Here is a 58,539-nt window from a genome sequence, read left to right on the forward strand (position 1 = left end):
TACAGCGATGCAGCCGGATTCAATTTAAGGCAACCGTTGGACTTTGGCGACCGTATGTGCTCTAATTCGTGTGCTTTATTTAAGAAAATTTGAACAATTGGACAAAAATTTTCAACCTTAGATACTAAATATTTTGTTTTTCAAGATTTAATGCTAATATTACAAATATTCTACAGCCTTGTGTTGCAGAAGTACATCTGAAAGTCATGCAGCTAAAATCTCACGTTACAATTGTCTGTGGAGACACCACCTACTGATGCTCAGTTGGACTCAGCTTCTCTAAACCTGCGCAACGTGTCCATGCATGTATGGATGCTGCTTGATGACGGCTGGTTGTGTGGTCTATGACTCGACTTTCAGCTGCTCTGACTCCAGCAGGTCCCCAGTTCACTGCGAGGAGTTCCTGCAAGACGCCGCAAGATGGCAGTATTGCCCCTCAGGTGAGAGGCGGTGGGTGTGTCTGGAGAGGACCGGGTCTCATCAGTCAGGAACATGGATGCTGGGATTTAGAGTTTAGGTCCCTGTGTTTTTTTACCATTGTTCATGCGTGTAATGATACAAATGTGAGCAGAATGATTTGCTGAGGCCATAACTCATCTCAACTTATTCCATTTCTATGCTTTACCAAAAAGGAATTTCCAAAATGTAAACCCTATTTTCCCTTAAATTAGTTTAACAGTAAGAAGCACATTCAGACTTCAACTCACTACATAACTTGTGAGTATAGCTCCCACTTCAAATAACATTTAAATCCTGGATATCACCACTTTAACAGTTGTAATATTTTTGAAAATGTCCCCCTACACTCATTTCAAGTGTAATGTATATTTTCCTAAAAAAATAAAATTCTAAAAGTCGCATATATAACGTATGAAACTAGTAAAAGTCAAACTGCTATTAGCTCAGTTATTGTTATAACTTGATGGTATTAAAGGCTCAGTGCTCCCACTTCATAGAAATGTTTAATAAAATGTGTTTTTCGCGGAAGGATACCATCAGTGGGCTCTGTTTGCAGCATCCTGGCGCGGAGCAATAAATACTAAGTTCCCGTGTAGATCTCAATGAAAGTGCACGTGTAAGTAACGTGTGTGTGCGTGCGTGTGTGTGTGTAAAACTCAAGAGGAGGAGCAATGCGATCCCTTCTGTCCGCTCCATCACCTTTACGCACGCGTAAAAGGCGCGCAAGAAGTTGACACGACCACTTGGTAGAAGATGACATGGGTTTAATGAGTGGCGGCACAAACAGTCCTTAAAGGTGACTGAACACAGCTGGGGGGGTATGTTATGGGGAAATATACAGCGTGGAGCTTGAATGCCATCTATGGAGCCTTTAGGAAAAATCTCGCTGACGTCCACCGCCTATAGTCTGTACATTGTCATGGCTCAACAATGCGCACTATTCAAACATGTGTATTCTCAGTGGGACCCCGTGCACTAACCACCAGTCATCAGTTCGACTGTATTTACAATTTCATCTTTTTTTTACCATATCAGCCAAAAAAAAAAGAAAAAAAAGAACACAACCAGATCCTCAGTCTATAGCATCCGAGGATCAGACAGAAAGTAACATCATCATTAATAATAATAATAATAACAATATTAACGCCAAATAAGAAGCTATAGTGCAATGGAGAGAAAACTACTGGTAAAAAGAGCATAAGTTTGCATGGGGACCTTACAAAAATAATACATATAAGAAAACATTTCCTTCAGTATTTACAGTGACTGTGTATCTCTCCCTCTCTGTCAGTGTCCTTTCACTTCTTCTTCGCCGTCTTTGCTGCCCTTTTCGCCGGCTTCGTCTTGGGCTTGGCCACTTTCTTCGCCGGCTTCGCCTTGGGCTTGGTCGCCTTGGCTTTCTTTACCGGCGCCTTCTTGGCTTTCACCGGCGTCGCCTTCTTCGCCACCTTCTTCACTTTCTTAGGGGTCGGCTTCTTGGGCTTCTCCGGCGTCTTGACCACCTTCTTGGACTTGACCACCTTCTTGGCCTTGACCGGCTTGGCCACCTTCTTGGCCCGGACCGGCTTCGCGACCACGACCGCCTTGGGGGTGGGGGGCTTCTTCTTAGTGCCCTCGGATTTGGCGAGCCGGAAGGAGCCGGACGCACCGGTGCCTTTGGTGTGGATCAGGGTCCCGTTGGCCAGCAGCCTCCTCAGGGCCATCTTGATATGCACGTCGGCGTTGTCGCTCACCTTGTAGGTCTTCCTCACGTACTTCTGGATGGACTGACGGGACGAACCGTTCCGGCTCTGGTCCTGCAGGATGGCCGCTCCGATCATCTCGGAGTACTTGGGGTGAGACGCGTTCTTCTTGGGCTTCGCCGTCTTTTTGGCTTTGGCCGGAGTCGCGGACGTCTCTGCCATGGTGACTTTTCTTTTTCACTAAGTTGACCCAAAAAGAAAAAGTCCTGGAGATGTAGTGTCAGTCGGGTCCTGTCAGCTGGCAGGGAAACAAGAAAGGGGAAGAAAAAACAACCCGCACAGCCACAAATAAAGCTTCTCCTCGCTGTAACAGAATATGTCACACCTTTCCTTTATGATTCGAAAAAAGTATTGTTCGGATCGTCCACGCGAAGTGACGCGTCCGTTCCTTGGATCACTTAAGCGTCTTATTCCACAGGCGCTCCAGCGAGCCTATGAAGCCTATCTGCGGACGTGATTGAGAACAGCAACTGCCAGCAGCTGATCTAGCGGACTCCATGGAACTGGCGCCGTCCTGTTTGTGTTTCTTCGCCGGCAAACTCGCGTCAAATGTGGAGCCCACGGCACCGCACCGGTCCGCGGGACATCGTGGGCCGGTAGCAGGGACATTGGGCTTCACGTGAACACGTCGCTTCCCGTCGGTCGTCGCCGGCGAACAACTTTTATTCCGGGAAAACCGGCCGGAAGGAGCGCGTGTCGCCAACAATTTTACACAATTCGCGTTAAATTGACCCGAACGGACGGGATGTGCAGGCCCGCTACCCCACGCACGTGCACGTCCCATCTATGCTCTTGCGGGTGCGCGGGGTTCGGATGTCGCAGGCGTCCGTTTTCGCTTTTAATACATCGATACGTTTTCCCAACTAACACACTCCGGCCATTGACTTTGAGTGACGTGGTCGAGATTATTTGCTGTTAAACCCGCTATAAATGAAATGTCACCGCATCCGACTCGAGGGTGACACTCGGGATCCCCACGGGGGCTCATGTGCGTGGGTGTGCGGGGGCTGGGTGTGCGGGGTTTGCCTCTTTTTGGACAGATTTGCTTATAAGTGTCACTATGGCGCTCGCAGCTCGCAGCTCCATTGTCAGGAAAGTTGCCAACACCTCCAAACATCAGGGATCGTGATCAGGGATGGGGACACTGATCAAAGTGTGTGTGGGACAGGGGTGTGTGGGGGGGCAGATGTGTGTCCAGGTGTGGGTCCAGATGTGAGGTGGAGGGTGGGGGGGGAGCTGCAGCCCAAAGCGCTCCTTGAATGTAGGGCGCAGTGATGGTGCTTTCTTTTGTTCACCAAGTGGCGCATCACCCCGCACGCAGTGACACATCGGACACGCGGGTCTCCTCCGCCACGCGAGGGTCCGAAGCTGCACGAACACACGCACACAACAAACTTCACCATCACTCCCCTGCGTGCGGGGTCTCTGTCTTATTTCAATATCGGCTCTGCGTGTCCCTCCCCGCAACGCCATTTTGATTCCTATATAGCTGAAAGTCACAGCCACTGGAGTGTGTTGTTTTCGTGACCACTTTTTGTGTTTTGTGAGATGTTTAGTTTGAACTTGTTAATACAAATATGTGTGTCCTGGTCCACGTGAGCAGAGGCCGAGGTGCAGAGACAATCTGCGCGGCAGGGGACAGGCTGCTGTGGACCCACACTGACCATGTCCACTGTTGTTCAAATAACAACATGCACACTAAATCAAAAAATATTACACATCACGTGTTTATTTTTCTGTACAAGCCATTTATTGCTTAATCATGTAAATAACAAAAAAGAATATTATTATGATAAGTGATGGAAATGTCTGTCCCTCTGTCTCCACCTGTCCTCACAGGGAGTTGATGACTTGAGTGTTTTGTTTGGCGTGTGCATGTGTGTGCGTGTGCGTGCGCGCAAGGACAGTGAAGGGAAACGCGGAGGGAGGGGTGGTGAATGAGTGAATGAGAGAGTGAGGTTTTTTTTTTTTCCCTGCTTGCTCCACAGTTGAGCAGAAAAGGGAGGGAGGAGTGAATGAAGGGGTGAGTTCTAGTGAAAGGGTGAGGAGGAGGAGAAGGAGGAGGGGGGATTGTTTTATATCAGAACTGTATTTAGGTTATATATTCAGGTTATATTGTACAGCACAAATGCATACATGGGGGGGGGGGGGGGGGGGATGAGTGAGGGGTGGAGGTAATGAGAGATCTACACTGGCCAAGTGACTATAAATATTCATTCCGTGCAACAGAGTCAGATGGAGGTGATTCAGATGTGCAGCGCTGCGTGGATTTGATAGAACTGCCGAGTAGGAAGGTCTCTGTAATAACATCATGTGATCACTGGTCAGTGAGGAGCATCTGTGTGGAGTTTCAGTCTGCTCCTCTTCGTCAGTGGAGGCAGCTGAGGATACAGGCTCCGTTGTTATTGTCACCGATGAGCTCGCACTGATGTGTTTTTGTCTTGTGCCCCGTTTAGGAAGCGCTGGAGTTTAGACCACTCCCTTCATCCGCCGACAGAGGGACGCCCTCCACACTCACTGGACCTGCCGAGCCTGCCTCCGTACTCACTACACTACACACTATACACTCACTACACACTATACACTCACTATGTTCTCACTACACAATACATACACACTATATGCACGCTATATCCTCACTATGTACTCACTACACACTATATACTCACTATGTACTCAATACTCACTGTATACTCACTATGTACTCACTACACACTGTATACAAACTATGTACTAACTACACACTTATACACGCTATGTACCCAATACACACTATGTACTCACTACACAGTATATAGTCACTACACACTGTATACTTACTATATACTCACTACCCAATACAACCACACTATAAGCACACTACATACACACTTTCTTCTCAAAATATACTCACCACACACTACATGCTCACTATATACTCATTATACACACTATATACTCACTTTATACAGACACACTGTATACTCACTATACACTATATACACATTATACACATCACAATACTCATATATACACACATTAAATAATCACTATATGCACCATACTCACTGCATACTCATTATAATCACTATATACTCACTCTATACACATACACTATATATTCACTTTACACCATATCAACAATATATTCTCAAAATATACTCACCACACACTACATGCTCACTATACACTCACTATACGCTATATGCACACGTTATATACTCATTATATATGCACTATACTCACTGCATACTCATTATATATATGACTATATACTAACTATATGTACACACACAATATACTGACAAATGTATAGTAATTTTTTTAAGACCAAGCAATCAGTTAAGAAAATGATCAGCATTAATGAAAAATAATCATCATTTAGTCAATATCCTGATCAATGAATTACATGTTATTAGTTGATTCATATATAAGTATTGTTCTAAATGAGGAATATCCCTTGTCATTCATTTCTAAAGCTCTCCCTTGCCCAGTTTTATCTTTAGTCATTCCAGTGTCAGAGGTACAAATACATTCAGCTTACATCAGGCGAGCAGACCCAGCGGCCAGTGCGTTTGTCAGAAGTTAAAGTTACCTTCCACGTGTATTTACAGGAGACAGCTACACCCCCACGTCAGGAGGGTTTTACAGTTGCTCCTCTAAATTTATCAGATGCCACTTTGTAATTTTAGCTTCCTAAAACGCTCTCAGGCCTCGACCCAAAGCATTCTGGGTAACGTCACCCACCATTTTTCGCCTGCAAAGGCCTCACTGTGCTCGGTATCAGGACTGAGGATCAGCGGGTCCAGAACTGTCCAGCACATTATCACATCGTGTTACAAATCGAAAGCATTCTTTCTTTCTGCTCTGCTCTGATTTGATGACTGTGCTGTGGTTTGCTGCTTTGAAAGTCAAACCTTGCTTATTTACTCATGTTGTTGGTGAAGACCACCTGAGCACAGGTTCTAGATTAGATTGTTTCATCTTCAGCAAAGAATCCTCTGGGTTTCTTGTACCACTTCTTTAATAAATAATAACTTTTGCCCTAAAAGTCCGGTGACAAAATCTCTTTTTTCAATTCTAATGTTTTCTTATATCTTGTGAGTTATTCCCACTGTCAGGCCAAAAACACAAAAATGTATGGACGGAAAACAAAATCCAACTGATCTATAATAAAGCAACATAACATCCCATTGCTTTGTAATACTTTTAACTTGAAAATAAAGAAGAAGTGGAAACAATCTGGAATTCCGAGCAGTGACACTGTTCAGCGGAAGCCAAACTGATCTGTGTGGCTCTTAGTCACAGTCTCCGAGGATTTCACTGTAGTTACGGTTATAAAAAGAGCATCTCCTGAATTTTACTAAACAAAACAGAAAATAAACCCTCCCTGTTCAAACCACATCTTTGTTTTACATTTGAAAAAAGATTATATACTTTTGGCCTCCAGCTTTATGTCTATGTAATGCACCAAATGATGTTTGTCCATTCACCGTAACTCGTTTTTTTGCCAGTGACAGGAAGTTACATTGGTTTCACTTGAGTGAGTCGTTGGGTGAAGCTTGGGTAAGATATAGAGAATCATGTGAACTGGTTTAGATTATAGGAACAGTTGTTCTATCTTTCATTGGTAGTTTTATTCTCAGCCCCTGTGCATGTTCCCAGTGCAAGCATTTGAAAAGGAGAAAACGCCTCAAAATCTGCGTTGAGCCACAGCTGAAAGTGAGAACAAGGCCTTGACACAGTGTAAAAACACTTAGCTGGAGTGTGAGTGCAGCTCTGTGGACGCACAGTGCACGTTGGTGTTTGCACGTGTTCGGTTCTCGACAGTTGTTACAACACTTGGACGCCTGAACAGGTGTCAACAGCCAAGTGCTGCACAGCCGAACAGGCACAGGCCCAGCGGCTCTGTCCCACACCATGCAGCTCTTTGTGAACGTCCCTCCGTTGATGAAGAGCAGGTATTTACCCAATGCCAGCTGTCCGACCACCTTGGCCACAGTGTCGGAGCACCTGTGAGCCGTCATTCAAACCAGCGGAGATGACTCAAACTGAGGCTTTTGTGAGCTGTTGTCTCTCAGGCCCAAACATGACACAGCATTTTATCAACAATTAAAAGGTGCTTGTTTGTTTTAACAGACGTGCTCTATTGAAAGAGAATCAATCTGTCAATGGACATTCTGTATTGTAAATAAGCCAGAGTTATTACACGCTTATTGAAGGTCAGAGTCGGGAAATCGCACGTCCGATTCTTTCCTTTCTGTCCAAGCCGAACCTGCACATGTGGTTTATTGACCTGACCGCTGATGCATTGCTCTTGAAGAACGCCACATTTAGCCCTAATCCTGACTTTAACCCTTGCCCCTTTAATACTTGGAGACTAGGGTTGAGTACATGAGGGACACAAGCTGCTGCAACAGGCTGCAGCTACACTACAACCATCTACTTCATGTAGTCTTGTGTTATCTCTTTTTCTTTTTCAAACAGAAGGTATCATTACATATTGTCATTGCATCCTTAGTCTTTCGAACCCACGTGGAAACAAACATCTCATGCACAGGCTTGTCCATCTTTTTACTTTGTCTGCTCTTGTTACGTTAAAACTTACCACATAAGCTGCCAAACAGGGATTTAAAGGTTTTACGGTTCCTGTGTTTTCTTACTCGCAAGTTCAAAAAGCAAGGGCACAAGTGTTTGACCTTATTCCCCTCACACAGAGGTGACCTCGGGTGTGAGCGGATTTCACCAACAGAGGGCAGTAGTAGCTTAGTATATAAGTAAATAACGGTTTTATCTGTGATCCGTATGATCTCAGGTCTCTTGGTTTAAATGTATCAAGCGCTGCTGCACAAACTGAGGATATATACAGTAATTATGATAGGTATTAATATCAGTGGAATTAGTACATTAAATACTGGCACTAAATATGTTTTTGATATATATAATATAACGAGCCTGATCATATTTAAGTGCAGGACTGACCTTTTGAGGTTAAGTCTGAGTGTGCCTTGAGTGGTTTGTTTATGTGGATATCCACCGGCCAGCAGTGTTGCTCTCAGCTCAGGATGCAACTGCAGTTTCAGACAGCAGAGGTCCCCCCCCCCCCCCCACACACACACCAGCCCCCACTCCCACCTGACTGACATTACCCACATACCCCATCACAGGAAGCTGCTCAGAAATCCTCAACCCAACCCGAAGTGACACTGTGACACGAAAATGTCACCCAAAGCACAACTGTGACTGATGTTTGAGAGAAAGATCAAGATACGTATTTCGCCGAGTCTGGGCTTTAAAAGCAGCTCTCCTATGAATTCACATCTTGGCAGAGTTTAGAGAATGTGTAATCTATACTTTTATTCATTTCCCCTCCTGCCTTCCTCTTTTTTTTTTTAAACCTCCTTCCTCCAACTGGCTCCTTCCCCTCCTTTGCCCCTTCCGCCTCACATCCCCGGGAGATCTTCTAAATGGAGCAGTTTGGACTGAAACTGTGTCAGTCAGTGACCTGATTCATTTTCCTGCTGTCTTTCATCAGGCGGGTGATTCCCTCTATTGCACAATCGCTGCTGCTTGCCATGCAGAGGCCGGGGTGTGAAGTACCATTTATTTTGATTCACACGATTAGTGGAGGCCGACGGCTTCCAGAGATCCACAGGAGCAACTCGTCTTCCTTTATTTATGACAGAGCAGATCAGCTACTGTCACTCTGAGATCCTGCACATTGACAGCATGCTGGTTATTATTAATTCTATCCCTCAAACTAGTTGAGATATTAGTTGAAATATAGTTCCCTCTGGTCCTGAGTGCTCGGACTGTAGCTTTTCTTTCTTCTCTCTCAGCTTGATTCACTTTACAAACTTTCTCTCTCTCTTTTTTGGGGTCGGTAGAAAGCTGGGGTGGTTTTCCCAGCATGCACTGGGACATCTCACTTGGATGTGAAACATTCTCAGACACTGATGTCCCTCCGGTCCATGATTTCATGTGGTAATCTCTGTTTATTTCCTTTTGCATATACTTCTTTGAGAGCTTTATCCTGCTCTTGCTTTATGGTCATGTATATTTTTCTAAATATACAGTTCAGCAAGATTCACAAAAGCTCAATTTATAACAATATTCCATTCCAGTGCATCTATTTGTGAGATATTGATTTATCGATTGGATCCTTTAAACTTCTTGCAGCAAATGGTTGTCACTGTTTTCCCTCTACTTTGTCTTAGCTGCCATTTCATTCAGAGTTTGCGTTAACAAAAATCTCCCTAGTGAAACTTAACATGCAACATCAATACAAACAAAACAGCTGTTCACAGTAGACAGTGCAGTCTACTTACACAGAAATACCTTTGTAGTTAATATAAGAACAAATCCCTATTGAATGATTTCTTACTTTTATTTTTCTTTAAATTACAATAAATTACATATTTTACTGTGAAGCAGACGTGTCACAACTATCATCTTTATTTATCCCAGATACTGTGAAATGAAGCCAAAATGGAGGTGATAATTAGATACGATACAACTAGATGATACGATACCATATGATATGATAATCCTTTCTTACTGCCTTATTGCACATGTATGATATTGAAATTGTACATGTTGCTGCCCTCTGCGATACTTTGTCAGAGCAGAAATTCAAATCAGAATAACAAACAAAAACTAAAAACACACAAGCTTTGCCTTCGTTTGTAGTCGGTGCCCAAAAGACGCCTGAATTTAGTCAAATTTCCGATGGACTGAAGTTTTAGTGCATTAGAAATGCAAAATAAATAAATAAATAATTAATAATTCTGGTTTGAAGTTAATCTCGGTCGGTGCAGCCCATCCTAACGGCTCAGAGCTGGAGCACAAATCCCTGCACTGTGCAATCACAGACAGTATGTGGCGTTCATAAGAAGTCTGTTCTATAAATAGCCCCGCGCTCTCTCCATGCCTAAACCCCTGGTATAGCCTGTGTGTAAGTCAAACACACCAGATCCAGACCTCGGAGGGGTTGTGTTTACAGCCCACAACCCTTCTCACCCTGACACAGAGAGATAAACACCTGCCTTATGGACCTGGAGGTCATTAAGCTGGTGTGGAAGAGAGCAGCCCGGTGGTCTAATTAATGTGCCTCCCTGAAAAGGCCTTGTTATTCCAGAGACAGGCGTTTTGTCTGGCGCTCTCAGGCCTCGTTAAAGAGGGAGCAGGCCGCCCCGAGCTCGCCCGGCCGCCTACGTGCATCCAACGGGACGTGAAGGGTTCACTTAGGCTCAGGAAAGACCCTCCGGCAGAGGACTGCAGGCTTATCGCGCTCCGTCAGTCATCTGTATAATGTCACTGGGTGGCAGTGTAATGGAAACAATAACACTGGCATGATCCTTGGTGGGGCTGGGAGCCTAAATGCCCTCTTGTTCTTATATTTAGGAATGTGGTTTACCTCTGTCTATAGTGCTATATCCTTCGTGCTTTTTTAATTTATAACATATTTAAGATTAGTGCTACGTACATGGAGGAGCCAAATTAACATTTATGTTGACTCTTATACTATCTTTCTTTATTAGTACGTGCGTGTGTGTATGTAAGAATGAATGAGTGACACCTTACCGTAGGTGTTTTTACCCCCACCTAGAGGACACCTGAACTGGACCTGAGAGGCTGAAGGTGGAGCCCAAGGGGGAAAGGCCTTAGGAGCCAGCAGCCAGAGCATCTGGGCGTGGCTGAAGAAGGCAAAACCGTGTTTTTTGACCGTGTGCTGTGACGTTTGCCATGAGAACTGTGCTCTGCGAAAGACTCATTAGTTTAATTTATTTTAGTTTATTTCCATCAACTTGTAATCCACCTTTCTGCAATAAACGGTCAAAGGGACCAACTGGACTCACCTCTACTCTTCATCTCTTTTACACGCCTCAGAACCAAAATCGAGCTCAACCACCAGTGGTAGTAAAATAGCAATTGCTGCTACAGTACATATAACTAACGTTATCTTTATGACAGAGCTGAGGATGTGTAGTGCTGATGTTAATCATTCACTTTCAGATTTTAATATAATACGACATGACCCTGAGTGGTTTGTCTTCTGCTTTGTTCTCACTTGATTTCTTTCTTTCTTTTTAACTCATGGTCCTTGTCTGTCATTGTTTGATGGGAGACTTGAGGTAACCAAGGAAACAGTTGAATCCAGCTGCTCCTTCAATCCGACTCATTCATTGCCGAGTGCAAATCCTCCAGCTCTGACCTTATAATTCCATTCGTCCTATTCATGTTCCCAAGTGCAGCATATTGGAGGCTGACTAACTCCTCACGTTGATTAGAGGACGGACAAAGGACGCCACGGAGTGACTGGAGTCCTCCCTCGCAGGAAAGTCGAGTTGTTTCATAGAGTTGGTCGTCACAATGGTTTTTGTTTAAACGAGAGTGTGTCACATGGAAGGTGACAAAGGAAGCCTGGGAGCTCTGCCATGTTCAAGGTGGCCGAGGCCCAATCCATTAGGATAGATACAGCAGTTACCCACGGCGTCATATGGAAAGAAGCCGCGGACTGAGCCAATAAAACACCGGGCACGTGGTTGTAATGAGTAGGTTCACGCATTTAAAATAATACTTCTCACACTGAAGGGATTTACAGCCTTTCTTGCCATGAGAGATAACCGACTGTAACCACACAGGTCTGAAGAAATAACGGCCATTCTTCATACTGATGTTTCTCTCTTTACTTGAACTGACACTGACAGCGAAGGGAAAAAAGACACACGAGTTTTAAGATGCACATTTCCCTATATTTTGTATAGGAACTGCAACAAATGAATGCACACAACAGAAAACAACTGAAATAAAAGATAATCCTGAAAATAAACATAATAAACAACACAAAACAAATCAAATTGCAATTACTGTGTGTGCCTGTAGGACCACATGCAGAACTGCTACTTTGGGACTGTATGTATGTCCGTTATTCTTTTTCCAATCTGGTCATGTGATCGAGTTACGTTTGTGCCGAATCGAAATCCCACCGGAATCCCACTATCCAACCAGTGCAGTTTGCAATGATCTGTTTGCTTGGCCTGGTGTTGATGCTGTCTGCAGCTTTGTGTCTGAAACCTGTTAGAAGGAAACCTGCAGGAATCGAGCAGTGGCGAGTAAAGACCTGCTGCTGGACTCGGCCCACAGAACCCTGAGGCCACGACCTCTCTGCTGCACCAAGAGCTGTTCACCTGTTTACTCAAAGTTCAGTGAAGTTCAACTCGGTACACACACGGCAAGTGGGCGACAGAGTTAATACATATATTTACCTCTTTTTAAAACTTTAATTAATCACACCTTCAATTACTCTGATTAAAATGTACTTTCTTCTAAAGCTGATTGTACTCACAATTTCTCCGGGACCCTAATCAAGGGAGATGACTGGTGCAGTCTGCTTTAAACCAGACTTACACCTGCAGACGAGGCAGTGTGTGTGCGGCTAAATGTGAGGGTGACTACATATTGGCTGTAATGAGGTTGGTTATAGAACATAGAAACTTGAATGTGATGGACTGAAGTGATGTTAATATATTACATCTTAGATGCATATGTTAGTTTTCATGTGACACCACATGGAAATACGTGTTGAAAGTCTACACATCAGGTGCAGTCATGGTCCTTAGTCAGACAGAGGCAGTGTTTGACACAGAGCCGGAGTCGTCACCACGTCTCGACTCTGACGACGTCTCCAGCTCCATTCACCTGCAGGGCATTTAAGGCTGATTCACTTTTTATTCTATATATATATATATGAGTGAAGCATTAAGTGCCCTGGCTGCTTCCCCCCCGCCTTATCGCCATCGTCCTGAGGAGGAGGGGTCACTGCGGATTTGTGCAGAAAGGAATCACCTTTAAAAAGGGGATTTGAGTGAAATAATGCACATCCAGCCCCTGCCTGCAATGTGCTTTCCTCACTTGACCCTCATGGTCTGCTCCCTGAATGCTAGTGCACCGGATTACCAGATATATAAAGAGTCATTGTCCGGGTGATGCACGATTACAGTGAGGATTCTGGTGCCGTGTGGTTGTGTTTTGGTCATGTTGCTCACTGGCGGATCAGCGAGCCATCCAAAACAGGCTAATTCAATTGAATGTTTTAGCGTGTGTGTGTGGTGGGGGGGTTGGTTGTGCAGCAGTGCAGACAACGTGCTAATGTGCCAGTGGATATAATTAGCACGGCGGAGATGTTAAAGGATGCAAAACAAGTTTCCTCTCGGTGATGGAGGTGGTGATCATCATTAGTCGTGTTACTTTGTCTCTCATGCCACTCATCCTCTTTGGACAAAATGAATACGGTGAGAGCATGCTTGGGTTTTTACTTGGCCTGTGTTAGTAGCTTTTGTTTACAGCGTGTGTGTGTGTGTGTGTGTGTGTGTGTGTGTGTGTGTGTCAGTAACAGACCACACTAGGCTGTGCAAGAGGGAGGGTCTGCTCCAGTAGTAATAGCAGAGCCGCAGTGGTGCCCATCCCCTGCTCCATCCCTGAGATGTAGTGAGGAGAGGAGCCGCAGCCCCTGGCCACTCCTCCCTGTTCTGTAATTGGAAGAGTGAGGCCACCTCCCTCCCCTTCCTCATTGGTATGCAGTGTGCAATGCAGTGTGCGTGCGTGCGTGCATGTGTGTGTGTGTACGAGGAGAGAGAGCGAGAGAGAGAGAGAGAGAGAGGTAGCAGTCAGTGCAATGGGATAGAGGAGAGCGAGGAGGAGGAGGAATGAGTGAATGAGAAGTGGCTGGATCTGCCTCGCCTGCACGCCTGTCGTCTGCTGCTGAAGCTGGCCACCACCACCGTCACCATCCGCTCTCTCTCAGCACCAGTTCTTCCTCCAGCATCATCACCACCACCTGCAAGGGAACAAAAAAAAAGGAAACAGGGGGACCGAGCTCGCCACGCGTTCTCCATCCATCCATCACCAGGAGGGACGCAGCAGCAGCAGCAGCAGCATCAGCAGCAGGAGGAGGAGGAGGAGGAGGGGGCCTGACTCTTACAATTTAGGCACCAGCTGCTACCTCAGCCGAATCCCCCTGCACCTTACCCCACATCCTCACCCACCTCCACTCGCTCCCCTCCCGCTCCTCCCTATGCCCTTGTCCTCGGCGGCTCCTCTCACCTCCCTGGCCAGTATATGGATAGAAGCTCCCTGTTTCAGCTCATACAAGAGCAGGTAAGCATCCCCAGCGTTTCTATGGTTACGGGGCGCTTCCTGCATGGCCCACCTCGACCGTCCACCCGTTGGGGATGGAGCTGTGTGGAGGCTGCACGGGAGCTGGTGTCAGGGTGGATTGAGCAGGGGCTGGAAACGAGAGACGGATGCGAGCCTCATGGAACCATGTGGGGGGGGCCCCCCCCTGAGCCACAAGCAAGAGGCTGGGAATCGTATCACAGTTAATGGAAGGGGTTATTAGAGGGAGGGCTGTGTGCGCCAAAAGGAGGATGAATGTATGGTTGGACGTGATATTTATAGTTTCTATATGAAATACAAGTTAAGATTGATAGTAGGGGCTGAAACGAGAGAAGGATGCAAGCGTCTTGGAGCCATGTGGTCCCCCAGAGAGTGTGAGGTCGGATCCTCAGCAAGAGGTTCAGCGTCACATCATGGCTTATGGGAAGTGGTGATTGGTGGGAGGACTGTGTGAGCAACGATAAGGATGGATAAATGAATGGATGTACGAGGACTAAATATTTGTATTATCTATTTTAAGAATACAGTGAATATATTGAATACAGTGAAAATCATTAGGACTGATGGATAGAAAGATCATGGAGCCATGTGGGGCCAACGTGCTACAGCAGCTACAGAACAGTACATTGTGCAAAAAAAACTACACAAGTACATGTCGTGCAAGACTCAGAATAATAATGCAGAATAGAATGAAGTTGAATATTGCACCTGCCCTAAAAACACTTAAAAATACATAACACTAAAGGGATATAATGCATGAAAGATGAAAAACTAAACTGGCATTAAAGCCTGAAAACCAGAGGCTATTGAGATACATAGCTGAATCCACATGTTTCCTTATCGAGTGGTGTGATGGACAGTGGGATGAATGAGAGCTGGAGGCGGTTGGTCTCACACTCACAGGCTCTGTAACGTCTGCCTGAAGGGAGCCGGTGAGATTCAGAGAATGGAATGTGTGACGGGTGATTAAGGATCCTGAAGGGAAGGAAAGTCCCTGTTGCTCATCACCTTCATAGCCGTTTTGACCATGTTCTCGATTTAAAGGAAGGATTGATTGTGAGCAAAAAGAAGGATTGATCTATGAATGGGTGGACAACAAATTTGTAAAAAATCATGATATAGTTAGAATTGATGGCAGGGGCTGAATCAAGCTTCATGGAGCTATGTGGGTCCGTCAAGAGCATGAAGTCGGATCCTCAGGAGGTGTTGAAGACGCTTGTCAAACATGCATGTCATGGTTTGTGGAAGGACTGATTGCTGGAGGGAGGGCTGCATGAGCAAAGAGAAGTATAGATGTATGAATGTGTGTATGTGTGGGTTAAAAATAAAGTACAAATCATGAAATAGGGTTGAAAGCAGGGGCTGAAACGAAAGATGGATGCAAGCATCATGGAGAAATGTGAGGGGCCCCCCCTTGAGCCACAAGCAGGAGGCTGGGCACCCGTCATGGTTTATGAAAGGGTTAACTGGGTTGTGTGAGTACAAGCAAGGATGGATCTGTGAATGGATTTATAGATGGACTTCTTTCTTTAAAGAATAAAGTAAAAAGATCCCATCATCGTGGTCATTTAGCTGCTGCAGTAGCGTTTGCGGCAGTAATGCTGTGTGTGTGTGTGTTTGTGTGTGTGTGTGTGTGTCTGTCTCTACCTGCAGAGATCTTTCCTGATGAATGCACTTGTTTACTCGCCCCAGTCATGCGTTTTTTTCCCCTTCAGAATAGAAACTGTGATTTGGCTTTAAACTTTCCCCCCCGTTTTTCCAGCTCTGTCATTGACGATGACTGCCAGAACAAACACTGTGTTGGTGGCCATATTTAGGCCATGCAGGGGAAAAATGTTCCACTTGGCATCTGGTTTCTTAAGAGTCGTCAACCCCCGTGCTGCTGCTCCACCGCCCAATCAGATCGCTGTTTGAATTTAGCTCTGGTCTACCATCTCCAAAATTAACCAACCAAACTGGATTTGAAGGTTTGATTGTAGCCAGAGGGCATGTGTGTATTTGGGTTGTGCCTCCCAAAGACACATGATAGTGTGTGTGTGTGTGTGTTTCCATATTTGTTGCATGTGTGGTATTTAACCTTTTCCTCTCCAGCCCTGTTTCTGAACGGGCCCCGTTGGGATTTGGTTTGATTGACAGATAGATTGGGCAATCATTCTGTCCAAGGGGGAGACATTGATTATGTGCTGCAGGGTTTAGGGGTCACGAGTGGCCCATCAGCAACACATTGATCAACAGCCCCAACAGCCTTGGGGAGACATCTGTGTATGTGTGCGTGTGTGTGTGTTTGTGTGTGCGTACGGCAGCGTTTTTTATTTTATGAATGTGTGAGGATGCCCGTGTGGGTTGTGTGAGAAAATGCTCCGTGGTCACACCGGTGAGTCATTTGCCGTAAGCACTTCAGTGGTAACAACTGCAGCGCTTAGTGGTTCCTCCACAACCCATATTCCTTCTCAGACATGTTTTCAAATGCAGTATCAAAGCGGCTGACTCATCCGTGTCAATATTCATTTTTAATGCTGCAGGTTGTTGGGCTGGAGATGAAGCCAATATTTCCTACACTGTAAACGCCTGGTTGTTTTATTGATTGTGGGGTTGGCTCTGCATGTGCCAGTGTGTTCGTGTGTATCGGCAGTTTGCAAGGCCACAGTTGAGCAGACTCGAGTCTAGACCAAATCTCTCACCCTGGCTGACGACGGGTTTCTTCCACCTTTGGGACTCCATGCGGCGGCCTTTCATTTTGAATAAGGCTCCCTAATTAAGCTAGTTTGAAGTGCCAGCAGTGTTTGGACTGCGAACAGGCAAGCGTGATTATTTTTTTTTTCACAAAGCCTTGCTGCCTGCCTAAACACTGGGCACTTTCTCTATCTTATTCCAGGAAAACTCTTTTTGCAGCCCTGCCCTCCAGATTCTTATCGCCACATTCAGCGGAAGGATTCCCACATTGACCGCATTGACCAGCGGCGTCTGGGCAAATCCACAAGAGCAGCTGGAGGTCAAGTGCTTTGCATAGAGGTTTCTTAAGTGAAGTTGTTTGGAAGGAGAAAGCATTGCTCTGTCACTGCTTTACACATAGACTGTGTATAAAGATGGATGGCAGGACTGCTGATAAATCCTGCCTCCTCCATGTTAGTGGGTGGGGAGATGTCTCAAACTAAAAAACGTCCAAATTCATGTCAGATAAATGTTTCTCTGAGGTTTCAGGTAGTTCTCATCACACTGAAGTTATTTTAAATGCACATTTTTCTGGATTGTTTGGTTTTAATTAGTAATTATATATTTAGAAAATGGGGGGGAAACGCCATGATTGACAGCTGAGACTTACTCGTGATTGGTCGAGCATGTGTATCGACGGGACCTCGCTGTGCAGGCTCTGACTCCGAATGCGCAAGATGGCGGCATTTGTATTGTGGTATTGTGTACTGTGGCTTCATTTCTTGATAGTGGTTGGAAGTGTCATCCATCTTTATATGCAGTCTATTGTAGGGGTTTTGAACCTGCAACCTTACAGCTTATAATTCAGATATAACCTGAGCTTCTACTACTGCTCAAGATTTCCTCCAGTCAAACATACATTATCAAAGCTGCTAAACCTTAATGCCTCTGGGATTTCCTCGAGTTGTCAACAAATGAAAATCGATACAGTACGTTTTGCACCCAGAGGAAACTGGACGTGTTGGGTTTGTATGAGCTCTGCAGGTCGGAGGCGGAGGGGGAATTGCAGCCGTGTCACAATGAACCACATGAAAATGCTGCAGGGGGAAGAGAAAAAGAAAGCAACAGTGGCAACATGAGTGAGTTTATTAGTCTTTGTCTGCAGGAGCTTGCACTGCTGAGCTCGGTCTATTTCTGGCCTATGCGGGCACACACACATATGCTCGAGAACAGGGCACACACACACACTTAAACACACACTCGCACAGTTTCTCTGATAGTCTCTCTATTGCAGTGCCATTGATAAGGAAACTTGTTGGGCGGTCACACTCAGCTACTACATTGCACTCATCAGTCACTGGATATGTCCCTAATGTGTCATTCATTTCTTATCTAGCTTATGTATGTGTCTCCCATAAGGACTCTGGGTTCTGAATACCATTCTGACATATTCATGTCAAGTAGAAAGCGTGAGGCTGACAACACACTGCCCTGTTTCATCATCCGCTGATAATGATTTGCGTGGAGTTGTATTTGTAAAACTCCTCCGGCTGTTTGAGTGCCAGGAAATGTAAGGAGATGATTGTTGGCATTAAGGGAAAATCCTTCGCTGTCTCCACTGGAAGAGAGAGAGAGAGAGAGCGTGGTTTGGATCTCGGGGCCCTCACGTCGCAGAGTAGAGTTTGAGCGTAATGATATCAACAGCAGTGCAGATCGTGCATTGTGATAATTAATTACAGAGGCAGTGGGCCAGTTGTCGGTGAACACCAGCGAGTCCTGGGGGCAGCGAAGGCAATTCAAAGGTTGTTGTTTTTTTATCTGATGCTATGCAAATATGTGCCCCGTGAATGCCACTGCCCCGTTCAGGCTCGTTCACAGAGCCCAAAGGGCTCTGTGATGTTGGTTCTGTGTCACCGGGTCGGCTCAGTGTCACTGGAGCCAGATCAGTGCTGCTGCTGCATCACATCTCACGTCAAGTTGTAATCACAACTTTCTAATCAGTAAATATAGTTGATTCAACCTCTTGAACCGACCTCTTAAACTCCAGCTTGATTATGTGATCAGGTGTATGATAAAAACAAAATTATGGCATGGTCAGAATGTTATAACCTATTCTAGTCTTATAAGCAGAGCTGTCTAGACAAAATCTTTTATCTTGCCTTCTTGTGTTGTTTTGTTTCTGTTCATTTTCTAATCCAGCCTGAATTATTTACAGACCAAATGCAAATAACAGTGTATGCAATGCGGTTGTAATTATCAGAGAGGTGTGTACAAACTAATGTCATTCAAAGCCAATGCTGGTTTAATGTGAGTAATCAAGACAGTGGAGGGTATGGAGGACTCAGCAATTAGTTAATTCCATCAATTAATTGTTGTCTTAATTACAGGTTCCGAAATTTTTTATAAAAATGCTCTTCATGGTTTCCTGGAGCCTACGGGAATGTTTTCAAACTGCAAACAAATCAATGCACTATTTATGAAAGATTAAACTTTCCGATTTATGATACTAGTTATTTTTTGTCGTTTTTTTTGATGATGTCAGTCGATTAACTAATTGATTGATCAGCTAATTGATTCCGTTCTCATTAGAAATGTAGATTATTTGTTGAAAAAAATGTATTTAACATTTGCTGATTTTTTATATTAAGACCCATCATGCGGCCATACACAGTCTATAAAAGGAGTCTTTACCGTGTCTACAGTATTAGTCTGAACTACACACACAGGGCCTTGTCATTGGCTGAGTGTTGTATAGGATGAGAGGCCTTGTTGTGTATCAACCTCTTTAACGGCTCGGGGGGGAGGGGGGGTCATGGTGATGGGCTGGAGGGTTTGGTTCCTGAGCCCACGTGGAGCAGACCGATAAGCCAGCGGTGGGCCGGGGTCACTCTGCGGTAATAGAGGTCCCTGGCGGGGGGGGGGGGGGGGGGGGGGGGGTAACGCTGGGATCATTCTCCTGCGCTCAGCCTCCCACTCCTCCTTGACCTCCTCCTGCTCCTCATACCCGTGTACACCCCCTCCCACTCGCTCTTGAGCCAGCCAAGTTTGGACGTTCTCCCCGCCTCCGCACCTCCACCTCCCATCCACAATCCTCACGCGCCGCCACGCCTCCCTCCACATCCAACAACCCCGGCCTTTGTCTTGTTACAACTTCATTCTTATCTGGATTGTCTCTTCTCATCCGTCCGTATTCTATTCCTCCTTCCTTACACAGGCATCTGTGTCCTTCCCTCCTGTCATCGTCTCCTCCTCTCGACCCCTTTTGTGTCCTTCCTTTGACGCTCGAACACCAATATGTCGGAGAGGGGGAAATGGGGGGGGGGGTCGCAAGAAAACGGAAGGCACACAGGCGACTGGTAACCATGGCAATGTATGCAGCTTGTCAAAGTGTCGCCCTCGCCGGTGTTGGATCGCTTCAATGGCTGCTTCCCTCTCTGCGCCTTCCTCCCCTCCTTCTTTCAACCCCTTCCTCTCTCACTCACGCACGTCACCAGTGTGGCCAAGGAAAGAAGAGAAGACGAAAAACAGGCTCTTCATGCCAACACTCGTGTTCCTCGTCTAGCTAATTGATAACCCTAATTGGGTACAAGAACCAATCATCCACCTCCTTGTATCCTCCGCAGACAGACCCCACCCCCTCCCAGCCCCCCCACTGTGTAGCGTTTTCCCCTGAATAAGGTCAGACCATGACGGGAGGAGTGTCTGTGCAGTGTGACAGCTCAGCGTCAACACTTCGCTGTGCTTAAACGTGCACATCGCCATATAGAGCGCGCCTGGCGGTGTGTCTGAGACGTCGCTGGGGCTGCATGTGTAGTGATGTGCTGACATATGGAGGCTGACAGTTATCAGACGTCCCCAGTGTGGCTCTCTGTTCCCCCTGTCAGCCCGGGCTGAGCCAGGAGCACATTAGAATCTGATCTATCTCCCCTCCGTGGCAAGTGGATGCAGAGCACTGGAGTGTGTCACGGCGCCCTTATAGCACAGAGAAGAAGAAGGAGAAAGAGGAGAAGAAGGAGAAGAAGAAGAAGAAGAAGAAGAAGAAGATGAGGAGAGGAAGAGGAGGAGGACTCACTGTCTGGCTGCCGGGCTCAGCAGACGCTCAGAATAACAAAATGTCTATTCTCTTTCCGTCTTCATTTCATTGTTTTCTCTGTTCCACTTTCCTCTGTTTTCCCTTCCACTGTTCCTTTAATTTCTTACATCGCACTGACAGACCCCCCCACCTTCTCTCTCTCTCTCTCTCTCTCTCTCTCTCTCTCTGTCTCTCTCTCTGTCTCTCTCTCTCTCTCTTCCGTTTTCCACTTTTCGTGTCTCTGCTGTCGTTTCTCTTGAAATGCTTTCTCATGTCGTCCTGACACCCTGCGCGCCTCAAACACCGGCCACATCTGCACCGCTTTGCTCAGCTCTCCTTGACGGGAAAGAAAGGGGGCCGCGCTTTTAACAAACATCCATGGAACACACAGTTAAAGGGATTAACTCAGAATAGACCTGGGGGCTGTTTTCTTTTCCCGTCTTTGTTCATTTTTATTCACAAACGTGCTCTTTTAAGTGCATTTGAGGCTGCCTGGAGATCGCTGTCTGTCCTTCTCCGCCATCCAGGAGCTGAGCGATGAGGCTTGGAGATGTGCGAGGGAGGGAGGACGATGAAGATGGAGACGTTCTGTGGATTTCGCCGTTCACTTGCAGACACTCAAAGTGTGTTATCAATAAATGTCCCGAGGTCAGCAACCGTTGTGTGTTCACAGAATCATTGTTTGTATTGGATTCAGTCTTTTTACTTCTGTTAAGAATTCTGTAAGAACGGTGGTTGAGACACAAGCGAGTTAAGGGAAAAACATAAATGCTACAACACAACAGCAAAAGGCACATAATGGAGACACGGCCACGATGGATGAGAGTGACAGCGGATGTTGACAATGAAACGAGCAAAGTTAATTTCTGCTGTCAAGTGTGCGTCATATGTAAAAACCCGATGAAGCCAGTCGACGCCAGTCTATTTGAAATGTTATGGTACAGGTGCTGGGAGGACCCAAAAAGGAAAAAAAGCACCTGTACCATAACACCTGAGTCCAGCTCACTTGACTCACTTGATTTTTTCCATTGTGGTTGTGTTTCTGTTGTTCTGTTGTGTTGTTTCCGGCCACCGTATGTTAGTGTCGAGCTTTGTGAAAGTGCCCCAATCCCGTCAGTACATCCACCAGCAGTGGGAAACGTCATATAACCCATTAGTTCCTGCCTCCTCTGAACTCTCCCAGGTGAATAGATGCGTAAGTGTTCGGGATTAAAAAGGATGCTTGTGAAAGGGGGGAGGCCGTGAGGGGGAAGCAGAGCACACACGCTAACACAGTAAACATGTTCAAAAGGAGAATCGATCTTCTCTGCTCCCTCGTTGAGCCGAGGAGCTTTAAGGTCTCAGCCGACGCCGCGGAGTTCACTGGTGCTCTCCTCGTGCAGCCGGTGTAACACTAAGTCATCAAAGCAGGGTCAGGTCCACACCGAGGCGGGGTTCTTCCCCTGGACTCACCCCATGACGTGGGCAACAATGATCCAGCACGCCCTGACGCTACACTGACGCAACAGCTGAAAGCTCGCTCCGAGCCGGGGGGGCAGCAAGAGGCTGTCGGTGTACTAGACCTGAAAACCTAACGAGGGCCGTGTTGGCATTCAGGAAACACTCGAATGAGACGCAGTGAAGGCCCTTTCCATGTGATTTCTCTTTGTGCAGCTGCAGACTGTCCACAGGCACATTTCCACAAACACAATCAGCAGAACTTAGGAGAGCTGCATGATAAGTAAACAGTCCACACAAGAGCAGTTGAAGAGGAGGAGGGGAAAACGGAGGGAGATCAAGTATGTGGAGCTGCTGGGCCGAAAAGTTTAAAAAAAAACCACATTACATAAACCAAGCGTAGATACACACCCTATACTTTAAAAGCCATTTTTAAAATGGTGCTATTTTAGATGGCTACGCGAGGCCGCTTTTATCACACACTCTCCCGCTTTAATCAACTTGGAGGAGCGGCACTGGCGTAAGGCATCAGCGGTGAAAACCCACTGGGCTTTGGGTCTCAGCGGGTGAGTGGTGATTATAAAAACCACACTGACTCCGAGCTGGGAACGTGACCAAGGACGGACCGACACGGTCAAATGAAGCAAGACACTGAGACCGGAAAGTTTAAACCAAGAAATATTTACTATAATGTTTATTTATCCAGTCCAACAGTTTAACTCTGTTTACTCAAACGACGAGTCTGCTCTCAACAACAGCAGATGACATGGAGGTCAATATCTCTGGAGCGCATCATGGAGACCACAGCTTAATTATAATGGTGTCAGTGGTGAGCTCTGTCTCCTCACACAAGGAGGGTTTGAACTGTGGTGTGAATGTGAGCGTGACTGGTTATTCATCTCAGTAGCGAGACTTACAACGCTATTATTAAATGCTAGGCCTAGTCTCATCGCTAGAATGCAGTTTAATTGAGTCGTATGCCTCACTTACCTTCATGCAGACAGACTATCTGACTATGGGGGTTATGAATGCTCTTTTCAGCCGAGCTTCCGGCAGACTTCGACCATCTTGAACCACGACGCGGCCGGCTGGGGCGTCCCCTTCAGCCAAGCCAGGCTGCGAGCTCGGCTGCTCAGATGCATTCACGGGGTTTCAGTTCATAAGTGATGGGGAAGTACTGGCATGGAAAAGAGTGCTTGCTCTGGGGTGACTGTCTCACTCTCTGACCGGAGGACAGCTGCCTCCAAGTGTGCCGTGTTGTCCACAAATCTTTCTCAGTCTTTCCCTACCACCTTGCTCTACGTCTAAACTCGATAAATAAATCAACAAAAAAAACAATCTCTGTATGTCTGCCTTGTGGTAACATTGGCGATCTGCCCCGGGTGCACCCCCCCTTTCGCCCAATTCAAGCTTGGACTGGCTCCAGCACCCCAGTGACTGGCAAAGGATAATTTGTATAGATAATAGATGGATTTATATGATATATGCTATATCTGAACTGTCTGTTACTGATGCATCTCCCCCCCCGCAGGGCAAACTGTCTCTTCATCTCTGCAGTGCTGGTTATTATTAAAAATCATGGCAGCAACAACATCTTCAGTATAACTGTTTTTTATCCCAGTGGTCTGAAAGTTGTTTTCTGTTTGGTTTTCCAGCTGGACCCAGAGAACACCGGTTTCATTGCAGTGGAGAACTTCACCAGCTTGGTGGAGGACCATGAGCTGCAGCTGGACCCGTCCAAGCTGGACATGCTGTTAGCCCTCGTCCAGAGCAATGAAGATGGACAGGTGTGCTACCAGGAGCTCATCGAGCTGGTGAGTGCGAACCAGACGCAGAGGCACACGGATAATCATGTTTTTTTTCTCCACCAAGGATAATATGTATTTACCCCTGTTAGTTGGTTTGAATGTGAGTTTGTGAACAACATTACACAAAAACTGCTTGAACGATTTCAACAAAACTTGGTGGAAGGACCTGGTATGGGTCAATGAAGAACCCATTACATTTTGGTGCATATCTGCTCATGGGTAGGATCCAGGAATTTAATCACATTGCCATTTTCCAAGGGAATAATTTATAGATCTTGATGAAAAAATGGCAAATTTGGGAAGCCAATATCACAATCTATGAATGTGTGAAATTGGTGCAGCTTAATTAAATTGAAGGCACTGCAGGGCCTTGATGGAGGACTCGGCTCTACCCGGTGCCATTCTGGCTTGATTTTAGAAAGGGTGCAGAATTGATTCAGACAGAGGCAGCGAGCTCTGCACTGGCAGAAATTGACTGTAGCGTTCAGGTCGTCGTCCTGCAGCAGCAGGATCAATCCATCCAGTTAATGTGTCGGTAAATCCAGACACTTAACCTCACAGGCCTTCCACAGTGCCGGAGCTCTAGAAAACACCCACTCACCGATCCCACACAAAGCCACAGTTTCAGAGCAACAAATGTTAATTGTCATAAGTGATATATTCAAAGCAAACTCGCTGGCCTAGTTTGAATTATGTTCTAGTTGCAGTAAGACTGATATTACGCCTGATGTTCTCTGATGTGAGAACAGCCCGTGCGACATTACGTACTCATGCAGATGCCTTTCAGTCTGTTTCTTTTCCTTCTCTGCTTTGAGTGTGAGTCGAGGCTCCTCTTTCTTTTCTTCCCCTTCTCATTCATCCCCTGCCTCTCCACCTCTGTGTGTTCTCAGCGCTTCTATTAGAAATTCATGCAGAGCTTTGTGCGTCTACGTGAAAGGCTGACTCTCTCTCTCTCCGAGCACCTAGACGAGCACCTGCCTTCCGCTCCTTACACCTCGGAGATGTACACACCGTGATTAATTCAGCGCAGTGCAATTCCTGCCATATTTTCACTTCCTTAAGCTCATTTCCCCCCCCATCACCTTCGTTCTTTCTCTCTCCGGCTTCCTTCTTTTTTCAAGTCTCTTTCCCTCCCTCTTGTGTTGTGCTACCTATGTGGTTTATAATGACGACCACATGAGGCCACTCAATTTTGGAGCAGGACCAATTTCTGAGGTCGCTACAGAGGAATTGCTCTCGAGGTGCAGTGCCCGCGGTGCCGCCTCTCTCATACGTCAGCGCTGCCTCTTGGAGGTGAACAGCTCTCTCCCTCCACCATTCTTCAAGTGTTTAAAAAAAAAAGAGATCCAATTTACTCCAATGAACTCTCGTCGTCAGTCCTCCCCTTTTTGTCTCCGCGCCAAGTAATATCGTCCCGCTTTATTTTGAACCTCCTGGAAACCTCGGATCTCATTTCCCTCTCTCTCATTCTGCTGCTCCTTGTGAGCATATGTTAGGTGAAAAGGAAAAAGCTGTCTCTCAGGGAGAAACTTTCAAAATTGCCCATCAGCCAGATGCAAATTGCCTTCGATTAGCCGGGCGTTGCTAGTTGCAGACGGTAATCTGAGGTACTTTGAGTACACCGGGCCTCACACGGATATCGACCCTCAAGTCTGATTTGAAAGATTTGTCTGATGAACACACGTGAGCGTGCGAAGACTTTACCCCCCCCCCCTCCCCCCGCTCTGCACATGCATACAATTTGCATATATACACATACACTTGAAAGCATTTCGTTATTAATTAATGCAGCCAGCCACTTCCTCTCGGTCTGTCTCTCCGGTCCTGTCTCCCCCTGATATACACACCCACTGTCTCCAACGCAGACAGACTCTCATTCATACGCATGAGAGCTGCCGCTACAGATTTGCTGACTAATTTAGAGGGCGTTCGCATGTTGATGCAAATCTGTCCTCCCGTGGTGCAGCGTCTGATGCATGAACTCTGCAGGTCTCGGTTCTCTGGGACCGGCTCCAGCCTGCCGTGGGGAAAGTGCGGCATGTAGCATGACATTTTCAATCAGGTCATCAGCGGACACCTCAGGCCTTCTTTCTTTTTCTTTTTTATACCTCTGTGGCTGTTACAATTTGTATTACCTCAGCCAAGGAGGTTATGTTTTCACCCGTCTGTTTAGCAAAGATTATGCAAACACTGGGATTACCACCCAAATTTATAGTGGAAGGATGCAGAGTGAGTGAGGGAGGAACCCGTTCAATTTGGTGTGGATCCAGATCATCTTTAACACTGTAAAATCTGCCATTTTTCATCATGTTCCTTATTTTTTCTCCAAAAATAATTCATGGTTCTTGATAAAAACAATCGAACACAGGACTGATTTCTATGAGTATGTACAATTTGGTGCAGATTCAAATAAAAAATGTTATCATGGGAATTTGAATGTGGTTTCATACCGGGGCTGTTTGGCCTTGGCGGGAACAATGTGCTGTTTCTTCCTTTATTCAGTTTAAAAAGATTTTGCTGCATTTCCATCCAACCCTCTTTCCCCTCTTCTGCTCTTCTCTCTTTCCCATTCACATCTGTGTATCTGTGGCAGATTTATAGGTTAAGACTCCACAGTGGGTGACAGGTCAGTCGTATTTCTGATTGGGAAAGTACTGCGCCGCCATTATACTACAGCCCTCGCCTTAACTCTGGTGTCTGTATTGATTTGTGGCCCAGCCTCAACTGAAAAGGAGACTCCCCTGCACATGATTAAAATGGACATGGCAAGGTTCAGAAGGTTTGCCTGTACTCTGTGTGTGTGTGTGTGTGTGTGTGTGTGTGTGTGTGTGTGTGTGTGTGTGTGTGTGTGTGTGTGTGTGTGTGTGTGTGTTCGTGTGCCATGCTCAGTCTGTAGCTTTTCGATGCTGTCAGCCCACAAGCTGCTAATATTTCTCTCAGTCGTGTCTCTAACGGGTTGGTTCAACATTTTGTCTGACTTCTTCTTCTACATTCGCTCAGTGCTGCTGTGAATCCACACAGCTTCTCCCGACCTCGGTGGGTGTAAATGTGTTTGAACCGCACTGTTAGGCAACAGCTTCTCTGGTGTCTGTGTGTGTGTGTGCGTGTGTGTGTGTATGTGTGTGTGTGTGTGTGTGTGTGTTAGTACAAGACTGTATTTGACACCGCTTGTGTTCAACCCATCTTTCATGCAGGCCGATCGTAGCCAGAGAATTCCATCAGTTCAGCCAGAGGGGTGAATAAGTAACGCTCTGCTAAAACCTCTCTTGGGGGAGCTGTGCACACACACACACAAACACGCACACATACAGATATAGGAGTATAGATCCGTACCTCAAAAAATCCCAAACAGCAAGACAACCAGCACATTTTACACATGGTGACACGTTTCCGCACAATAACACACAGACACCCTGTTGACGCAGGAGACTGAGGTGTCTGGGTTCACACTAGGCTGTGAGGGGAGGAGCCTGCGATAGATGAGCGTCTGTTTAGGAATCGAGGGTGAAGCCGGGCTTTGCTGAAGTCGAGCATTCCTACGTGTGTAACTGCCCGTATCAGTTTCTTTTAAAGAGTTTCCTCCGATGCTATCGTGTAACAGCTGCGTAATTGAAGAAGTGTGGCGTTGTTTTCCTTCAGGTGCTGATTTGACTAATGTGCGACGGGGATCCAAAATGGCTGCCTCGGTTAATTACACGGGATAGAGGGTGTATTTTAAGATTAATGTCGGGAGAGTCTCCTTGTTCGGGTTGGAGGATTATTACGACTGTAGCTGCTCACACTTCTTTTTACCGTTCTGCCCGAATGTCTCACTCACATTTTCTCCCCCCTCAGGACGTATAGTTAAGAACGCTCATGAAATATCTACTCCCATGTTCTGCCCTTTTGTCACGTTGTGGTTGTGTAAGAGAGAGCGCATATACACACACTTTGGTTACAGGCAAAGAGAGACAGTCTTTTTTAAGTTTAGCGAGTGTAAGTGCTCGCCCTGCATCTGTCTCCATGGAAACGGATGGTATCTGTCGACATCACATCCCACACCGAGCTCAACTCAAGGCTTTTCTGTTTGAGTTGTTGTTGCCAGCCGAATGGGATGCACTTTGCTCAAGTGTCCGGGAGTGAAGGTTTTTTCTTGAGTTTTAGCATCGCCATGATTAAACCATGAAGGAAAAGCTGTAGCCGCAAACTGCCGAGAGGAAAAAATAAAATAAGGTGGACTTACATTTTAAAAGGATTTGGGGGCGAGAAAGGACCTGAGAATCTGGGTCAGGGTGGAATGAGCGAGGCTGAGATCCGCAGTGATTCAGATCCGGCTGCAAGAGTGCGTGTGTCAATCAGAGAGAGAAAGCAAGGGGGGGGCTCACAAATTAGCTAGAAAATGGTTGTGGTGACACTTTTAGCCCGGTGGTGGTGAATCACCGCGTAAGCTCTGGTTAATTTGCGCCTTCTTCTTCTATTCCAGTAGCGATTAATGATTTATCGGTTGGTGTGTTTGTCGGTGGAAGTGAGTGAAAGATGGTCACCACTGTAAACTCTGAGGCAAAATCAAAATGGACTATGGATTTAGTTTTTTGTATCTGCAGTGCAGACGCCCGAGCGGCCAGCCCACCGCACTTTTAATTGTTACTACTAATGAGTATCGAGCAGCGAGGTATTGACCATGTGGTGCGGGCTAATTAATCCATCAAGGACAATTGAGTGGAGCGGAGAGCAGCATGTACAGTGGGCGGCGCCGAGGAGGAGGACGGACCCTTGCTGTTCCACACACACACACGCACACACACACACACACACACACACACACGCACACACACACACACACATCCATTGCTGTCAGCTTGGCCCGTTCTGCCATCCCTAAGGGGGGATACTATCTTTATCTGTGTGCTCTCAGCCTCAGCATCAATTATTCTCCGGCAGACGTTGCCTCGTCAGGGAACTTCCACTGCGACCGTGGCACAAGTCAGAGGTTTTTCTCTACACCCCCCCCCCCCCCTCCCCTCCCAGCATTTCACGTGATGTCATGTGATTTTTTTGTCGGCGCACCTCACCCCCCTCCCGTCCCTCTCCTCTTTGTGCGTTATCACCACTTTCGGATGCTCGCGAGCGCCTCGTCGTCTGTTTGCCGTCTCTCTCCTGTCGTCTCTTCAAAAGGCTGCTAATGCTCACTTTGGAGGCGCTAGTCCCGCGTGTCAGAGGAGGCAAAGCGGAGTGACAGCCATGCTCAGTCGTGTCTCGGGGGGGGAATACATTTTTCCACTTAGTGCAGTGTGCGGTGGAGAGGGAGCGTGGCGTTGTCATCGAGGGAAACGCACATTCAGGAACCAAGCGATGGACACACACACATAGGAGTTATCTCGCCATCACTGTCCAACCGGGGGCCTCCAGGATCTTTCAAATTGGTCTCTACCAGGCAGGCATCTCATCTTCAATTCCTGGTCTCTCCCCCCCCCCCCCCTCTCTCTGCTGCCTCCTAATGTCACTCCACTCATCTTCCTCTGCATTCACTCCCTGCCTCAAGTATAGCATAATTGCATTTTCCGGGGGCCTGATTTCCATACTAAATATGCATCCCTCCATCTTCAGGAGAGCCGGCAGCCAGGCTCAGCGTCACCCCGGTTATCGCCGTGCAACAGGCCCTACGCGCCCTCGCTGTACAACCACCAGTTTCATAATAACCCACAGTAATGGGTAGTTACCACGTCCTGCTCTGCTAACTTCCAAAAGGGACATGTTTTCTGCTTCCTGTCCCCCCCCCCCTCCCACTTGTGAAGCGATGTGTTCATTATTTGCTCATTTATGTATCCTCCAGTATGTTTAGCTTGTTAGCTTTTATAGACATCGACCCACTCTCCCTTTAACGGTGTCCCCTGCTGTGTCTGCGCAGGCCTATACGAGCAGCAGGGCCCCCGGTTAATGAATTGCGAATGGTCGACTTAGCACCTCTCACACGTCTCATCCGGAGGTCTCATTACACTTCACGAGAAGCTGCCATGTCGTTTAAGGTTGCTGTAATGAGAAACCCGTGCACCGGGGTCTGCCGCCGTCGCTTTACACTATAGCCAACAGGAGCAGCTGCTGCCCACATCCCCTCCTGCTCTTCCTTCAGTGCCTTTCCTGGAGAGTCATATTCATGAAGTGTCACATCGCATCATAACATGCTCGTAATTGCTCAGTCAGCCAGTCGTCCTCGGAGGAGCTGTATTGTTTTGGCTACACTGGAGACATCTGGCTTTGGCTCGGAGAATCTTGCCGTCAAATAAATCTCACCTGTGAAGTGCACGCACTCCAGATATTGACTGGAAAGGATCCCTGCAAGCTGGCCAGACAGTATTTTTAGCGGAGACGGTATAAAAAAGATACCTCTCTGTGCTTTTACTCTGACAGTTCTCTGATCAGCTGTCAAATAGTAGCGTGAGGACAGTTTTCACCCTGAAGCCTCTAGTAAAGAACTTAGTGTGCAGTGAGGAAAACCTGGAGTCTTTGATAACCTTGACGTACCAACACACAGATTTTATAGACATGCGCTTACACAGAAGGAAATCACTGCTTAAGCACCCCCCACCATGACGATCCAGATCATCGCCCCCCCAAAGAGGAAGCACTCTGTATGGATCTGGCTTCCTTCTCCACCGTTCAGCAGATGTGGCTGAGCAAGCAAGAGGAGTGCAGCCCCTGTGTTGCCCCCCCCTGCCCAAAAACCATTGCTACAAACCCAAACGCCTGGCTCTTTCATTTCCCTCATCACTGTGGCACCATTCTTCAGAGGTTGCATTTGAAGAACTCTCCCATTTTGAGGGCTCCTCCAAATGTGTCCTTCCATCCCTGAGAAACAAAGGCTCCAACGGTATGGTATATTCTATGCAGCCGAGAGCTCGATGATGTTGTTGAAGTTGTTGATGATGAAGGAAGGATTCCGAGGACCCAGTACTTTCAGTATAACAAAGTTTATTACAAGAAATTACAGGTCGGGACGGGCATCTAGATACCCGGAGATACACAAGCCAAAAGTGAAATCTGATGTGCGGGGGTCTTACACATATTTACACATCCCACATGGGATTTCTGACTAAATAAGGACATGTTTTTGTGTCTGAAGATGAAGACACATTGGTCAAGAACATTCCTTCTGCACCCATCCATTAGCTGGTCAGAGATAATTCCCTAGGTCAAAGGTCATCCCAAAAAGGTAGAGAGCAAATAAGATGAACATCTGGAGGACTCTCTGAGAATGTCTGAGAGTCCAGAGGGCAGGCATCATAAATGTAAGCCTGTCATTATGTTTTAAGCACATGCTAACATGTTTTACTCTAACGAATACACGACAATGTTTTTTTACTTTCTGACTAACTTGTGCAGTTTGTGTTTGGCACGATGCAAAAGATGAAGCTTCTACCTTAGGGGGCGGGGGGTATAATGTTTGTGCATGGGGCTTCAAGCACACATCCGAGATGGTGCGGCTGTGACTCAGGAGGGAGAGAGGGTTCATCCACTAACCGAGAGGTTGGTGGTTTGTATTCCCGGCTCCTCCATTCCACGTGCCAAAGTGTCCTTGGGCAAGCAGCTGGACCCCAAATTACCTCTGACGGCTGTGTGTGTGAGTGATGTGTGATAGAGCAAGTGCTGCACATTGATGCACTGTATGAATGTGTGACTGCACTGTTAAGCACTTTTATTGGCCATCACGAGCTATATATTTAAACAGAGATTCGACCATTTGCACACTTTCTCTCCACGGAATGGTTCCACACGCCCCGTTTGTAATGATGTCTGAGCTGCAATCAGCCCTGCAGCTATCACACTTACATTTCATCTTAATCAAAAAACCACTGTAACATTATTATTCCTTGGCTCAATATTCAGCTTCCGTTCTGTCAAGCAGCAAAAAGCCATCACCTTGTTGTGATATGTCACATCCCTCCATCTTTACCGTATATCCATTGAGAGACATAGGGAGCTGTTCAACCACTGCTGCATAAAAAAATTAATAAAGTGTATTTCTAGCAGCAGTTGACTAAAATTGACATCTGTTGCAGATTTATAAAGTGCTGTTCTTACCACTTAAATTCTGCTTTGTTTAAAATCAAATCTTCATCTGCCACTCATAAGGAAGGCATTTTTCACCACAGTGCAGTTCTTTCAGTTCTAGTGTCTCTCTTTTATGTCTGTGTCACACAGATGGTGCTAAAGAGACTGACGAAGTGTTTAACAAGAGTTTGAGCTGTTTTAAGATGCTGAGCAATCGTTTTTGTGTCTCACTCATTAGCTTGATTTCGCCTTGTGTAAGGGAGTCCATCTAATCAACACATGCAAAACCACTGGCACTCAGTAGAGCGCATACTCCTCCTCCAAGGCCTAACAGTCCCCTTAAATCAAACGAGCTGCAACAAATTGCACAAGCATAGATAAAGGTCCCCGAAATATTCCACTTTTTATTTTTTATCAAGATCCATGAATTATTTGGTTGGAAAGGTGACAAATCTCCAGATTCACTTTGTTGTCAATCGCACCGAACACAAAGTGCTGGTGGAACGAACTCACATTGCATCCAGCTCACAAACATAATAGTTAATGCTATGGTTTCCTAAGTAGGTATAAAACCCATCCAAAGAAATAAAAAAACAGTAATTAGTTACAAACAGATATGGCACTTAAAAGAATGAATTTACACACATTGAATAAATAATATTAATAAATAGATAAATAAGATTTAAACAGACGTGAGGATTATTACACGTATGAAAACGCACATACTGACTAAAGATAAATATAACAGACATGGTGTATTTTACTCCACTGAAACCTCTGAACAACATCAAGACAGAAAAAGTCCTTAAAAGGAGATGGGAGTGCCGTCCCCCTCTGGCCTGATGATCGAAGCAGGACTTGTATAAACTGTCCATGTGCTATCCCTCGTGAAATCACTGCTTTACAAATGTCGGCTCATCCCCATCTAGGATGATTAGTCACACTGATGAGCTTCCCTCAGATTATATGAAAAGAAGATCTCCTTCTTTCACTAGCGTGAAGAAAGTTGTGGCTGTGATTGGATGTGTTTGTCCGGGAGTGGCGCGTCCCGAGAGTAACACTCACATGGCCAACCATGACCAGTTTATTGCAAATGAGAGATTGAGTCATCAAGCAGGAAAAAAAAAAAAAAAACATTAAATGAATATGAAGCTGTCCGTTAATTTCTTAAAGTCACCACAAACGAGTCTGTCAGCTGAAGAACGGGTCTCTTATCTCACAGAACTGAGTGGAATCAATCTCCTCATCCATCTCTCAGCAAGTAGACGTACTTCCAGCTATTGGAAGTCGAATGTGGAGAAGGATGCTCATCATTTCTCTCTGAGTTACTTTATAATGTTAGCAGTTGTTAAGACATTTCGTTTAACTGCTTTTTTCATCCTCTCTACAGATGAGCAGCAAGCGCTCCAGCAGTTTCCGACGAGCCATCGCCAATGGCCGCCGCACGCTGCAGAGGGAGATCCTGCTGGACGAGACGGGGCTGGGTCTGTACAAGCGCTTTGTGCGCTATGTGGCCTACGAGATCCTGCCCTGCGAGACGGACCGGCGCTGGTACTTCCACCAGAACCGCCTGTGTCCGCCGCCCATCTTCATCGCCATCGTCACCATAGTCCAGGTTAGAGGAAAACTCCACGGGGGCCTGTCTTAGAGTTCAGTGGAACATAACATAGATCTTGAGCCAATCATACAGTGGCATGAATAATATAAGTAATAATGATATTGATAATAATCTTCATCTTTATGTAGCGCTTTTCAAAAATCTGGATTACAGGTGCCAAATAGGTTTGCTTCACACAGACAAAAAAAACTAAAATAAATGCTGAGAGTTATTTTCATTTAAACAAGTTTTTGCAAGACAAATATTTGTATATTAGTATATATCATTATAATGGACAAAAAAATGCCATTTTATAAATGTGTGTTTTTACAAGAGGATACTGAGGTATCTTCTCTGATTGACAATTCTTCTAATGCACCCCAACGTATTTGAGGTGTGTTTAAAACATTATTGTTCTTCAATATTTTACCTTATAAGAGTCAGGCTACTAACCCACAACCCTGACTTTAAGCTGCTCTGCTGCCTGAGTCGTTTGCCTCAGACCCTCTGAAAAGATTTTCTCTCTTTGATCATACGCATTTAACTGGGAGCTCGATATGAGCTGGTAACTCGTTTGGGAGTCGGGGGCTTAGCGGCTGCATTTAATGCCGTTCCTCCGAGCTTAAAGCCTAGACACCAAGTTTGGAACTTGGAAACCAGGTCAGTAAGCGCCCTGGCCACCACAGTGCCATTAATTGAGCTATTATGTTAGAAAACCACTAACAGAGAAGCCCTCGAGGTCGGGGGTTGAATGGTTTGAGATTAAGCTGCAAAAGAAAATAACAGTTTCTCAACAAAACTTCATGGTTTCCCCTGAAATCCTCATAATTCTCAGGAGAGGAAGCCAGATGCTCTTGTAATGTCTCCAAATGGCACTGAATGGTCTGTAATGACAATGAGGATGAGATAATAACGGTTCACATTCATTTTAATTCACAGCCACAATGAGTCATTATTCCATGAAAAGAAATTAGTGGAATTGAACGAGGGCATTAATTGTCTCCACGAGTCTTATAAGCATCAGCCGAGGAATGCGAGGAATAAAAAGGGAAAAGAAAACGTCAAGTGTCTTAAATAAGCAGTGTGCAGAGAGAGAGAGAGAGTGTGTACTGGGCATGTCAGCAAGAACTGACAGTTTGGTGTCATTCCTGTGTCCCTGTTGTAGATTATTGTGTTCATGTGCTACGGCATCATGCTGAACAAGTGGGTGCTCCAGACCTATCAGCCCGACTTCATGAAGAGCCCCCTGGTCTACCATCCCGGCCACCGTGCACAAGTGTGGCGCTTCTTCAGCTACATGTTCATGCACGTCGGGTACGTACCAGCACCTCACATCTCTCTTGGCTCCTGTCGATGACGCAGGACCATTAGACTCTAATGGTTCTGCGTTAGAGGGAAGGAGAATCTCCCGCCGTGGTTTGAAGCTTGTCTTGTGCCTGTGCTCTCCCTCCTCAGTTTGGAGCAGCTGGGCTTCAACGCTCTACTGCAGCTGATGATCGGCGTGCCTCTAGAGATGGTCCACGGCATCTTACGAATAAGTCTGCTCTACATGGCAGGAGTGCTGGCCGGTGAGTGTCTTTTCAAAAATAAGTGTCTTACAATGTAAAGCCGTGTGGGGGGCGTGGCACCATGAAGTGCTGTGGTGTGCAGCAGGGTCAAAGGTGCCGCAAGATTTGATGACATAGGGGTGACCAGGAAGTGCTTTTACACAAGCTTGTAAACTTGTGCTATGCAAACTGTATTTGCATAGCACCTTTCCTACAAGAAATGCAGCTCAAAGTGCTTTACATACAATATAGATACTAAATCATAACATTCAAATAAGAAGAGAACAGATTGTTACGGGCAAGTGCAGATAAACATTCACTGAACCAGCTGCTGTGATATCTAGTGGCCGTCTGTTCCACAACTATGGGGTGTACTTTACAAAAGCTGCATCTCCGATTTTCATTTTCAGCTGTTGATGGGAACCAATCAGAAAAGAGTTTGCATTGATGTCATCCATATCCTATACTCCCATGTCATTTTAACATGTCTCTGTAAGAAAATGTGTGGTCTCTATTTAACACAACTAAGCACATGATCTAAAGCGCACAGAGCCAGTGAATTCAAGATGTGTACAAATCCACTCACGCTAGTTTAACAGCAGAAAAATACGTTGCTGCAGAGAACGCTTGGTCCTGAAGGGTCGCTCTTTTTCTCTTAATGAATCATGGGTGGGTTTTGGGCGTGACATGTATAATACAACCAAAGTGCCGCTTCCCATTTGCTTTAAAAAGCCAGGTGGGATTGCAACGAGAATAAATAATCGTCAATGAGCAATACATTTGAATGTATATTTAGGTTAACCAGTGCAGTGCCTCTTTTGAACCCGTCTGAAATGGGCTGTTTGCTCGGCCTGACCCGTGTCTGAATCACACCCAGTTCAATACTGCACCCGTGGACCCTTAACAATGCACATGACGAGGGAGAAACAGATGAGATGAACAGTTCTGGAGGCAGACCGGCAGACAGGCAGAGACAGATTGGATGGATGCTTTGAATGCCTGATTAGAGAGATTTCCGAGTCCGCTGCTTGATCCATCTTTGATGTTTACGTGGCCGTGCTCCCACGCCCACACTAATGTGAAGCTGAAAGATGAATTGTCGGACATGTTGACAGTCCTGGTCGTAATGGCCCTTTTGATTCATCTGAGAGTTGCCGCCGTTGGCATTTCTTCTTTCACTGATGCATTTTTTCTTCTGCGTCATCATGTCGGTGCTCAGAGCCTCCCTCGTCCTCTGAAACTCTGACTCTTCTTCCATGAAGAATTTTCTCATCTGCGTCTTTTCCATCTCAAATCACGTCCTCTTCTCACACGGCGTCTTTTTCAGTGTCAGGGGGACACATCTCTACAACAAAGACCTTTCTTCTATTCGCTCGTTCCAGCTAGAATACATCTCTCCTCCTCTGAAGGCCTTTCTTGAATGCAGGCCTTCCTCATCAATGCCATCTCCTCCTAATATCCTGAAGGACTCCCTGCCGTCAATCATATCTTCATTTACAGCATCAAAAGCTGTTCTTTATGTGTTGTACCCTAAGCTCTTCATTGAAGGTTTCTCTTTCTTTTTCCATGTTTCATTTTTCCAACTGGGATGCCTCCCTCTCTGTTTTTTCCTGTGTTCTTTCTTGAAGTCTTTTCTTTCTTGTTCATTGTCCTCACCCTCCAGCTGAAAGCATTCCTCATCTCCGCCATTTTACATTGTTTTTTAAAAGGGTTTTCTCTCTCCCTGCTCATCCCGTGTCTGTCCTTCTCCAGTTCCTCTTTCATTCTGTCGCTGCATCTTCACACTGCGCTCTCCCACCATCTTTCCTCAGCAGAGTGTTACTTTGGCTCCATGTGGTCCTGCAGCTTGTCTTTCTCCAGATCGAGAGGAAAACATGCTGCTGGTTCACACAACACAGTCTCATCTCACTGACTCTGCATCTCTCTGGATGGAGGGGATTGTATATTCTTCTACCATTCATGGAAATGTTCTGGAACAAAGTGGAGGACAATCTGTGTGGTTTAAATCGATTAGAGAACTTCCCAGCAACATTATGTGATGGATGTCATTCACCTTTTGTTAACATTTCCCTTTTTATCAAATGTGTGGATGATGTTCTGTGCCCATTCTTTAGGATACACATTGAGGTGTATTTTGTTTATTTCTATTTGCGAAAAGAGAAAAAGCATCATACAAAAGCAGAAATATAATAATCTGAATTTGTATAGCACCTTTCAAGAGACCCAAGGATACAATACCAAATATCACTTCATTTTGACACTGAAACTGAATTTTTACTTCTTTGTTCTCTGAGATCCATTCATCCTGTTCGAGAAGAGTTTCTCTTTCAAACTGTTGGACATTTTGTTTCTGCCAGTTCATCCTCTGCCCTGTTGCTTGCTATTGTTGCTGAAGCACACATATGAAAACAACATGAACCTACAGTGGTGAGATAGACAATGTTAACCTGTTCTGTTTGGTGTCAAACAAACTACAAGGCACAGTAATGTGTGTATTTTACATATTTTACGTCCTTGTGATGCTGATAAAGCAGGAAGACGGTCACATAAACTGATCAAAAGATGAGTTACCTGTCAGGTCAATGACGCGACTCAGATCAAACCATAAGGCAACAGTACCAAAAAAAAATCTATATTCTATGTGAAAATGACAGTGGAGGAAGAGGTACTAGGATTACTTATACACAAAAATGTGGTGATAAAATGACCTGATTGAAGTAGAATGTATGTGTATGTGAAGAGACATGATGTGCTCTGCATTATGCACTACCGTTTCCCTTTTTAAAACACTGAAGTAGACGTAAGAGGCTGTCAACTCGCGGTTGAACCCATTGTTTGTGTTATTGCAGGTCTGCAGTATATCTGCACTGACCTAGTTTGATGTTTTTTTTTCCCTTTTATTACTGTTTTCAGGGTTTATTAGTGTGGAAAGCGCTTTGATTTCTGTGTTGTCGCTACCTTCATCATTTATTAAGTTCAAGGTGTTCCTCGTCTCACATCTGCTGCAAAAAACAACAACAATTAGTTTAGGTTCGGCAAACGCAGGTCTAGGGAGACTGAGGATGTTTGTCCTCGAGTCAGCATCCACATGAGGCCTGTTTGATCACTTTGATTAACGTGACTCACTATATTTAAAAAAAAAAAAAAAAAAAAGAGGAGGCCAAATGCAGCGGAGTGAGTCGCGGTGTCCAGAGGTTTGGCCGCAGATTTCAAATCTTTGTTGACATGAAACCTCATTAACTTCCATCCTCCTCCAAGCCAGTTTGGAGATTGGTGATTTGTAAATCCGTGCTGGTTGCCGGATGAGGTTTCTTACTGCAGTTTTTGCTGATAATGTGTAATTTGCAGAGGTTATATCAGCACAACCGCATCAAGCTCTTCCCCCCCTCTCATCTTCACTCTGAACCATTTCTGTCTGGAGTCTCATAAATACCTCGCTAACCATTATTTGAATACTGTTGAGAGCAATAATTCACATTGAGTTGCATATATTCATTTTACGTGCCCTGATCTGATGTGACTACAAAATCTCATTTCTCTTCCTCTTCTCTCTCTCTCTCTGCACATACAGCTGTAAAATGGAGTTAAAGCTGCTCGTGCTCTGTGAAAGTCAGACCCACGCTCACATGCACACACTCTGTTAACACTCATGAATTACTGTAGCTTTGATTTATTTTAGCAGCCTTGGTCGAGAAAGTGCAAGCGGGCGAGCGCGGGGCTTAGAGGAGGGAAAAGTGGCAGAGTAACGCAAGGGTCGCTCTCTGGGGAATTAGCGTGAGTGCAGTTTGAGATGTTGTTTGGAGATTTAAGCTCCAGCCCGAGTTGAAAAAAGGAGGAGAGGAGCGGAGATCGTACACGCTGACACTCAGAGCCCGGAGTCAAACTGCGTTCACTAGGGCTCCTGTGATTGAGTTACATTGCAGTGATGAAAAATTGAATTTCTTCAGCACAAGCCGAAGCTGCAGCCGCATGAGTTACAATTAATATTTTAACTTTCAAAATGACTTGATCTGCATAAACTCAATCATCGTCACGATCGGGGTTCGAACTACAGGGATCTGCGCTCGACTCAATAAACACACGAGCTCCTGTGGTTGTTTTTTTTCTTTTTCTATTTCTATTTTTCTTCATCATGGATCCAGTATGTATGATTCATTCATGAAAGACATTATTCACTGGAAAATCGAATTGTTAACTGGACAAAGGTGCACTGATTCCAGGGTGGATTGTTAAAGTGCCCTATCTTTCTCTCTATCAGTAATCAAGTGCCCTATTGTTAATACTTATACTAGAACTAGGCGCTCAGAGCTCATACATCCACCAAGGCCACATGATTGTTTGGTACCTACAGTAGAAATATAAAATAAAACAGGAAGCATTCTGATAAGCTAAATATTGTATTTGTCGTAAAAACAGATTTCCTGGAGCGGCCACTTGAAATGCAAAATGCTCCAAAATGTAATTGGTTCTTCCCAGGCTCGGGCCTCATCCATCCGCCAAGTTTGGTGGAAATTGGTATTGTAGCTTTTGTGTAATCCTGCAAACAATTAAATTAACTAACTAGAATAGCACTCAGAGGAGCACATACCTCCACCAAGGCCCTTTAAGTTCAATTAAGCCTCACCAAATTGCTCACACTCATATTACGGCCCCTACATATGCCAGATTTATTTAATTAAGACCCATGAATTATTCAGTGGGGAACTCGTGATAGCAACAAAAACACAATCTCGCAAAGTTAGATAGATGGATAGATAGATAGATAGATAGATAGATAGATGGATAGATGGATAGATAGATAGATAGATAGATGTACTTTATTGATCCCAAAATGAGAAATCATTGTGTTGCATGTCAAGGGCATTGCACTAATAGACAGGAGCAAAAACTCTAAGTAATAAGGTGTATAAACACACATCCTTCCACCTAGGTTCAGGATCAACTTTTCTCTGTAGTGTTTGTGTAAGGCTGCTAACTAACCCACAAACAAACAGATGAAAACAAATATCCTTCTGGCTCCTTTTGCTGCTCCCCTCTCCTCTGTGGTGCTGAAAGCTGCCCAGCAACAACCACTCTTCTTCGTCTTATTATCCATATTCTCATTAGTAGAAATAATAATAAGCAAAAGCTAAATCAAGAGGGCTATAAATGTTGTGTTTGTAACAAAAGTAAACTCCCCGAGCTCCCCTGCTACAGTTCGCACACTGATCACGATTCTTGGACTCGACACTCAGCAGACCTCTGAGTTCCAGCTCCTCGGTCTGACAAATGAGGAGAAGAAGCACAGAAACCAGCCGAACTCCTCCTGAAGGGCGAGGAACAGCCGAGCTGTCCGACAGACACACGATGATGAACGACTGTTAGCGGCACAATCATTTCACCTCCCGATTCCTGTTGATGGAGTTGGAATTGGAGCTCCGCTGGCACAAATGTTGTGATCTGTTGGAGAGTGGTCCATTAGACAGCGGGTCGGGAAATGCACCGGGACTCTGTGTGTGTGATTCTCTGGGTCTCCGGAGTCTTTGGAGGAGGCTGCGTGGGACGGTCTCAAGTTCGAGGTTTTCAACTGTTGAATATAACAACCTTTGTTTCTCCTGTAGGCTTTTTGTTCTGATTTTACAGAAATCCAGAAAAGAGAATTTTGAGAAGTGGCTGTCGGGGGTCTTTTCTGTGGAGATACAGTAAATATGTATGTGTGAGTGTACACACAGACTCTGCTCCTACGTTGTGTTTTCCTGCCTCACACTTTACCTTTTGCCAGTTTTCCTTCAGTCTTTGTAAACCCCTCGATTTTACCTCCCTCTCCATTTTGTTGCCCATGGCTGTCTCCTGTTTATATTCATGCAGTGTCTTCTTTTCTAGCTCGTGAGTTCAATCATGTCGCCTCTTGTTATCGGCTCTTGCACGCGTGTTGCTTGTTATTTTTGTAGGGCAGCAGAGCTTTCAGATTACTGCTGCATTCAGTGGGTGCATTTACCGAGTGTTGCGGGTATTGTGTTTGTCACTCAAACGCACTTGCAAGAGTTTCTGCACCGCAGGACTTACACTCAGAGCCAAGAGACATCTGTTGTTTTTGACTTTGCCTCAAATACTGTGATTTATTCTGATCTACACAAAAACATGAATATCTGCAGCCATTAGCTTGAAAATGTTTTGCGAAATGAATGAAACATTAATTTAAGGCGCGAATCTGGGTGAGTCAGATTGTGTTGTATATGCATCTGTAAATCTTGCATACAGCCGGATCTTCACTCGATTGCAACGCTCCAATTGCACAGTGAAAAAAATCGATGACACTGCACATTTTGTCCTTGGATGTGTGCTGACAGAAGGAACAATCTGTAATTATACTCCAACTGTGCAACGGTGCTGTTCAGCCCGACCCTGGACCGCGTCCCTCCTCGTTTTGCATCCACTCAGTAATCCTCTGTGATTCCGTTGCTCCTGAAGAGCTCTACTCGAGTTTCGCATTGCATAAGAAGAAACAGCATCAGTCGGAATTTCAGACTATGTTGACGAGGCGATTGTAAAATGTTGAGTCATGTTCGACTGTTGTAGCCCAGCTCCGCATTGAAGAGGTAGCGACAGGGATTCTTTCTTTTAATCTTCTTTCTCCCCCAGAGGGTTTTGCTTCCCTCTGGCCAACAACTCATTCAGCTCCTCCACGTGCTTCAGGACAGCAGCGCTTTGCCAGAACACCATGTTTCCCCTCGTAGCTCAGTGTGAGCCTCGGGCTGTATGTCTCTTACACCTTACGTTTGAGACGGTCCACATCCTCCAGCAGCCTCACGACAGCCAGCCTGAGTCTGCTGATTCACTCTGTCCTGTTCAACTCAGAGACACCATCAGTGTGTTGATGAGATTTCAGGCTCGTCATACTCCGCTCGCTCTTAAAACCCTGCCTGCGGCGAAACCTCCACTTTCACTAATGTGATTTTTGATAACATATCAGCACATTCTAGTTAAACAGTGAAAAACTGTACCAGGGTATATTTACAGTGTACTTTCTGAATACTTCTTCCTTCACCATCTATGGATGAATGACAGTTTTGAAAAAGGGGATACCGTTTCTTATTTATGTTTCATTTGTTTTCTCAACTTATTTCTCATGATCTAAGATAACAAATCTATAGAACCTGAATTAAGGAAATAAAAATAAGTTTTTCCTAATTTTTTTAAATATTTTTTTTAATTTCCATCTATAGAGGGAAACAGAAAAAGACACTTCTGTTTGGGAAAGGCTCATGTCAGTCAGGCTGATGATGAATAAAACGAATCTGATTTAGTATATATTCCTATATTCTCTTAAATTTCACTTGTCATATTAAAATTGGTAGACCCTCTTCATCCAAAGCAGGTAAATACAACTCAGTAAAAAAAATATAAAGTAAACCTAGCTGTAGATATAAAGCACACCTGCTGCCTAGGATACTGTCTTATTGCCTTCACAAAGTTTCCTTGATTTTCAAAACTGAAATCAACACGAATTGAACATTTTACCTGGTGATGCTCCTCAGCAGCGTGGGAAGAAACCACAAGAGGCTGCTGCTGCTTCAGCACCTGTGGAGCGCGTGATGTGAATCATACATGAGGACGAGGAGGAAGAGAAGGATCCTTGTTAACAGATAATAACAGAAGCATTATTACAGCCATGTGCCCACTTACCGGGGCTCTCCGTCAAAACGAGGAGGAGACGTGTGGCCTGATGTCATTTGTGGGCCCGTTGGGAAACCGGTAATGAAGATGTGATGAATGACTGCATGTCAGTGTGACCTCATTGTTACCAGCCAGTGGATGTTGTCATTACTCTGCAGCTCCTCGCCAAGTTGCATGTAATGTTTAATTCTTCGGGAGTAGATTAATGTGGTTGTGATACCGGGAGGGACGGAGGCAGCGTCGTGTTCCTGCCGAGGTCATGAGACTCACTTTGTAGTCGCTCCTAATTCAGCCTGATGATTGTTTCAGCATAAATAAACGAAGCGTGTTTAGTTTCTGAATGACTGCGCGGACTCCAGGCTGATTTGGGCCTGTGTGTTATTATTACTTCTGTTATGTAACAGATTTTTTAAGGGCATTGTGTAATTAGGCCGAGGAAATATGATTACATCCGCTGTCAATGAATAGAGGGACTGAGTGCTTCGGCAACACTTACTTTGTCCATCATCCATTTTGCTGATATTTGCTGTTTGGCGGAGACGCTCAAGCTTTTGTAACTATCGTACTGAAATCCCTTAGGAGTGCAGTTTAGAGACTGAGTCTTCACTTCATAAATTCAATTGAGTAATTGAAATAAACTAACAAGGGTTTTACTGCTTCTAATGGTGAAATATATCTAGTTACAGATCAACTTTCTAGTTTTAATTCACTCTTATTTGTTGATTAAAAATGACAATTTCATCATGCAGAGTAGTTAATTTATCCTTTATCCGTTTTCCTCCACTGATCACGATTATTCGTTGCCTTTTGTTCGCGTCGGGTATTTTCATCAGAAGTGGTGGTGAAGACTGCAACTCCCATGATCCCACGCTGCTTCACAACGTCCTCCAACCATAGGTCTTTTGTTTTTGTTTTGATCGAGAGACCTCTACTTCAATACTAAATCAATACAGCTTTATACACTATCAATGCATTTATATACACTATTGATTTGACTACCCACCAACAGGGTTAGGGATTTACTGCAACGCAGGACCGAAATATCCCTCCATCCATCATCTGTACTGCTTTAAAGGTCAGGCAGAGCTGGAGCCAATCCCGGTCGACATTGGGCGAGAGGCGGGGCACACCCTGGACAGGTCGCCAGCGTATCGCAGGGCCGACACACAAAGACTAACAACCGTTCACACCCACATTCAGACCAATGTAGAATCTCAAATAAAACTACGCTGCAAATCTTTGGACTGTGGGAGGAAGCCAGAGAAAAGTCACACAAACACAGGGGGGAGGGGACATGCAAACAGAAAGACCCGGGGACCAACTGGGATTCAAACCAACAACTTTCTTGCATCACCTTGCCACACTACTGAAATGGGTGCACAAAAATAGAAAAGGATTTCTCACAGCGATAGTAAAGACGGTTTCTCAAACCGACTGTCATCAGATTTTTCCTTTTCCGGTAGAATCAGATAAAGTGACGCTGCCACACCTTCCCTCTGCATCAGCGACATCAGCAACCACACTCGCTTAATGAGGCAGCGATGGAGATAAAGAGACGAGAGAAGGGCAGGACAAGAGAGAGAAGTGTCAGAAAGACAGAGGCGCTGGATTCATCACTCTCAGCGCCTCAGGGGACGTGACTGGGCCTCTGGCTCTGAGTCACTTCAAGCGCCGGTGTGGAGACGTTTAACAACACACTGATTTGATTGGCTCGAGGTGAACCCGGTGAGGTTTCGCGGAGTCGTCTTTGTTTTGCTGTCGTCGGCTGAATACCAATTATTTCCTGCTCGATGTTTCTTTGAAGGCCCTTCGGTGGAGTGACCGAGCCGCGCTGACGGTACACAAGGTCGTGTTTCTTTGTTTTCAGTCGGACCGCTTCACCGGTATCAACATTTGTGGTGCGTACAGTGCCGAAGCGTCTGGTTCGATGTTTCTGATGTACTCCCCCGGCGCAGAGCTGAACTGAGTGCTGAGGAAGCAGGGTGACCTTGGTGTGTTGCAGAGCCCGCCAGTGTGATTATGGTAATTCCCCCCCCCCCCCTGTCTCAACCCACAGTCAACTCTTCCTGGGTGATACTAAGCCCACTTCCTCTAAAAACTGCCCCCCTGCAGCCCGGCTGATAGCAACTCCAAGGATGAATGAATATGAAATTGCAGCCTCATTGTGGGGCCCATTTGTGCGAAGCGAGCTCACTGTGTTTCCATTTTGCATCGCCGATGTAAAACCAATGCAGGACAACAACACTTTCTGAAGAGGCCATTTCTCTGCCCCGTTGATATTCCGCTCGGTTGTTAGTTCCGCGATGAAGGAGCACATCACGCCCGCCGCGGCCATCACTGTGGATTTATAACCTTGAGCGCAGGAAGTGATTTCCGGCCCTTTTTCATCAGGCCGTTAGAAGAGGGGGAGTCATTTCTGTCCAAGGTCAGCGATTGTGCTTGTTCACTGAAAAGCAGTCGTGAGTGATAACCCGCTTTGTTCATGCCAAGAAATGATTTGGTCGTGTCGGAGCTCATCTTCTGGAATAAACAATGCACTCTCACTGGAGGCGTGCTTTCCTTCATTGGAGGCATATGCTCAGATATCATTATCCCCCCCCTCTGATTGGTGGTGCTGTGCCAGGTAGCTTCCTCTCAGCAGCTCGGAGGATGTGACTTATGGAGCTTATTGATTTTTCGAGATGCCCCCTGGGCTCTTGGGGAACATAAATATTATCATATTTCCCCCATGTGGCAAATTTGGACATGAGAGAAAACTGTTATATAAACAGAATCAGTCTCTAAGGAAACCAAGGGCACGATGTGTTTACAGTGGCCATGCTGGCACACTGTGAAACAGATGAATGATTGTATATCCCTTCTTCCAGAGCCGAGCAGAGCTTCAAACGCACTGGAATCATGTTCATTTCCTCTCTGTTTTTATTCATTTTTTTATATGTAGACGAGAGAGGTCCTGATTCATGTTGTGTTTCCACTTTGAATCTGTGTTTGTCGACTGATGCGCAGGAGGAGCGTTTTGTCGCTTTGAGGATGCTGACAGCTTGGGATGCTCCTCCACAGCTTGACACCGCTGATAAGTACAACTTTGCAGACTCCGTCTTCCCCTTCACGTCATGTGATGGTTTCCATCACCCACAATCTACCGGGGCACGAGGAGATGGATGAAGATGCTAGATCGGATGTGGACTGATTGTGAGTCACTTGAAGGAAAGCCTTGGCGGCAGAAGGTGATACTCACCTTCTCTCTTTCTGTCTGGATGACACAGAGCTGTCTATCTCCTCTTTAAATGGACCCCTCCAGTCTGACAGCACTATTATAGTTGAAATGAGGCTTTGAGGCGGGCGCCACACTATTAAATGACATTTGAAGATATGAGCTTTTCAAATAGACTATAAAGTAGACAAAAGACCATGTGACAGATGGTCTGCCTCTTATTGAGTCACTCTGACATTTCCCTTCTTTCTCCGCTCACCTCTGAACTGTGTCTGTTCATATAACAAAACCAAAGTAGCTGCTTCCCAAAATCAAATCATACCCCCCCCCCCTTACTGATACATAATGCTATTGCCATTTATTAGTTTTTTTGCGGTAAAATTGATTTAGTTTATTAATTTTCAATTACTTTATTTTGATTGTAAAATAATCATTGAATCCATTTATCTGGTTATTTGTTAACAAAAATCGTTTTAAAAATCCTGTAATCTCATTTGTGTAATCTCTACAGAGCCACAAAACAAACATGGGCAATAAAATCGACCAACAACCAAACAAAACATGTATTGTTATTCACACTGTGCATCTGATGGTGAACAAGGGTTAACAAAGTGAACCACAAACCACAGCGAGGACCGATGTCCAGATTTATTTGTAAGACTAAATGTCTTTTTAAGTGCGAATGAAAAATAATTAAAGCGAAAGGCACCAACAGCTCTAGAGTTAATTTAACAGAAACTACAGCTCTGGTTCTCTTCTAATTAAATGGCAGATTAAATTAAAAAACGAAAAAAAGACAAACACACGGTGAAAACCCTGTAATACTAATTGCGTGAAAGATGAACCGTATAATGCTTCTTCTGTATCACCGTTACTCATGAACCCATACGCCCACTTTTTCCATCAGTGTCCGTCTCTCTTTATTTGAGCTCAGTGAATAAATCCAATCAGGCATTTCCTCATTTTATTAGCCAACACAGGCAGCCCTGTGACTGCAGGAGTGCTGACCACAGCACATCCACGTGGAGGGCCTCAAGATTTAATGCATAACAGATAGATCTTCTGAGGCCAGTGTGTGTCGGATAGAGTGAAACGAATCTAAAAGGCAACAGCATCACCGGCCACAGGTCAGAAAACAGAAGTACATGTGTTTTCAGTGTGTCATCTGTGCTTTAAAGGCTCTTTGAATATCGATAATGACTGAGATGATTATGGGCACCTAGAATCCACAGAGCTTCCTCCCTTGACTCTGCAGGTCCCTTGCCATCACTGTTGTTTATTAATTCTGATGACATTTCTTTCACGGATTTTAATGAAGCTCTGATCAATTCCCCTGTCGGCCACCTGACCAGCGCCAGACGACTCAAAGTCAGGGACGAGCCGGAGCCACGTATTTCCTTCAGGAGTTGATGAAAACCAAACGGAGCTGAGAGAGAGTGATTATTAGATGTTCCGTCTCTGGGCTCGCCCGAAGCACATCTCACAAATGGATGCTAATGTTTTTGTGTCAGTTAGATAAATGTGTATAACTAGTCAGCCGCTGGAATGTTCACCCTACCAACTTCATAAGCCTTGCGAAGTCAATGTTGTGTTTCCAGCTTGTTTTGCTGCCCCCTTAAAATCCATTCACTAAGCCTCGACTTCAAAAACCTCCTTCGGCTATTTGTATAACCTACTTTTACTGAATACATCACCACCTGTTTAAGTTATGGTTACAAGAAACATGCTTCCATTATCTATTCCACTTATCCTTTGAGGGTCACGGGGGGGGGGGGGGGGGGGCTGCAGCCAATCCCAGCTGACACTGGGTGATAGGCGGGGTTGGCAACGAATCAAACTATGGACACACCTAACGTCCACACTACTCCAGAGTTCTAGAGCCGTTAAAAACAAAGATGTTTGGGAACACTGCTGCATGGCCCTGTTTTGATTTGAAAACTCCAGGACTGTTTACACCATTGAATTACCATAGACTAAGATGATATGATGTATTCGCCCTTAAGACCTGTGTTGCCTATGATTTGAGCTTAAACATCTACAGATTTTAAGACATCTTATAAACGTAAAGATTTGATCCGTTCTAAATGACTCATTTGACTGTGAACCCAAATATTTGACATAGGATACAGTGAAAAGCTTCTTATTTGTCAGTGTTTGAGCCGTGATTTGAAGACATATATTTTGTACTGCCAAATTGACTGTGCTGTGGCGCAGCCTCCACACGAGCAGCTACACCGCGTCGCAGCCTCGGGCACCGTGAAACTCTGGCCTCGGATCAGCTCGCCATCCCTTGTCTGCACCTCATTCCAGAGAGACTGAAAAATCCAAAATTGACCCATAGCTTCAGGGCTGCCTGGAGTAACAGTCACAGTGTAGCAAGCTCGGTTTGACAGAGAGACTGAGTTCTCTGTGCTTCGTTGGGGCTTGGTGATGACTCCTCTTACGTGAAGATAAATATCGCCAGGTGAAAAAGCAGTGACACACACGTAGAAGACACCGATGAAGATGACAGGAGAGTTTGTGGTGATAAGAACCGACACCGGTGTCTGTGTGTTGTAAATAAAATCCTGTGATCATGTGATCGGCTTCCTGCCCTTTTTTTTTGCTGCTCCCGGCTGCTCCACCTCTCGCCTGAAAAATGTGAAGGATTTGACCCTGTTGTGAACGTGTGACCCTCCCGCTGTGTTGTGCAGGTGTGAAACACAAACTCTGGGTAAAGTTCTCCGAATTTTACCCACAGGTCATGTCTGAAAACGGCTATAAACAAAGTACATCATTTTTACTGTCTACACTGCAGTGAACTTGTGGATGCTGCAAGCTCACAAAAAAGATTTGAGGATGTTGACGATGACTTCGGGACGGCAACAATAAATAATCTGTGTGAGAGATGGAATGTGTCAGCTCAGCACCGAAATAATCGCACACCTCACTGCTGAGCGCGAGAAGCCTAAATCTCAAATCCCCCTGAGTAGGGGGGGGGGGGGGGGGGGGGGGGGGCCACATGACAGCTCTGTTTAATATTCATACTGTATTCTGGAGCCTCTCACAAAAGCAGAGCGAGCAGGAGGAGAGAGCAGTTTGTGTCCTCCCCGCGGAGCCTGTCTCTTCCTCTGAGCCCGAGGTCTCAAGTTGTCATCTCTTCCTCACCCACAGATGGAGGTGTCACAAGTGCCTCCTACGAAGAGGTTGTCTGAGCCGGTGTTAACGACGACTTTAGTAACCAAACTGGCGACTTCGCTATTCTTGAAGGAGGCGTATTGTGTTTTTTCAGTTCTTGTGTGGAATATGTAAAAGATCTGCAAAGTGAGAAAAGCAAGGCAGTAAAGGGAGCTCCTCACTCCCACATAAAACACTGCAGCTTAAACTCATGAAACATCTCCTCAATAGTCTGGCCGATACTTCAGCTAATTTTCATAATGCACGCCTAATGCAGCTTGTCCGGCACGACCCCTAGCAGAGCCAGGTAAAGCGAGAACAGAGTTCGACCTTTCCTACACGTGCTGGAAGCTGTCGACCAATCAAAAGTGGGCCAGTTCGCCGATCAGAGCAGGACGGGCTTTATTGGGAGGGGGGGCCTGAAAGACTAAAGGCCGAATTATAGTCGGGTTGCACGCATGCACGCATGCACGCATGCACGCAAGACACGCAACACGCCCCTTTCGTGCCCTCTGCGGGCTTGCGTGCGTCCGCCAATTTTTCTAACTACACGACAAAGCGACGCGAGCCTCACGCAGCCCGCAAGGCTTGTGATTGGTCTGCTTACTACATCCCGTCCGGACTCTAGTTTCCGGTTTCATGCCCCACAATACGCGGAAATCACGGAAGATTTAGAAGAACGAATATGGACCAAATAGAAGAGCACTTGGCAGAAGAGATCCGAAAGTATGACCACTTGTATAACCCGTCACTGACTGGCCGATTTGTCCGCCAGAAATAGGCTATGAGGAGCCGGAGTGGCGATGTAAATAAACAGTCGACGAAGAAGAAGAAGAAGACGTTTCTTCTTTGTGTGTTTTGTCTTTGAAAAAAAACGTTACTCCGCCTAGGGTTCTGGCGGTGAATTGCGTTGCAACACGCGCAGCATGTTAGAGAAGTATAAACCAAAACGAGTCCGTCGATGCAGCTGCGTGGCCTTCCGCGGTTGCAGTCGCAGGACTATAATTCAGCCTTAAGGAGCTGAAACCAAGTGTTTCAGACAGAGGCTGAAAAGAGGAGCTGCAGCGAAGGACAGTCGGGGGGAAAGTTTTGTTTTGTAGGTATCAAATAAAAGATGAGAGCCTGAATATGAGCATAATGTCTCCTTTATAGTGTCCCTCAGCTTGAAGTTTTGGTTTTACTGCTCAACATCAAAATACACAGCACTGTGAATGCAGCAAAACTCAGCAACAAGCTGGGGAGCAGGTAACTTCAACCAAATATTCCTCTGTAGAAGTTGGTGGTGACCAAAAGGGGAGCTACAAGGAAAGTGGATATTGGTCGTACTTGCCCCAGAGGGTTTTTCCAAAGGGATGTTAATGTGGCTCCATTTCTGCTGTCAACAATTTGGTGGAAGATTTGCCATGTTATTTTGATATAAGCTTTAAGCTATATGCACTGGTCTCAAGGGAACAAATATCACCTAATTGCAGACAGATTTATAAAGAATTCTCTCTAAAAGGGAATTAACATTAAAGTGCAGATAACGCTCCATCTACTTCCAAGACTTCTGAAGTACTCTGTTCGTTAAAAAGAAAGGAATGTGTATGAAGTAAACACAGTGTCTGCCCTAGAGTCAATTACAAACTATCATATATTAACAAAACATCAATTTTTTATTCAATACCTTAACCACATGCTTTAATCCATTAATTCCACTCGGAGTGAGAGACGTTATCTCTTAGAGGGAAAAAAGTTTGTCTATGTTTATATCACACTGCTAATTGTATTGTTTAATTTTACTGAATCTTTAAGCCCAATAAAAGACTAAACCCCAGATGATAGCTCTCATATCGTACTATTAATATTTCATTAACTTATCCTCCCGTACTGCAATGAAGATATAAAGTAACTCTGAAAAAGTTTGTGAGGACTCAAAGAGGAGCTCAGATGTTGATGCTGCTGAAGCTGCTCCAATTCATTTTTTCCGTTACTTTGAAGAGATCAGAGACCCCATACTGTAGCCACGCCGTGTAATTACAATTTTGAGGAACCGCTTAAAATGGGACACTGTGAATCTCCCGAAATATTTAGCTGAGGCACCAACCTTGATATGCCCCATAAATCCACGTGGAAGAGTCCATAGGTGTCGGAGCGTGGAGAGAGGAACGACTCGGGACCGTGCTCCGATTTACCATCTGTCTCTCCGTGATCATCGCCTCCACCACGGGCTGACGAGGCGTTCTTTAAGACCATGTTCACTCTGGGCAAGGCGCACGTGCACAAGGACCAGGACTGTCACAACATGCATTACAGATCTGACATCACAACTCCGGCGAACCCCAGCTGTGATTGAAACGAGGCTGTTTTGTTTTATCAGGCCTCTTAACTTCCCTTATCAGGGCATTTGCATAATTAACCGTGGCCGACTCCGTCCTCGCCAGAAACCACCACTTTTCAGGATTTCTCTCCTGAGAGGAAGTCTGTCCTACTTCACCGTTTGAACGCTGCAGCGAATGAGGCACCGGGTGTACCGCAATTGGGATCATACCTGTTCACACCTTTAAATACTCCAGCGCTGCGAAATACAGCTAGCTATTCAAACGGCCTTTTGAATGTGTGCATTATTCTTATGTTACTTGAATAACTTTTGGAAGACTTTACCTTTTGTTTATTTATGCTTGTGTCACGTCTCTGCTTTTGTTACCTTGCTTGGGCAACTCTACCTCTCTTACACCTATAGGGTGCATGCAGGTCTTTTAAAAAGTCGATTAAATCCCTTCCCATTACCAGTAGTGGAGTTTGCATGTTCTTTATTGTGAGCACACTGAACGCTGAGGCACTTTCTCTCTTTGCTAAAATGAGCTAACTCGCCCGGGGTGTCACATGTCCATCACTGCCAATCTGAGACGGAGCCCATTTAAAAACCTGTGTCTACCGCAGAGTCATTTACATCAGTCCATTAAATGCGCCAGATTTTTTTTTTTCATTAATCATTCCCTGGATGATTGGTTAAAATGCCCCCCCCAGCCCCACCCCCCCTAAAAAAAATCCATGCAATCTGAAAGAAAGTGATTAAAGAGATTCCCCTCTGTCCAGATGCCTGCATAGTTCTTAAAAGGAAACTCCACGCAGCCTCACCCCCGGCTTGAGTTTTAAAAACACGGTGTGCTCCAAATGAAAAAGTTATTCAAAAGGTTTTGGCATCAAAAATGTGCTGAACCAGAGCATTGTATGCAGAAATGTGAGTAATGTAATATCTCTGCAGTCTACAGTAATGGCTGCCATGATGTTCTCTCCTTTGTCACTGCCACGGCCACCACTACACTTTTCATATTATAATGATCTGTTTGAACAGCACATTTGGCTTCTGTCCACATCTACATATCCCAGATTAGACCTTGCTCATGAATATAACACGAGGCCTTTTAGAGCACACTTTGGAAATTATCCTCTTCAGCAAGATTCGCCTGACCTTCCTTTGATCACGGACTATTTTAAAATGGACTCTTTTAATTACAGCATGCTCCGGTACAATCCTATCTATCTATCCATCCATCCATCCATCCATCCATCCATCCATCCATCTATCTATCTCTCTGTCTATCTGTCTATCTGTCTGTCTGTCTTTCTATCCATCTATCTATCTATCCATCCGTCTCTCCGTCTATTTATCTATCTATCTATCCTTCTATTTATCAATCCGTCTCTATATCTCTCTTTATATATAAATACTTCTTTATATCCATCTTTCTCTCTATCTAATCAATATATCAGTTCTGTACAATACTGTTTAAACTAGTGTGTGTGTGTGTGTGTGTGTGTGTGTGTGTGCGTGCGTGTGCATGTGTATGTGTGTGGAATGGAAGGGCAGGTGAAGGTCAGCTGATGTAATACAGCCCCTGTGATTTCAGGAGGAATGCTGTGAGGAAGGTGACTGGTGCTGCTGCGTGATGAGTAATCTGATTCTGCCTTTTGTTTTTCCCCTCTGCTCTAAAATGCTGCCCTTCCTAACAAACAAACAAACACACACACACACACACACACACACACGCACACACATATACAAGCACACACTCCTCTCCTCTCCCTTCTGCCTCTTTCTTACGTCAACCATCCTAATACGTTTCTCTCTCTCTCTCCCTCTGTCTCTCTGCAGGCTCACTGACAGTGTCCATCACAGACATGCGCGCTCCAGTGGTGGGGGGCTCCGGGGGGGTCTACGCTCTGTGCTCAGCGCATCTGGCCAACGTCGTCATGGTAACTGCCGCTATCATCACCATCATCGCCTCCATTGTTACGTCTGCAAACTGTTTTCAGTGGAGATGAAATGTCAGAGTCGTCCACACAGCGTGAGGAGAGACGGGGACCACATCCCACCCCCCCCCCCATGACGTCTCCCTCTTCGTCTGTTTGTGTTTTTTCTCTCATTCAAGTTTTTTATTTCCCAGCTGCAGCAGAATCACATCAGAGTGATAAATTATTTTCATTGCCCAGCAGCTCTCGGCTCGACGCCTCCTAACGCTCCGGAGAGGAAGTCGCCTCTTATCGAGTCATCAGCAGAGTGAAGACGCTCCTGCTCACGGCTGTCGATGAGCAGCCGAACCCTCCAGGACCTTCTCCCAGCGCCCCTCACGTCACCAAACCCCTTTTTCTGTTCTCCTGCTAAATCTCATGTGAACTGGCATTTCAGACTCCTTATTAATTATTGAGACTGTTTTTATTTGTGTCCATTGAACTCCCTCGTCTGTCACGAGCTCTCTATGTGAAATGCCTTCCGCATTCTGTTCAGCTCTCGGGGCTTTGTCACGTCTGACGAATCACTTTAACTAATGTTGCTGTTCACTGTGGCCAGGGCAGATGCCAGCGGGGATACAAATCAAAGCGCGCTGATGGGCTCAAAGTAAAGAATGTGGAAATGTGCAGCAGCCAACAGGACTCTATTTGTTCTGTTGCGCTTGATGTTCGGGAAATTCTTTCAGGCCTCACGTCCCGGTTCTACTTTGATGAGTTTCTCTTTCTTTGTTTTGTTTTTTGTTGTCGTAAGGGAATATTGAAACCTCGTTCGTTCTCTGCCCAGTAAGTTCCCTCGCCATCTGCCAACGCCCATCATCATACGGGTTTTCACTCAAAAGACATTTTCAGGATCAGTGAAGTTTGGAAGCACTGGTGTGGACGTGACTGAGTTGTACAGCTTCGGCAACATTGTCAGAACACATCTTGAGCAGGAGCGTTTCAAGGGACTTTGGGGCGCCCCGGGCGAAATTGAATCAGGACGACCTCAACCCACCTCCCAGAGAAAATACGTGATATCAAACCACATCATTCTAATCTTCTAAAAGGGTTCTTTTATTATGAACATTTTAAACAAAGTGCAAATTTTGCATGCTCATACCCCAATCCCAAACACATCACAAACACACACACGCCTTTTGACATTTTGGTCTTCAAGCACTCAAAGCTGTTGCCAGAAAGTTCTACTACTTTTCAGACATGCACTGAACTCCAGACCATCCCCCTGAAAAAAATTCGAATGGGCTGGAAGATGAGAACGCAAATGTCTGAGTCCTTTGCTTGGGTCATTTTCGGGAGCCCTTCCTTTTTGATCTTTTCGTTCCAAACAGCGGGTGTTTCTCAGTCTCTCATTGATCTTCCACACAGACACACAAACACACACACACACATTTCAGTTGCCTTCATCATTTCAATGTCAGCAGTGTGATGACAAGATCTGCAACTAGACAAAATGGATCGGCCGTCCTCTGTTACAGCTTGCCCTTCTCCTCCAGTGAGTTTGGAGGCACTTCGGAGAAAATAGCCTCCCATCAGAGAGCGGCAGCATCACGTCTAACACACACACAGACACACACACACACACACACACACACACACACACACACAAACACACACACACGTCCTCCCCTGCACCACTATGCTGTCCCTTTTCATGGTATTAATCTTTTAGTTGTAGATATATTGTGACATAGGGAGCACTGCCACTTCTTGCTTGTTTTAACCGTATGGTCACAGCAGGTTTTTATTTATAGGTTTCTTTTCCATCTTGCATTGAGTCCACTATTTCTTTTTTCTGCTTCAAGGGGACGCTACACACACACACAATCTCACACACACATTGGCACAGGGTCACACTCCCACAGCCAGGAACTTAAGAAGGGAGATGACTGGTGCAATTGTTCATCCTGGGTAGTAACTGTGTTATTCTATGTCAGGATGCTATTTTCGCCCCTGAAGAATCACAAGGGCTATTTATTGGCCCATTCGCCCCTTCTGTTAAATGATCATAGCCTTAATTAATAGAGTGCCACTGGGCTGGAATCAGTAAGTGGAGAGCAGTCATGTGTATAACCTCGTCTCCAAAGTGCAGCCCCCTTCTCGCGTATGGATCGTGTCTCTCTCTGAATATATGTCCAGCAGATGGAGAGTGACGTGCTGCTTTAATATACTCACGCATGTCATGGTTGTTTGTGTCATGGCTGTTTGTGCTGACGAGACACTTTGGCCTTGTGTTGCAGAACTGGGCCGGGATGCGCTGTCCTTACAAGCTGCTCCGCATGATCCTGGCACTAGTTTGCAGTAAGTTCTCCAGATTTCCTCCCTCTCCCAACCCTGTGCTCCTCTTCCTGCTTTATGATGAATCTATGGTTTGATTTACTGTCCGTAGTAGTGTCAAAAATCAACAGACATGCTTTGTGAGTTATTATATTAATGGCTCAGCGTGAGAGGATCCCTGATTGGACACGTTGCTTTGTTTTCCGAGCGCCTGAGTCACTTTACTCGTCCTTTTCCTCCACACGAGGACCGATGCCCTGTCACTTTCATTAGTGAGCAATATGTTCCCTCCATCTGTCCCGAGCCCGCCGCCCCCGAACTGAGAGAGCGGCGAGTCTCCGCAGGAACATCTCTGTGTTATTATATCTCCTCTCAGTGTCTTACAAACAAATCTTCAAAATGAAATTCCACAGGTCTTTTCTCCGAGCCACCGCGAAGAGTGAATTGGCATTTACTCTGGTTTTCTGTTGCCAGTATTGAGTGTCTATTTAGCTAAAAAGACTTTTTAACAACAGGCAGAAAAACTAGGCCCACATTTAACATCATATAGCTAGTTCGGAGTATAGATCCATTTAAATCCTCTCGTGGCCTTTCTTTGGCTGCAGACGTAGATTGTGATAAAACACTTTGCTGCAATACACTCACAAGGAGTCAGCTCAGATCTAGGCCTTGTGCTTTATATCAGAGAGCGTAAGTAATACCTTCCTTTCAAAACAAGAGGACACTGCTTTGAGATCCTCTTCATCTCGGATTTCCTTAACTCTCTAACCGGGTTTTAAGACGAATAGGAAAACTGACAGGATCATTTTGCTTAGACACCCTCCAGACCTGGTATAAACATCCGAGTGATCTGATCACAAGTGGTCAGCGCTAAGTTCAGGTTTGAACACAACCAAATGCATCCTGAGATTTGATCCAATCCACGTTCGGAGATGATCTGGGACTCACAACAGTTACACATTTAACATTGTCACCTCACACATCATACCGGTTAAAAACAACATGAGTTGGTCTTTGTGAAAACAGATGACATACATGTTTATTTGCATATAGAGCGGGGAAGTGAGATCAGATCCCACATTCAGGACGCATTCTACAGGTGTGACCGCTGACCACATGTGATCGAATCTCCCAGGACGGATGTTGGTTAGGACTCAACAGAGCCTTACATTAGATGAACTGATCTAGATTAGTTAAACGAATGGTTTGACATATTGGGAAGAGTTGGATTATAAAACCCATCTGCACATCTGTCTGTTGCATGTAAGGCTACAGAAAACAAACACAGTTAGCCTGAGTCCAAATAGCCTAATAAAATCTACCTGCCAAGTTGAATGGGTGCTGTATGTGAATTTGATCTAAACCAACTACTGCTGGTAAATGGTAAATTATGCTTTTCTAGTCTTAACAACCACTCAAAGTGCTCAACACTATCAATTCACACTCATCCATATACTACACGTCTATTTCTAGCTCTTTTCTATCACACATACATTTATATCCCCCCACACTGACTCTGTCTCTTCCTCCCACAGTGAGCTCAGAAGTGGGCCGTGCCGTCTGGCTCCGCTTCTCGCCGCCGCTGCCGTCCTCGGGGCCGCAGCCCAGCTTCATGGCCCACCTGTCGGGGGCCGTGGTCGGCATCAGCATGGGCCTGCTGATCCTGCGCAGCTACGAGGAGAGCCTGCAGAAACAGTGCACCTGGTGGGTCATCGTCTTCTCCTTCATCACCTTCCTCCTCTTCGCCATCTTCTGGAACATCTTTGCGTACGAGCTCCTGGGGGTACAGATCCCACCCCCTCCCTGATGACGACCCCCCCCCCCCCCCCCCCCCTCCCGCGCCCGAGACTCTCCTCCACAAATACACTGACTCCGACCCTGCTCTTAACAGGTTCCCGTCCAACCATTGTTAACGATCCCCATTCCCTGTCCACTTAGGCCCAAATGAAAAGATACAAGATCATTCAAACTAAAATACACCAAGAATCCTTTTTTTTACAGATACTTTGCAAATCAAAGAAATATGTCTCTTTTATTAAAGAGGGATCACAGTAGCAACAAGTACAGGTGAACGCTCCTCAGATCCATTTGCGAGGAGCATTATCTTTTTATACACTTTGAGATCTCATCCACATTGCCAGCGCTATATATCTGTCACCGTCGTCTCTTTGAGTAACTCTTTCATACATGTGAAGACCTCCGGTAGGAAGAGTCGATGACATGCGCCTCTGGTGCAAAGCAAAAGGGATTTAAAGGGGAAGAAGAGCAGGAACATGTGCTGTTAAAAGCTACGAGTTATTTCCTTTCGTTCTGAAAGGTCAGAGACGAGGAGCAGCAGCAGCTAAACTAACAGAGATTCACTATTTTGCTTAGAGGCACTTAAGCAGAGTAGACAGAGTTTTTCAGCTGTGCTTCAGGGGAAGATTTAATGAAGAATTTCAGGACATAAATTTCCAGGGGGGCAGC

General features: G+C 45.5%; 2 protein-coding genes across 4 annotated transcripts; one reads left to right on the top strand and one right to left on the bottom strand.

Annotated features, from left to right (window-relative positions):
• Positions 1-1,206: 1,206 nt before the first annotated feature.
• On the bottom strand, positions 1,207-2,630 carry LOC128426576 (histone H1.0-B). Its single transcript, XM_053413508.1, has one exon. It carries the CDS (start codon positions 2,361-2,363, stop codon positions 1,758-1,760), a length of 606 nt encoding a protein of 201 aa, XP_053269483.1. The 5' UTR covers positions 2,364-2,630; the 3' UTR covers positions 1,207-1,757.
• Positions 2,631-14,300: 11,670 nt separating this feature from the next.
• On the top strand, positions 14,301-57,880 carry rhbdl1 (rhomboid, veinlet-like 1 (Drosophila)). Of its 3 annotated transcripts, none has more exons than XM_053414069.1 (8): positions 14,301-14,339; positions 24,174-24,332; positions 33,745-33,969; positions 35,117-35,265; positions 35,407-35,519; positions 53,663-53,763; positions 56,037-56,097; positions 57,609-57,880. In XM_053414069.1, the coding sequence occupies exons 1-8, from the start codon at positions 14,301-14,303 to the stop codon at positions 57,878-57,880; spliced, it is 1,119 nt and encodes a 372-aa protein (XP_053270044.1). The 3 variants fall into 3 exon arrangements, with proteins under 3 accessions (XP_053270044.1, XP_053270045.1, XP_053270046.1); XM_053414071.1 differs by lacking the exon at positions 14,301-14,339 and adding an exon at positions 30,765-30,784 and having other exon boundaries at positions 24,183-24,336; XM_053414070.1 differs by lacking the exon at positions 33,745-33,969.
• Positions 57,881-58,539: the final 659 nt, after the last annotated feature.

This window comes from Pleuronectes platessa, chromosome 21, assembly GCF_947347685.1.
Source record: "Pleuronectes platessa chromosome 21, fPlePla1.1, whole genome shotgun sequence".
NCBI lineage: Eukaryota > Metazoa > Chordata > Actinopteri > Pleuronectiformes > Pleuronectidae > Pleuronectes > Pleuronectes platessa.

Bases quoted from the DNA above. Each gene is read 5' to 3' on its own strand.
- rhbdl1 (XM_053414069.1), top strand. From the start codon at position 14,301: ATGGATAGAAGCTCCCTGTTTCAGCTCATACAAGAGCAG. The intron at 33,970-35,116 runs GTTAGAGGAAAA...TCCCTGTTGTAG, and splicing joins CCATCGTCACCATAGTCCAG to ATTATTGTGTTCATGTGCTA. The intron at 35,520-53,662 runs GTGAGTGTCTTT...GTCTCTCTGCAG, and splicing joins CATGGCAGGAGTGCTGGCCG to GCTCACTGACAGTGTCCATC.
- LOC128426576 (XM_053413508.1), bottom strand. From the start codon at position 2,363: ATGGCAGAGACGTCCGCGACTCCGGCCAAAGCCAAAAAGACGGCGAAG.